At 47.9% G+C, this 72,089-nt stretch overlaps 1 protein-coding gene across 1 annotated transcript; it reads left to right on the top strand.

Annotated features, from left to right (window-relative positions):
- Positions 1–12,982: 12,982 nt before the first annotated feature.
- On the top strand, positions 12,983–54,381 carry CDC27 (cell division cycle 27). Its single transcript, XM_066587730.1, has 19 exons — positions 12,983–13,172; positions 22,757–22,832; positions 24,916–25,063; positions 28,446–28,571; positions 32,842–32,939; positions 33,162–33,319; positions 35,124–35,335; positions 36,467–36,578; positions 36,667–36,782; positions 39,468–39,567; positions 41,015–41,222; positions 42,267–42,439; positions 43,256–43,408; positions 44,774–44,982; positions 45,858–45,975; positions 47,105–47,233; positions 47,326–47,400; positions 50,019–50,199; positions 51,304–54,381. Exons 1-19 carry the CDS (start codon positions 13,146–13,148, stop codon positions 51,384–51,386), a joined length of 2,502 nt encoding a protein of 833 aa, XP_066443827.1. The 5' UTR covers positions 12,983–13,145; the 3' UTR covers positions 51,387–54,381.
- Positions 54,382–72,089: the final 17,708 nt, after the last annotated feature.

Here is a 72,089-nt window from a genome sequence, read left to right as displayed (position 1 = left end):
CGAACGCTGCAAGTCAAGTCAATCAAGTTTATCACATAATACAATTGCGCAAGCAAAATGCAAGTGGGTGTTCACCCTTAAAGTATTTAAGGGCCCATTTACACGTAAAGATGATCGCTCAAAATCGCTCAGGCTGCAGTTTGTGACAGTTTTGAGTGATCACTTTGCATAAGCTCTTAAGTAGCTAATTAGGTACTTAAGAGTTTATCAGCGTGTAAATGATGGCGGCCATTGCATGCAGAAGATAGCAGGAGCGCTGTCATCTGCAAACAGCTGCTTTGTTCTCAGAGCTGTCAGCTCGTGTCCCGTTGAGCAGATAGCTCCGAGAACAGCAGGACCGCTGACAGGAGCCTATGGAAAGCTTTACAGAGCGTGATTCGCAGGCGATAAATCATCAGCCATGGATCTTTTGAGAGATAATCTTTTGAGCATTAGTCTTTGTGTATAAATGTGCGCCCATTGTGCACTATTTGTTCATTGCTGACTTTAAGAAAGCTTAAAGTCAGCGATTAGCCTTATCAGCACTGTATGTTGAGTTCTCAGCTTGATACCACTGATAGCATTTTTTCAGCTGGTATCCTGCTTGGAGTTCTCTGCTGGATACCGCTGACAGCTCAGAGAACAAAGCAGCTGTTTGCAGATAACAGTGCTCCCGCTGTCATCTGCATACAGCAGGGGCTTTTATTTACACGCTAATAAACTCTTAAGTAGCTAATTAGCTTTTCTTCATTTTTAAATATCCTGCTTCCGTCGGATCCGCGGCATGCCCACAGTGACAGCTGCGGGCGGTGTGCAGATCGTACGGCTTCCATTGACTTCAATGGAAGTCGTCCGCACGGGATCCGCAGGAAAATGGAGCATGCTGCGACTTCTTCCCGCGCATGCGATCCGCACACCCAGAAAGAAAATCACATCCACATGATTTTAGCTGCTTTGCAGGCGCCCATGTCTCCCATTGGCAGCATGATTTTCGAATTTTCCGCATGGGTGCCCCAGCATGAGTTCCGCAAATCCCATTTGCCGGTGGACATTGGGCCTTAAGGTGCTTTTACCCAAATAATTGTTCAGATGCACTATTGACAACGTTTTAGCTGCGTTTTCAGCTTTGCCAAGAATGCTAAAACAGAAAAAAAACAATACCCACCTAGCTGGCGTTGCCCGGTTCCCTGCCACTGTTCTTCAGAGCTCCCGGCACTTGATATTGCCGACAGAGGATCTTTTGCTAGTGACAAGGTTTAAAGATCCCCCTGCAGCAAGAGATTGCTCTGATTGGCTGAGGCTGCTGAATGTCAGCAGGCTCAGCCAATCACAGCCAGCGCAGGATGCACCAATCCCAGCCAGTTATTGAATGGTTGTGATTAGTGCATCGAGCGCCAGCTCTGATTGGTGGAGTCGGCATTCCTGAACCAATCAGAGCAATCTCTCCCTGGGATTAGCAATAGATGCTTTGTCGACTTGACAAGTACCCAGCAGCCTGCCCGGAGCTCTGGAGAACAGCTGGAGAGTCCTGGACGGCACCAGCTAGGTTGCGTTTAGCGCTGCCAAAAACGTGGTACCAAGTTGTGCAACGTTTTCAGAAGTGCTTAAACGGCTGCCCATTCATTTCAATGGACAACGCAGGGCTGAAAATGGCCAAAGACAGAACATCAGCAGTGTTTTGAACATCCCAATTGAAATGAATAGGAGCGTTGAACAGCATTTAGCGCAGCGCTGAAAAGGCAGCGCTACATGCTGTACAAAAATGTCTGTGCGAGAGAGGCCTTAGGGTTATCTAACCCCTTTTCTTATACATTTTCCACATTTCATCTGTACTGATCCCACCTATTTTTTACCTTGGGACTCCATCTTTTAATAAAGCCAGGAACACATCTTTCCTGATGACCAGTCTGATTTATCAATAGAGACGTGATTAATGCTTTATACGCTGGGGGAGCGGTTTAGATCGTTTTATTCCTAACCCTCATGGTCAACACTCTCCTCCTCAAATCACTTTGCACATTCATTGCAATTGCATGCGTCATCATTTCTTCCTAAATTCTCTGCATACAATCATGAAAAGTATGCCAGGCCTTCTCTGTATGTGGCCAATCAGAATCAGTAGGATACTTATATCTGATACCTGTAACCACCACATCTAGTAGGGTTGGTCGACCCTGCTGGACCTGTGAAGTCCTGAATACCCCAGCTACCACTGGGTCAGTTGACAACCTAACTAATTTGGGTGCGTCTTCCACCATCCACATATACGCCATCTGCTCCTCCATCAAACATTCTTGCTATACAAGTTACCGATGATTCTATCAGTTTCGGAGCAAATCTTTCATTAATTCCTGCTGTGAAAATTCCCCACTACATCCCTATTCACCGGTCCTTGAGGAATACGCACCATTCTGCACATCATAATAGGATTAGCCTATACAGAAGGCAGATACATTTCTCTATGCTCATTAAAATGTTCATTGGGATCCAAGAAATGCTCAGATTCAGCCGAGGAACAGTCCCAAATATCTCCATCCCATTTATGAGGGTCTCAACCAACTCCCGCCTCGCCACTAAACCATGAACCTTTTTCTAATTTATTCTTTCTCTGCACTTTTGGTATTTATATTGTGTAACCCTAACCACTGTTTTCTCCGTAATTGTACTACATTGATCTGCTTTATCCATAAGCAACCTGTTCTGACATTGTGCCATCACCAGAGAACTATGTACATTTAGCGTTCATCTTTCGATAGGCACTCAACCTTCCTCTTCGGCACACAGAACCAAATTCTTTGCCCTTTTTCACCTTCACTCTCTGCAAAAATGTCACAACATCCACAGGCTCCCCACTCTCCAACACATCATCCCATGACGAATCCAATGACCATCTAATCCAACACACTGTAACCACTCAGTGGACAATATATTATAAGCTGCCTTCTCCCACCCTGGAATAGCTGTTGATTCAACAGACACTTCTTTTTTTCTTATATACCAACATTTTTACATTATGCTGGATTATTGGAAGGAGTTCTTTAAATTTCTTCATTATCTGATGTTTTACTTATAAATGACTATTACTCTCTATGTATCCTGTTCACAGGATTAAAGGGGTTGTCCCGCGAAACAAAGTGGGGGTATACACTTCTGTATGACCATATTAATGCACTTTGTAATGTACATTGTGCATTAATTATGAGCCATACAGAAGTTATTCACTTACCTGCTCCGTTGCTAGCGTCCTCGTCTCCATGGTGCCGTCTAATTTTCAGCGTCTAATCGCCCGATTAGACGCGCTTGCGCAGTCCGGTCTTCTCCCTTCTGAATGGGGCCGCTCGTGCCAGAGAGCTGCTCCTCGTAGCTCCGCCCCGTCACGTGTGCCGATTCCAGCCAATCAGGAGGCTGGAATCGGCAATGGACCGCACAGAAGACCTGCGGTCCACCGAAGGTGAAGATCCCGGTGGCCATCTTCGCAAGGTAAGTAAGAAGTCACCGGAGCGTGGGGATTCGGGTAAGTACTATCCGTTTTTTTTTTTAAACCCCTGCATCAGGTTTGTCTCGCGCCGAATGGGGGGGCTATTGAAAAAAAAAAATACCCGTTTCGGCGCGGGACAACCCCTTTAATTAATGTTTTGCATTAAGGAGCAAGATTTAGGTTCGGATACAGTTTTAAAGAGAGTAAGACAATATGGAAGGTTTAACAAGAATAGTTTATTCAAATTAAGTGATAATGGAGCATAGGGAGGAATAATTGTCCTTCTTTTGTAAATTATATCTACAAAGGATAATATCTATATAGGGAGGATAATATCTATATCCAAATGATATAGGTTGCAACTGATATATCACAAAGTATAAAGATTGCAAATTACATCACATCATTAACTATATATAAAGGTTACACCTTACATTGCATCACTGGAAGGTAGCATCATCTGACTTGTATAACAGCAGCCAGAAAAGACCACTTTTAAATGGCGCCAAGACAGAGAATGTTTCTCCAGGAACTGGACAAGTAGGGCATCCCCTCACTTGCCTGAATGATTTCCGTCTTAGTTCTGGAAAGTAAAACTTTTATACTATCCGAGCAAAAAATGTCAATTTCCTAAACGTCATGAGAGAATGATGTCATTTTCTGCCACGAGACAGAAAAAAAAACCTATTGTGTGCAATCTTTATCTAAGACATACACAGCTGATGCTCCTCCCAGATGCACCATTACTTTCTCTTAAGATATACACTTCTTCCTTTTATTACGCAACCATAGATACCTTTCTCAACACTCCATAAGCATGGACTTTAGCTCTCTGCCTAGGATAGAAAATAACTCCTTAGTGCATGCGTGGCTGAAAAACGCAAAATAAAGTCTAAATTATCACACAATCAGCATATTCCTAATATACACTGGTATACTTCAGTATAGCAGTGTATTGAAAGCCTATGGAGCTCAGCCAGAGCCTCATAGGCCACCGTAGCTGTGAGACCTGCAGGCCATCTTCAAGACTCCAAGTGCCATAGCAATCCATCGGGACCCCACAATCACATCGTGGGGATCTGATGGGTGACAAAGGGAGCCCCCTCCATCTGTAAGCCCTTTACATACCGTGGTCGCATTGAGCATGGCATGTAAAAGGTTAAAAAGCAGAGACGGAAGTTTCTCCAGTCTCTGCTGTTAGAGCAAGTGACAGGCTGTCATCAGCACCCACTCCCCATGGCATGGGAGATCTGTGCTGGTATTCTGATGCAGAGCCATGAAAAGGCACATGCATTAGAATAAAGTCCCTACCATAAAAAGGCGCATGGGCGGTCGTTAAAGAGTTTAAGGGATTATCCCATTATCATTTTCATACTCAAGTCCTGAAAGGCTGATAATAGCTGTTTAAAAGTAATTTGTAATGTTTATAGCATAAAAGGAAATGCATTTTCATTATTTTTTGCTTCCATATTCCATGAGTTCTGCTGCTATTATGTGCTGCTGTAGTGGAGCTCTGGCAAGAATCAGCCTCCTTCCCCTACTGGCAGCTAACAATATAGTCCCTTTTTACTTCTCTTGAAGAAGATGTCTTTTCAGCTGTATCACCATGTACTGCAGAGGCTGGTGGAAGGAGTTTCTGCAACTTTCACTGAAATTGGAGTGGCGAGCTGCACTGACAGGCACTCTGGCACCAAAGCAGGCGTCCACCCTCTGTGATGCAGGCAGTGATGTGACTAGCACATCACCAGCCCAAGGATCTGCCTCTACAGTAGGAAAAGTGAAAGGGGATAAACTTCACTCCTTAAGGCATTGCATCACAACAGGCAGGATAGCAAGCGGGCATCATTTAACTGCTGGACAGCAGCATCTGGAGCTGAGTGTTATGCAGAGGAAGAAGATTTCTTAAAGTGGTGGAGGCCGATTGGAAATTAGGTGAATGGTGCAAGCCGCAGCTATGGGCGCACCCCCATGCCAGGAAGCTGCCATCGAAAACAGAAGTGGGGCCAGATGGTAAAAATCCCTGCAGAGACCCAAAGACAGAGGGGCCTAGCAAAGGTCTACTCAACAGGCACTGCACGGATGAAGAGTAAGTGCAGTGAGACATAGGGAGCAAAGAAAAAGAGTGTTACCATGTGTTAACAAAAAAAAAGAGAAAGAGAGGCCTACCAGGGAATGGAGGAAGAGAGAGCTTCATGCTCAAAAGAGAGAAGTTGTTCCTATAACCCAAGAAAAGCTAAGAGAAAGAAGTATTCGGTGGCCAATGTGTATGTATGCTGATGAGGATCCGAGTATGATCTGTCTGTAGTCAGCTGCAGAAAGTGAGAGACAGCGCAGTTGAGAAACCAAGAAAGAACCAGCGATGGAACCACGAAAGTGAAGTGTGTTGGATGCCGCCAAAAGTTCTTGGAACTGGAGGAGCTCTGGTCATTATTACTGAGACAGTAGAGATCATAAGTGTTCTTCTCCATTCACTGTTGGCGTGATCTGGGAGCTATGCCAGTTTCATCAGGTGTATCCAAAAGAGACTGTGAGTTGGTACCACACGGGCAGAGAGGGCATTTTGATTAGAGACTGCGCTACCATGTTACTGAGCTTAAAGAGCGTTGAAAGATGGATTCTTTTAGGCTAAATGCCCAGGTATACAAGACTGCTGCAGAGTTGGCGTTAGGCCCACCTATTCTTTAATGTAAACGTGTTCCTACTGGCAGCATGAAGCCAGGACACGTATAATCATTCAGTCCATGTATGTTTTATTCTGAAACGCTAATTGCAAACCCTTTACTTGCTGGATAGTTTCTTAACATTTGGCCCCTAGAAGCACAAACATGCCTCTATAGTGTCCCTCTACCGCAACGGAAGAAATGAAAGGTGAACGCAACTGTAATTATAACAATACAAGTGCTTATTAGTTAAGGTTACTTTAAGAAGGCTCAATACTCTTATACGTACGACTTTTTTGATCACTTTTACTGCATTTTTTTGGTAGACCAAATGAACAAAATAAGCATTTTATCTCTGTTTTTCAGTTCGTTTTTTTATGTTTTTTGCCATACAGAATAGTGTTTAATTTTTTGCATATGTCATTACGGATACGGTGATACCAAATCAGTGGGTGTTTACATTTTTCTTTAGATAAATGGGGAAAGTGCAGAAAAAAGTTTTTTTGGGGGGTGTTTTACGTGTTTTACACAACTTTTTTTTAAAACTTTTTTAGGTGCCTGAAGGGGACTTGCACCATAAAAGTTATGATCGCTATGAAAATGCATTGTTGTAGTTCTGTAATTTATCACTCAATATAGCAATCACAGGCCATGGTAGGCCCGCACACTAGTGTCTGACATCCAGTTGCCATGGCACACTCCCTCTGTGAACCATTGACCTGCCGCAATGTACGATGTAAGGGGTTCTCACTGATCCCGCTGTTGTAGCTAGAGCGCAGCTACCTGTGTTTCCCCGAAAATAAGACCATGTCTTATATTAATTTTTGCCCCAAAAGAGGCACTAGGTATTATTTTCAGGGAATGTCCTTTTATACCTACTTAGTAGGCTCGGTCCAGGTTCCTCCCGCTGCTCTCTTGTACTCTGATGCACTTCTTGCAGTATTCGGCCGACCAGAGAAAATCACTTCCTGGTTACGGGATTCATAAATCCCGCCTCCAAGAAGAGATGGCTCTAATTGGTTCTCAAGCGCTGCTCAGCCAATCAATGCAGCGCTCGATGAACCAATCAGAGTCATCGCTTCCTGGAGGTGGAATTTATAAATCTTTTAACCAGGAAGTGATCTTCTGTGGGTGGCCGAGGACTGAAAGAAGCGCTTCGGAGCTCCGGAGAGCAGCGGGAGGGAGCTGCACCGAGCCTGCTAGGTAATGTAATGCAGATAGGGCTTATTTTCAGGGTAGATCCAGGAATTATTCTGACTGCCATTATGGAGTTGGGAAGAATTTTTTTCCCCCAAATGGGCTAACTAGCTTCTGCTTCTCTGTTTTTTTTTGTTTTTTTTGCCTTTCTCTGGATCAAAGAGTGGGGTGAAAACAGGCTGAACTGGATGGACACTGTCTCCCTTCAGCCTAACATACTATGTTACTATGTCTTTTTTTGGGGGAAACAAGTTATCAGTCACAGACGGTTCCTTCTGCGGGATGGCGCGGGCTCACTTCTGAGCCCACATTATCCATAGGACGTAAGTTTGCGACCTGTTGTGTTAACTACCACCCTGCCAGGACATAAACTTATGTTCTGTGGCATTAAGGGGTGAAAACTGGTTCATGCCACACCCTGATTGGGCCCATTAATAACTTCCCCAGAGTCTGAGCACAGCACCAATGTCACTTCTCCATAATTCTCTTCAAGATGACATTAGGTTCTTGGCCATTGTAAACTCTCCCATCAGAAGTAACCCCATCCAGGCCAGCGATGTTCTCACCCAACACCCATTCAGCAGCGGTCTGCACAGTGAGCTTACAAACCTCTTCCCCCCAATGTTAGCCTACCTAGCCCTCAGTTTGAGTAGTGGACCCTGAGTTAGCTCACCATCCGCTCCCATGATGATTCGGTCTCAGTGGAATGGCTTCACTGCTCCCTACACAGCTTTCTGCAGACCACAATCACATATCTCCGTCTCGATTCACCTCAGCAGAAATCGAAACCCTTTCAGGCCTTAGGTCTGCCACACCCCTATTTGGCGGCACAGATTCAAAGCCCAATTGACTCTCAGGCCAATAGGCACCATACAATGACCATACCAACTCTCTCCTCTAACTTTATCCGTTTAGTCAGGGCCGACTCTCGGACACTTTATGGATCGGCCCTCTCCATGTGTTTCCGTTTTGTACTACTTCTTTCAGTTCTATCATTTGCATATTGGTGATGGCTTTGATAGTATTAAGCCAGCATGTTCTCTGGCGGACTGGTCTTCTTTTGACCACTCTAAGCATTATCGATGTTTCTAATGAACTAGCTCGCATTATGTGGCCGAGGTATGAGAGTCTGTTCTGTAATTTTGCCCTCCAGTGAAAACTTTGGTCTGATGCGGTCTAGGACTGTCCGTTCGTGATCTTGGCGGTCCAAGGAATTCATAGGAGGTTCCTCCAGCACCAAAGTTCTAAGGCATCAATCTTCCTCCGGTCTGTTTACTTCAGTGTCCAACTTTCGCAGCCATGAGTTGTGATTGGGAAGATGATTGATTGTGTTGACTATCCGGCATTTCGTTGAAATTCTGTTTATGTCTTTTTCCAGATCTTATCCTTACTTAACATTGCGCTACGACCTAGTGTGAGCCGTAATTTAATTTTGGGTCCTAATTCTCTGTGGACATTGATTTTCGACCTGAGGAAGATGAAGTCTTGACCCGCTTCGATTTCTTCATTGTTGATTGTGATTTTTCCTGTACCGTCACCGGCTGTCGTCTTGATCTTAGTGTTCTTGATATTCAATTATTGGCCGCTTCTTCACTTTCTTCTTTAATTTTATTATCATTTTTAAAGATCTTCCTGACGTTCTGCCACAAGATTGTATCATCTGCAGATCTGAGAGTGTTGATGTTTCTTCCAACGATTCCCGTTCCACTATCGCCGTCATGTGTTTTTGTATAATCTTCAGTAGGATTTTGCATGCATGCGAAATTCGAGCTATCATGTGATAGTTTAAGCATTCTCTCAGGTCACCTTTTTGGGAACCGGCACGAAAACTGACCTTGCCCAATCTTTTGGCCATGATTAACCCAGCCGCATCCATCACCCAGCCCGGGCTCTCTGCTCTGCTAACAAAACAAGACTGATCGCCCCTTTAATTTGAACTTCTCCAGAGCAGCACCGGTCCTCTGGAACGTACCACCAAAGGCTACCCGGGCAATCCAGGACTCGCAGAACTTCAGGCGTGCTCTAAAAATGCACCTCTTCAGGGAGGCATACCGAATTCCCTAAACAAACCCCTCTGTACTCCGCCTGATAACATGCTCCCTGACCTACTGACTGCAATCCCTGCTAGCCATCATAAACTGCTCCTGCAGTCATACCGTTTCTGCTGTCACACGGCTAAATGTCTGACCATTGTCTGTGTATAGCATCCCTCACTCTCCACCTCGCCATACCGTGCACATCTCCAGCCCTTTACCTTCTGTATCACCCGACTACTTGTAGTATGTAAGCTCTTTGGAGCAGGACCCTCACCCCTATTGTTTCCATCAACTGATTACTATGTAACCGTGGTTCTGTAATTTTTGTACTTTTGTCTTTCTGTATCCCCTGTCTATGTAAGCGCTGCGGAATATGTTGGTGCTATACAAATAAAGATTATTATTATTGTGTTGTCAACTAAACATAGCGTTCATAACGCATCTCTGTGCCAGTCCCAAACCTGGAAAGAGGAGAACGGGTGGAGAAAAACATGGTGACCTACTCCATTATATACCACCAAAATACTTCATGGTTCCACTCTCGCTGGTCAATGCCAAATCTCTAAATTTTCCATACGTCCCAATACTCCCCCCAACTTGATGGCATTGTTTTGTAACTCCCATTCACCTCAATGGGGGTTATGGAAATAGTACAAGCTGGTCGGGAAATCAGCAGTGGATTTCTCGTCTCAGCCAAGGAATGCTGAGATGGGACTATCCCTTTAAATCCCATTCAGGTCTACAGGAGTTTCGGAAACCCTTTGGATCAGGCAGCTTGGCTTTTTCTGTAAATCAGTTGTCCTCTGGCGCATGAATGGGTGTTAACATCTCAGCCGTGATTGACTGAGATAGACATACCTCTTTAAAGGGGTTCTCCAAAGAAGACACACCCGTTCACGTGTCCTAATAGAGCCTATGGATGTCATACAGCAGGGTCTCCCTGCTCAGAATCCGTTTTGTCGAGGGCAAATAAAAACTGAACTGAAGATCAAGTTTTGTTATAGTGCCGCTTATCAATCCCTGAAAAACGGAGCGCACACCGCTGTCAAATCATGTGCGCCTCAGCACTTTTTTGGGCACCCCTTGAGTTGAATGGGCAACCGTCATCCGAGAAATTGGACCAGAATTGGACATACTGCATTTTTTCTTTACATCTGATCTTTTTTTTTTTACAAAGATCATCAGTGCACATAAAAAACACGGACGTCTGACTAGCGTTACTGACTGTGACGATGAGTCCGCGGCGGTCTGCTGCACCTGTCTGAATCAGCCATTATATTGTGCCTCCTCTGTAGAGGAAATGCCGGGCCGGCAGCAACTTTCCCCACAGCATCATATATTAGCCAGGGGTGCCCGGAGCGCCATGTGTAGGCATCCTCCAAGAGCGTCTTCTCCGAAACACCCAGGAGCATGCGCTTATACCTGTGTGAACAAGCCCTTATGCTTATACGGCCGGGCTCAAAGGGTGGATTCCAATTGCGGACGCTGCGATCAACGTCCATGTGGAGGATCCGCGGCAAAATGCAGGCATTGAAAAGCATGTATTTTCACTTTTTCATTCACGCTCGTGGATACAAATTGCGTATTCTGGCAGCATGTCGATGAGCGCTGTCCGAGCCGCAGCCCATACACAATTAACAATGCATATTTGTACTGCGCATGACCAACGGCGAGCGTCTGCGGTCATCCACATTACAGAAAAAACAGGTACGCAGGGTGACCAGTTGGGCTCACAGCCAGAATCCGCTGCAGGCCTCCCGCATGCAGAATCCGGTCCGCCCGCTTGAGCCCGGTCTAAATATTGAGTTTTTGCCTAAAGGCTAATGCCCGCAGCCGGATTTTTGCTGCGTTTCACGCGGCGGAAATCCGCGCCGTTACCCCAGAGCTATTAGATTCTATTGAACCTAATAGCTCAATGTCCACCGCGGAATTCCGCAGCATGAAACAAACCGCGGCATGCTCTAATTGCCGCGTGAATACGTGCGGCCGGCTTCCATTGTAGTCAATCGAAGCCGGCCATCATGCTATACTTCCGCTGTAGCATAGCGGAAGTATCGTGTGAAAACGCGTCCCCGCCCACCGCCGTCCACGTGATCCCGCACTGCCGGCGCGTCACACGGTGTACTGCACATGCACACCAACTCGAGGGACGGGAACAGTGCAGTTAATCCGGGAGGTGAGTATAAGGGGTTTGGGGGGTGTCGTTTCGGACTCCACTGCGATATTCCGCTAGCGGAGTCCGCCATGGCCGTGGGCATGAGGCCTAAAGATGATGTATTTGTCAATAATAGTTTAAATACTTATAACTGTTCTTTAGTAACCATGGAAACATCCGACTAAGGCCCAATGTCCACGGGCGGATTTGATTTGTGGCACCAATGCGGAAGATCCGCAAATCAAGCTGCCCATAGGGATGCATTAGCTTCCGCAAAAGAATTAAAAGCATGCGGATGTCACTATTTTCCCGGCGTGCAAGTCGTAGCATGCTCCATTTTCTGCGGATTCCCGCATGGATGGCTTCCATTAAAGCCACTGGAAGCCGTCCGATCCCAGGCACAGCCACAGCGGTCAATGGACGTGCCGCGGATCTGCGGGAAAGCAGGAGATTGGAAGGATAAATGCACTGCGCATGCACCAGGCACATCGGTCGGCACGCCCGGACGCTTCCGCCATGCAGAAGAAAGAAGATCCGGCCACGATGGAGGAGACTCGCACTGGATCCGGAGAGGTAAGAAAATGTCCTATGGCCGCGGGCACGGGCGGATTCTGTGCGGGATTCCACACTCAGAATCTGTGCGGGCCGTGGACATTGGGCCTAAAAGATCTGAAAATAGCAAATTTTTGTGAAAACCACAATCACACGACGTTTTTTAATACACCTCATCATTGCAATGGGTGTATTGGGTGTATTGTATGAGATGCGTTAAAAATTGCTGAAACGCACTAAGGGCACACAGCGTTGGCAAAATGCAGCGATTTTACCGCCATTTTCAAACGCAGGTTACTGCATTAAAAAATCGTGAAAACGCGGCATAATAGAGCAGACAGCGCTTGAAAATCACAGTATACGAAAATGCTGCATTCTACGGCAGGTCTGCGAGGCCCCATGGAAATTAATGACAGCATTATACAAAGATTACTAGTAATTATTAGTAATTGCGGTAAAAAGTGCGTGTGTGAGAACGGCCTAAAATAGAGCGGACAGCGTATGAAAATCACAGCGTTATAAATGCCATGTTCGAAACACTGCAAAATAACGTCCTGCGTGAGTCTCATAACTTTTGGCCCCAACTGTAGTTAGACGGGATAGCGGAGGGTGCAGCCCATCAATGCTCTCTATAACATGATATTCTGTAGTAACCTAGCTTTTATATAGTAGTGATTGCCTGGAGCCCCTAAGAAGGAGCTCCCCACCAGCACCACTCTGTAACACCCCCAACTACCCCATCTACATCCCTAATAACTCCGCTGTGTTCAGCTCCGGTGCTATATACTTATGCCCGCTAGATGGCAGTGTCACGTGATTTCCAGCAGTACATTTCGGCAGCTTCCGGCCCCACTCGGCGCTCTCCGGTCACTGACACAGAGCTTCGTCCATCTCCGTCACTAGTCGGCAATTTCCGTCCCATCTCGGCCGCGGCCGGCAGCTTTCGGTTGTACTCGGCTATCTCCGGCGGCCTCCCCGGTAACGGTCGCTGTGAGTTTAAATGAGCCGGAGCCGCCCGTGTGACGTCCTGAGAGTCGCCGACAGGGAGAGAGGTCCCGACAGCGGGAGAGAACGCGGGAGGCCGGAGGATGACGGTGCTGCAGGAACCCGTCCAGGTAATTGGCGGCCCGGCGCCTCCGAGCACTACAGGGCCAGGCTTCAGGCCTAGTGATGGGAGGAAGCCGGGGACGGGGAGCTGTCAGCGAGGGGAGAGCCGGAACGTGTGGGAGAGGAGGACGGGGGAATGACCAGCTGCTGGGAGAGGGTCGGAGGGGGCAGCCGGCGGGAATGAGGATATACTAGGGGGTATGGCTGCTATACATGACTGGTGGACAGGGGGGTACGGCTGCTGTACATGACTGGTGGACAGGGGGGTACGGCTGCTGTACATGACTGGCGGACAGGGGGGTACGGCTGCTGTACATGACTGGCGGACAGGGGGGTACGGCTGCTGTACATGACTGGCGGACAGGGGGGTACGGCTGCTGTACATGACTGGCGGACAGGGGGGTACGGCTGCTGTACATGACTGGCGGACAGGGGGGTACGGCTGCTGTACACGACTGGCGGACAGGGGGGTACGGCTGCTGTACACGACTGGCGGACAGGGGGGTACGGCTGCTGTACACGACTGGCGGACAGGGGGGTACGGCTGCTGTACACGACTGGCGGACAGGGGGGTACGGCTGCTGTACACGACTGGCGGACAGGGGGGTACGGCTGCTGTACACGACTGGCGGACAGGGGGGTACGGCTGCTGTACACGACTGGCGGACAGGGGGGTACGGCTGCTGTACACGACTGGCGGACAGGGGGGTACGGCTGCTGTACACGACTGGCGGACAGGGGGGTACGGCTGCTGTACACGACTGGCGGACAGGGGGGTACGGCTGCTGTACACAACTGGCGGACAGGGGGGTACGGCTGCTGTACACGACTGGCGGACAGGGGGGTACGGCTGCTGTACACGACTGGCGGACAGGGGGGTACGGCTGCTGTACACGACTGGCGGACAGGGGGGTACGGCTGCTGTACACGACTGGCGGACAGGGGGGTACGGCTGCTGTACACGACTGGCGGACAGGGGGGTACGGCTGCTGTACACGACTGGCGGACAGGGGGGTACGGCTGCTGTACACGACTGGCGGACAGGGGGGTACGGCTGCTGTACACGACTGGCGGACAGGGGGGTACGGCTGCTGTACACGACTGGCGGACAGGGGGGTACGGCTGCTGTACACGACTGGCGGACAGGGGGTACGGCTGCTGTACACGACTGGCGGACAGGGGGTACGGCTGCTGTACACGACTGGCGGACAGGGGGGTACGGCTGCTGTACACGTCTGGCGGACAGGGGGGTACGGCTGCTGTACACGTCTGGCGGACAGGGGGGTACGGCTGCTGTACACGACTGGCGGACAGGGGGGTACGGCTGCTGTACACGACTGGCGGACAGGGGGGTACGGCTGCTGTACACGACTGGCGGACAGGGGGTACGGCTGCTGTACACGACTGGCGGACAGGGGGGTACGGCTGCTGTACACGACTGGCGGACAGGGGGGTACGGCTGCTGTACACGACTGGCGGACAGGGGGGTACGGCTGCTGTACACGACTGGCGGACAGGGGGGTACGGCTGCTGTGCACGACTGGCGGACAGGGGGGTACGGCTGCTGTGCACGACTGGCGGACAGGGGGGTACGGCTGCTGTGCACGACTGGCGGACAGGGGGGTACGGCTGCTGTGCACGACTGGCGGACAGGGGGGTACGGCTGCTGTGCACGACTGGCGGACAGGGGGGTACGGCTGCTGTGCACGACTGGCGGACAGGGGGGTCCGGCTGCTGTGCACGACTGGCGGACAGGGGGGTCCGGCTGCTGTGCACGACTGGCGGACAGGGGGGTCCGGCTGCTGTGCACGACTGGCGGACAGGGGGGTCCGGCTGCTGTGCACGACTGGCGGACAGGGGGGTCCGGCTGCTGTGCACGACTGGCGGACGCGGGGGGGTCCGGCTGCTGTGCACGACTGGCGGACGCGGGGGGGTCCGGCTGCTGTGCACGACTGGCGGACGCGGGGGGGTCCGGCTGCTGTGCACGACTGGCGGACGCGGGGGGGTCCGGCTGCTGTGCACGACTGGCGGACGCGGGGGGGTCCGGCTGCTGTGCACGACTGGCGGACGCGGGGGGGTCCGGCTGCTGTGCACGACTGGCGGACGCTGGGGGGTCCGGCTGCTGTGCACGACTGGCGGACGCGGGGGGGTCCGGCTGCTGTGCACGACTGGCGGACGCGGGGGGGTCCGGCTGCTGTGCACGACTGGCGGACGCGGGGGGGTCCGGCTGCTGTGCACGACTGGCGGACGCGGGGGGGTCCGGCTGCTGTGCACGACTGGCGGACGCGGGGGGGTCCGGCTGCTGTGCACGACTGGCGGACGCGGGGGGGTCCGGCTGCTGTGCACGACTGGCGGACGCGGGGGGGTCCGGCTGCTGTGCACGACTGGCGGACGCGGGGGGGTCCGGCTGCTGTGCACGACTGGCGGACGCGGGGGGGTCCGGCTGCTGTGCACGACTGGCGGACGCGGGGGGGTCCGGCTGCTGTGCACGACTGGCGGACGCGGGGGGTCCGGCTGCTGTGCACGACTGGCGGATAGATGCACGGTGTATATACACGCAGCACAATACGTAGAGGGGCCCGCTGCTGGTATGTGCCGGTCTGCCCGCTCACCTGGTATTCCTGTTTCCCGCTCACTTCTGTGCCCGCTGTAGTGTGAACAAAAATCACATGAAAAATTCACATATGTGACCGACCCACCGAGACCAGCAGACTGCTCACTCCGTATTACCAACCTCGGGAGGGCGCCGCGGCTGTGCCACCCCGCGCCCATTTGGTGCAATGGAATTCAATTTAAGGGGGCAAAACCTGCTGCAGATCTGCACCGAAATCCGCAGCAAATCAGGTGAGAACACGCCCTTAAGATGACTAGCGACAGACGGGCGGCCGTGGGGGGGCTGGTGACCCCCCTAACCCCCCCCCCCCTTCTTTGACCTGTAAAGTGGTTACAATAATTCGGACAAATTTCTGCAGCTTCAAAAAAAAAAAACGTCCGCTTTACAGTTTTCATTCGGACCTTCAAGAAAAGTCTCCCCCCCCCCCCCCCCACTGTCCGCCCTGGAAGGCTGCGGCCATCACACCCGTCTCCGCACTCCAATAGATACCAGGGTGCGAGAATCGTGCGGTCTGGACAAGTGGCTGACGTCACCAGCTCATTCCCTCAGGTGAATGGGAATGGTGAGGGTCTCGGCCCGTGTAAGGGGGGCTTTGGTTCATGGTGCTCGTACGATGTGACGGGTTCCCTTTAAGGTCACCTTAAGACCCCCATAAGCTAAAGGGATGGGATTGGTTTTTCCTCCCTCGCTGTTCGCCTGCAGAGCCGCCGCTTGTTCCCCGCTGTGGACTCAATGCGGATAATCGTCCCCTAGATCTGAAATCTGCCCATGCGTGGCACGGACTTGTTGGCTTCCGCCATAGATGGCATATTATATGAGCGGGCACCTTGGCTCCTGGTGGAAGTTGCCCGTCCATGGTCACTGTCCACTTTAGAGAGACCTGGGACAAACCGCTTTTCTGCACCGCGTGTAATTAGTATGCATCGTTAGTTGGAGACACTTCACCTGCTTTGATTACCCAGTGCCACCCATGTGAGCAGCGCCGGCCAATCAGAACAGCATGTAGCGTCTCTAGACCGACAGCGCATACTAATGCGGCCATCTTTGTTTCTCCGCAGCCGGAGGGGCGCTTTAAATTGACTTGCTGTGCGACTTTTAATTCCGTAGCCTGTTAGTGTGTGCTGTGTGTTTTCGGCATGGATTTCGCCTCGTCCGGTCTTCCTGATGTGGATCTGGGTGTTTAGTCCACGCCGGCGGCCGAGCCATCGGGGGGGATCTGCCACAGTTTAGACCACAGTCAATGTGCCAGCCCAACATGGTTTCCACAAGGAAACCGCGCCAAGTATCGATCTGTCAACTACTTTTTCTGCAACAGGCATTTAGGCATCTACAATCGGTAAAAATCCGTGCGGCGCGAACTACGGCGCGGAACGTCCGCTCCTCCAACTGAATGATAAAGTTATGTGGATGTGGCCACAGAATCTGCAGCGATACTCCGTGTAAGGGGGCCTGAGGGCAACGGCACACGGGCGCAGGCGATAGCGGGCTGGGATTCATGGCAACGCAGAAATCGCACGGGCGCTTGCAGAAACGCAGCGTTTTTCAACACTGCATTTACTGCAGACTTCGCCCGGTCTCTGCAGCGCTGGCATGCGTTATGCCAGCGTCTTGGCTGCGTTTGCAGTACAGCTGAAAGCGCAGCCAAGTCTGCTGATAAAAGATACTCGCCTCGCTGGTGAAGTCGCTGTCCCCGGCGCCGCTGTCGGGACCTTGTGAAGCCGTCTGATTGCTCTGATTAGCTAAGCGCCGTTGAGTGACAGCTGCCTGAGCCAATCAGAGCCAGCACTGGATGCGTCGAATTACAGCCATTCAATGAATGAATGGCCGAGATTGGACGCATCCAGTGCTAGCTGTGATTGGCTGAGTGGGCTGGCACTCAGCCAATCAGAGCAATCTCTCGTTGGAGGCGGGGATTTTGAATCCCCGTCCCCAAAAGAAAGTCCCCAGAGCGCCGCTGGGGACAGCGACATTGCCTGCAAGGTGAGTATTGATTTTTTTTTTTTTGTACTCAGGCAGTGTAGCTAGCGCGTTTAGCGGTACCAAGTTTTGCCATGTTTTCGGCAGAGCTGAAACCGCTGCCCATTCATGTCAGTGGGCGATGCAGGGCTGAAAACAGCCAAAGATAGAACCTGCAACCCTGTCAAAGCGCAGCGTCTTCAGCCCTGTGTGAGCCGCCCCATTGGAATGAATAGAAGTGTTGTACAGAATTCAGCGCAGCGCTAAACGATGTACGAAAAAACCTGTGAGGGCGGCCCGAGGGGGATGCCAGAAAGAGCAGAGTATGAAACCTCTCCGCGTCTCCTTCCCATCTGCGATGTTGGAACAAAAAATCGCGTCCCGCTGTATCTTTCTGTGACGTGTGACTTATAATTTATTCCCCCCCCCCCCCCTAATATATCCCATGTTTCCCGATGGCGTCTGCTTTTTATCGCAACACGTTGCTGTACGATTTTTAATGTTTAAAAGTCCTATTGACTTTCACAAAAAATTGCGCAACTAAAAACACGAGCAGCAATGATTTTGCAAGCAAAAGTCATGGGAGGAAAAAATACGTGATTTTGCCGCGGCACAACCTCTAACGCCCGTGTGACAATATCCCGAAGGCCGATGTCTCACACGCTTTTTGTGCCGTATCTTGAGCAAGAAGTAAGTCTGCAAGGAGTGGGCAGCCTGAAGAAAGGACATGGATGCTCACATCTGTGCCGCTGCTTCTATCGTTCCGCTCCATCCTGGGACATTGCAGACAAGAATGGCGCCCGTTGGACCCCGTTGAGTGTAACGAGGTCTGCTGGGTTTCTGTCTTGCAGTCCAGCATTTCACAGGACAAAATGGCTCGGCATGATGGGTTTTTTTTTCGAGGGGTTTGGCATGGATCTACCACAGAGGCTTCAACGCAAAAGAGAACATGGCCATATACTCCCCCCCCCTTCCCCCCGTCCTGCTGGATCCATGTCTGACTTTGGCACTTCTAGCCTAACGGTGCCGGTGACTTCTCCTCCACATCGGTGGGGTCCCATCAGCCGGACCCCTCACCTGTCCCAAGAAAACACTTTTTTTGGCATATTGTTCTGCTGCAACACGTTCCAAACCCGGCGGAGCGCTGGCCCGCCTGTACCGCAGCTGCAGACAATTATACAGTAATGACGCCGGCCGGACGGGTTCTGCTAATCTACCGTGACTCATCCCAATTTACATCCCTGACGTATATTCATATATTGTATGTTTTCATGTAAATCCCATTGTAACCCCTTAGCGAGCTGTAAAGTAAATGTACGATCTCAGTGGCACGGGGAGGGTGGGTACAGGAATGGAGCCCCCTCCGTGTACGGCAGTCAGCAGCAGTTGGCTGCGATCAGAGGTAGTTTAGGTCACGGCTGTTCAACTGCTTAGATGCTGTGATCAGTACTGACCCCAGCGTTTAGGCAGAGGGGAGGTGCTTCTCCGGTGTCCTGTCAGCTCCACCTACCACGTGATCGTGGGCTACCATGACCTCCTGGGATCAATCGAAGGCTCCCATGTCTGCCATGAATTCCGGCCTACTAAGTGCTGCCTATGGTAAGGCTTAATAGTTTGTCGGTAAAATTATACTGCAGTACAGAGGTATTGCAGTGTATTGTACAGGCTGTATGTATAAAAGATATTAAGTCTTAGAAATCTCTCCCTTTCTCCGGTATATAAAAAAAAAAAAAGAGCCATAATTGGTATTGCCGCATTCATAAACGTGCAAACTATTCCATTCTCTAACCTTCAGGCCGCTCTCACATACGCATTCCGGTAAACGCCGCTCAAATCCACAGCATTTTACCATGATTTCGAGTGGTGTTTTTTATCGCATGTCACGGGGTTTGATATTGTGACGAGATGTGTTTTAAGAAAAAAAAAGGGGGAAACAGAAAAATTGAACAGACGGCGCTCGAAAGTCACAGCGTTCAAACACAGTTCTGTGAGGCCCCATTGAAATCAATTGGAGCATGGACCGCGATTAGCGTGGTGTTTTGGGTGGAGTGCAGTAAAAAGCGTCTGGTGTGAGCAGCCTCACTGCAAAGGGTGTTTTTCCTTCTTTTTTTTTTTTGGACACTCCGTAACCCCCCTCATCCCCAATCTGACACCTTTCCCCTCCCCCTTGTTCTTTTTATCTCGCTGTGCATGCTGTAAAAACAAGACCCAGAATGGGCAGCGCCGATGTCGGACCGGCAGCAATGTGTTCACATGAGCCAACGCTCATCTGAGAAGTCGCTGCAGCTGCTTTTGAACAATAATCGTTTGCTTTTCGCTTGTCCATTTTATGAAGGCGTATAAATCACGGTCGGCTCGTTCACTTATCGCTCAGTCCCTTATTTGCTAATACAGGGACTGAATAATTTTCTGTTGAACGAGCCAATGATGTATCTGCCGGTCTAAACAGGCTGCATGAGGGCGGGCGAGCGAATGCCGTCACCACTAGCTCATTATAACGAGAATCGGCTAGTCTAAAAAGACCCTTTGTGTACAAACAACTGTGTACTTATACACAGACTGTAAGTGTGTTCGGCCTCCGAAGCGCACAGCTTCCTGCTGAGGAGTTGGCTAGTACTTGGAAAAAACGACTGCCTGTTTACACCACACAATAGGGAATCAACTAGCGACTATTTTTAAAGCGACCCTCTGCTTTCAGGACACAGTAATGTTTTGGGTCCGGATTACTTGTAGATGCGGATTCTCTGAGGTCTCTCCGGTTCACACCAGGTGCAGTTTTTAGATGGCCAAACTGGCTACTGCCGTCTTTACATTGCACTAGACCTGCTCTGAGATTGGCCAGTTCTAGTCAGGTGATCTGTGCTGGCTAGTGATGAGCGAGTATCTCCCCACTCGGAAGAAAAGGTTCGGCTGCCGGCGTGGGTGAGAGGTGAGTTGCGGCCATGAGCAGGGGGGAGAGAGGAAGAGAGAGATGTCCCCTCCCCTCCCCCTGAGCGATTATTCGGACAGTAGCTGTCTCGTATAAAGCCACCCTAATACTGCATACTCCAAGGGTAACTGCTTGGTGGGCCGCAGCTTACCCCGGAAAGTATGGCGTACACACAAGATACATGTCTGATCGGTGAAGTTCCCAACTCGGAAACTTACACTATCCTGCCAAAAGGTATCGGCCGCCTGAGCAAAACTCAAGTGGTATTTATTTCCATATGTTAGTACTGTACTTTCTTTCGGGGCCAAAGGAGCCCCACTAAGTATGTCACGGAGAGTATCCCAATGTCAGACGTCTGATACACTTCAGCTGGTATTTCCCTCCATTCATCCTGCAAACGTCTGGCGAGTTCTCTCATAGAAGATGGGCACTGTTCATATTTCCTGACCCAACGTTCCAGTTCATCCCAAAGATGTTCAGTAGGTTCAGGTCGGACTCTGTGCAGCAGGTCCGATCGTGGAACATCCATATCCTCAAACCAATGTAAAACAGTGTTGGATATGTGACAGGTTGCGTTGTCTTGTTGGAAGTATGGCCGACCATTCCCAGAGTATTACCAAATTGTCAGCAGCACATAATTGTCTAGACTGTCAGGGTCACCTCTGTGGTCATAGTTCTTGCCACTACAACCTACGGACCGTCACCATGCCACGTAACACATCCCCAGGCCATAACAGAACCTCCAAAGGGGTTTTCAGAGCACAGAATTTAACTCCAGGAGGTACAGCTAAGTAGCGCCACCCTGTGCCTTTATCTGCCGCTCTTCTTCCTCCCGTGCAGCCGCTGATCTTCCGCTGTTTACATTCATCACTTCCGTAGTAAAAGCAACAGGCTGTTGCTACAACTCCCAGCATGCATAGAGCTGGTTTACTGGCTAGCTGTAGCTCCGCCCACCACTCACAGGTCCTACAACTTACCGGCACCAACCTCCCTCACTCAGGGTGTCGGAGAAAGCTGATGAAACAGACAGACCGCATTGTCCGGCACTCTGAACTAAGCCATACCGCACAGCCGCTCCTGTCCTCCCATCATGCACTGCTCACAGGAAGTTGGAGGCTATGGACAGGGGAGGAAGTAGCAAATGCGGACAAGAAGTCAGAGGAAAGGGGAATATTTTTCAGGTGTCGGGTCACATGACATAGCTAGATAATGGAGAAAGCATCTAGACGGGGTACAGGGAGCCTGTTACTGAATGACTTATTGTGATGAGGGGCCTGAACGTTCTGTGCTCCGAATACCCCTTAGACACCGGGTACGGCCGTCAAATATGAAGATGGAGCAGTGTGATTCGTCACTCTGTAGAATAGTCTTCCATTGCGCAACTGTTCAATGACGACGCTCCTTACTTCTCTCTTTCGGAGAACTCGCCGGGGGTTTGCCGGATGAATGGAGTACATACTACTTTGGGCTCCTGCTGAGGTGTGGGGTGGTGGAGCTACAGCCATGTCACTAGTAAAGGGTTTCTTCCTGAGACAGTCCTGGGGCCGGCGGTTCTGTCAACATCAGGTTGGTGGAGCAGCGGTGCAGAAAAGGCAGCGGATTAACCCAGTGCAACTGCGGATATGTTGCGGGTTTTTGTTGATCCCGCCCAACCCCGGCGTCCGTCCCGATGACACATTGCTTCTAAACATGTCCAGCAAATTGTATGCCTTAGGTCAGTCTCACACGTGCGTTGAGTTAAACACCGCTCACAACCGCAGCTTTTTACTGCTATTTCAAGCGGCGCTTTTGAACGCACCCCATCATTGTGCCAGCGCTTGAAAATGGCGGCATTGGAAACGCTGCATTCAGTCGCAGGTCTGAATCTTATCTTATTGATTGTGTCCGTTTTTTAAATGACCTTGTTATGGTGCGGCCTATCGCTACGGGATCCGCTGTTGAGGCGGCGTTCACATCACACGGGCGCCGATTACTCCTCTCGTCAGAAGCCAGCAGACCCTTTACAAGGAGGTTTTGCGTATGAGATGTTTGCCGGACACATTTCTAATACCCGGATGTCTTACATAATGTTCTTCTCTTTCCTGAACATCCAGGCTGCTATATGGCAAGCGCTGAATCACTACGCGTACCGAGACGCCGTATTCTTGGCAGAAAGACTTTACGCAGAAGGTACGTGACGTCCTCCTCATACACCAGAGTATATGACGGTATTCATTCCTGACCCCACAGGCTGAGTACTTCTAGAAGTGGGGCAGAATCTGTCAGTAGTCTTATGTAGACACTACTTGTCCAGCAGTGGAGTCCGTTACCAGAACACAGGCAGGGTTAGGCCTTGTTCACATGGGGCGGACCCTGCGGGAAAGGAATCCGCTGCGAAAGTGGAGCTGTGGCTCAGACTTTAAATCTGCAGCATGTCAGTCTTAGCAGCAATGTAATCTTCATATTAGGGGCTAAACTACACACCAAAAAACCGCACCAAATGCTGCAGATTTGGACATGGATTTTGCACCGCGGAGTTTCTACTACAATGCTCCGCAGCAAATTCCGCCTCTTGTAAACATGGCCGTAACGGATCACTAAACTTTCAACAAACTTCTGATGTGTTCTAGAAACATGTCTGAAGTTTGGATTGGTGGCGTTTTGGGTGTTGAGACCCCCATAATTGCTTACACAAGAGAGCAGAAGAGGTCAGCTGATCGCCCTTCCGCCGCTTAAGTGATGTACATGCAACCATGGGCTCGATATGTAAAGAGCCGATCGGGCGCAGCGCTCAGATAAATGCTTCTGCCGCTTTGTTGTAATGTTTGTACGGTCCTTCAACCAGCTCTCCACTGATCCAAACCTGTGACGTGTTAGAGGTTTGACGAGCCTTTAGTTACACTATAAGGGTAATTTCACATAGGCAAGTGCGATATCTGGCCATGAAACGCAGCCCGATATCACATTCACCAACGTGCAGTGTCCCTGCGGATGGGAAGCGTTTTTGTATTAAACCGCTTTGCATCACTTTAGAAAAGTAGCGATCCTCCACGGGATGGGGGGGGGGGGGGTCCCATTTTTTCAATGGGGAGACCTTGCATTGCATCACACTTGCATGCTGCGCAATGCTTTGCCAGCTCCATTGAAAACAATGGGTGATGCGAGGCACAAATAAGATTTTTCTTGGCTGCGTGAATTCACCTCTTAAAAACCGCAGCTTTCTACCATGGTTTTCGGATGGTAAAAGTAAAGTCCCCTGATGCAAGCAGAACCATGACCGACTCCTAGGGTGACATCACATTGTGGCGTTTCCTTGGCAAACTGGGTACTCATGGATACACACACAGAATTTGTCCTGTGAATGGGCAAAGTTCGTGTGGAATTCCAACACAGAAAATCACGTCACATGATGCAAAAATGCTCATTTCTGCGTTAGGATTACGCTTGCCGATTTGGCCATTGACTGGACAATATCCACGGAAACCCTCTGTTTTTAGAGGTGGGATTTGCCACTAGGGAAGAGTCGCCACTTTCCCTATCGCATGCTTCTACCAACCTGCTTTCTTCACCAGTTTCTGCTAATATCTGGTACTAAATGCCATGCTGAGGGGACAAGTTACTCCCAAAAGCCAAGGGTAAGATGGGAGACCACCGGTGATTTTGCCTTGTGCGCTTCGCAGTCTCTGGGGATTTTTCCCTGTATCTCTTATAGGCTTGGAGGCAGAATTGCTGGTCTTCTCTCTCCCTTTGAGTCTGGCCTAGAAGACGGCTTTATTTGTAGTAGTTTGCTGTAAGGTATACCGATGCTTCTGTACAGGTAAAGTCATTCTGATGAAACTAGTGGTTGGGGAAGACGATGGGTGCAATGTCAGCAGTTAAATAGCTGCGCTGTACTCCGTGGGCCAGAGGGTTGTGTAGACGCGGGGCGGCTAAGAGCCATGACTGTTGTCTGACTCCGTGGGCCAGAGGGTTGTGTAGACGCGGGGCGGCTAAGAGCCATGACTGTTGTCTGACTCCGTGGGCCAGAGGGTTGTGTAGACGCGGGGCGGCTAAGAGCCATGACTGTTGTCTGACTCCGTGGGCCAGAGGGTTGTGTAGACGCGGGGCGGCTAAGAGCCATGACTGTTGTCTGACTCCGTGGGCCAGAGGGTTGTGTAGACACAGGGCGGCTAGGAGCCATGACTGTTGTCTGACTCCGTGGGCCAGAGGGTTGTGTAGACGCGGGGCGGCTAAGAGCCATGACTGTTGTCTGACTGTGTTCTCTTTCCTGCAGTGCATTCAGAAGAGGCTTTATTTCTCCTAGCCACATGTTATTACCGCTCAGGAAAAGCGTATAAGGCTTACCGGCTCCTGAAAACCCACAGCTGTGCCACCCCACAATGTAAATACCTGCTCGCAAAATGCTGCGTGGACCTCAGCAAGTGAGTCTTTACCCGTCTGGGCCGCTTCGGGGTCTCTTATTTATTACAGCAAGGAAAAAACAAACCTATTTCTTAGTCTGATCTAGCATGTGTTAAAGGGGTTTGTGATCCCCTAAAGGGCTATTTACATGGGACGATCATCGCTCAAATTTCATTCAAGCAAATAAAATCAAGCGATAATTGTTCCCGTGTAAATCCCAAAAAATGATTTGCTGTTTGTTCCCTTCTCATTATCAATGGATCGCGGGATTCTCATTCGGTGTGAGTGCTCCCCACTCAGAAGGTGAAGCCCGCGATCCAGCAGTGAACTCTACCTGTCTAAATGCTCTGCACGAGCGCTAACGACCCTAGTGGTGATGTCGGCACGCGTGCAGTTGTTAATGGGACATTAGGGTGTGTTCACATGGTGGACTTTGCTGCAGAACCCACACCAAAATCCACTTATAATGCATATCTCACTCGTGGGTCACACTGTCGCTGTCTTCATGATGAAAATTGTTCTTCAGGCTTCCCTCACACAGGCGTTTTTGTACAGAGTTAATTTCAATAAGGTGCCTCGCACAAGGCTGAAAATACTGCGCTTTGGCAGCGTTGCATATTCTATTTTTGGACATTTTCAGCCCCGTGTCGCCCATTGACATGAATGGGCAGCGGTTTCGGCACTGCTGAAAACGCGGCAAAACTTTGTGCCGCATTTTTGGCAGCGTTAACCGCACAATGAATTTCGGGGGGAGGGCTTGCAATATAAGCACTACCCCAAAAATCAGATGGGGGTGGGGGAATACTCGCCTAGCAGCTACCATCAGAGTCCTGGCCGCTGGTCTCTGCTGCTGCTCTAGGCTTCCCCTGCGCTGACAGATCTATTGCTGTGAGGCAGGGTTCTCAAACCTTGCTTCAGCAATAGATTGCTGTGATTGGGCATCGAGCCAAGCTCTGATTGGCTGAGGCAGTCAATGAATGGCTGTGATTGGATCTCAGCGCTTGCTCGATGCCCAATCACAGCAATCTGTTGCTGGAGGTGGGGCTCTCAAACCTCGCTTACACCAATAGATCTGTCCGTGCAGGGGAAGCCCGGAGCAGCGGCAGAGGTCAGCAGCCAGGACCCGGACGGCAGCTGCTAGGTGAGTATTTTTTTTTTTCAGCATCTTTTGGCTGCGTTTTCAGCTGTGCTGAAAACGTAGCCAGAACGTTGGCATAAAGAATGCCAGCGCTGCTGAAACCGGGCTGAATCTGCAAAAAACGCTGCAAACGCCCTGTGTGAGGGAGGCCTAACACTGATTTCAAATCCACATCGCGGAACAGAAGGGACAAGTCACTTAATGCGGATTCGGGTCAGATTTTGCCCATTGACATAGTTTCAGACGCAAAATCTCTGTCTGATTCCGCTGTATGAAAATATCCTTGGGGTGCGTTCACACACAGCCAACTTGCTGCGGATTTTGGTGCAGATATTATTTTTTCAGTTGAATTCAAACTGAAGGGGTAAAATCTGTAGATCTGCAACAAATCCACTACATGCGAACGCATACTTTAGGATCGGTTTAATCAATATCTGAGGTTTTGTTTGGGGCTCACAGTCCTGACGGGAACCAGTGCACCTCATTTTAGTCAGTGAGATCCTTCAGGCTTGGTTTGTGTCAATTGCCTATAAGAAACCCTTGTTGTTATGTGACCAGAGCCTTCCAGTGTATGAAGGCCACCTCCAAAGGGCTACAAATGGTACAGCCCATTCTAATTTGGCTTGCTTGATCACATCGTCCGAGTAAAGCATTTTGTCCAGAGGTCCAAGATACGGAGACCTAGATCTCGTCATATACATTAAAGGGGTTGTCCCGCGAAACAAAGTTGGGTTATACACTTCTGTATGGCCATATTAATGCACTTTGTAATATACATCGTGCATTAATTATGAGCCATACAGAAGTTATTCACTTACCTGCTCCGTTGCTAGCGTCCTCGTCTCCATGGTGCCATCTAATTTTCAGCGTCTAATCGCCCGATTAGACGCGCTTGCGCAGTCCGGTCTTCTCCCTTCTGAATGGGGCCGCTCGTGCTGGAGAGCTGCTCCTCGTAGCTCCGCCCCGTCACGTGTGCCGATTCCAGCCAATCAGGAGGCTGGAATCGGCAATGGACCGCACAGAAGACCTGCGGTCCACCATGGGTGAAGATCCCGGCGGCCATCTTCGCAAGGTAAGTAAGAAGTCACCGGAGCGCGGGGATTCGGGTAAGTACTATCCGGTTTTTTTTTTTTTCAACACATGCATCGGGTTTGTCTCGTGCCGAACGGGGGGGCTATTGAATTTAAAAAAAAACCGTTTCAGCGCGGGACAACCCCTTTAAGGGCTCCTTCACACTGGGGATCCCAGCATTGCTCATGAGATGTCGGAGCGTCAGCAATGCTTTTTTCTTTAAAAAAAACCTCGCTGCCGCCTGTGATTTTAGTTTTTTTCTTCATGTTTTCCTCACAATAAACAATAGGAGTTTCTAATGTTAAAAATGCATCACATGGAAATCGCAAGTTCGTGCGATATAATAAAAAGGCTCCAAAGGGAAACATGGGAGATTTAAAAAAAACACAGAAAAATAGGACATGCTGCGTTTTTTGGTTTTTTTAAATTTCTTCCACAGCACATGAGTGAAAACATTGCAAATCGGAATGAAACCATTGAAAATCATTGATTTGATAATTGCGCATTGCGCAAAAATTACGTGATTTTTTTTTTATCGCAAGTGTGAAGGCGCCTACATGACAATCCCATGGAAGCAGTGTCTCTAATTCCATGCTGGGTCCCTGCAAAGTGTACAGCTGTTTGTTTCCGGCTCCGTATGTCCAAACACTGGCCTGGTGAATAGCTGATCGAGTGGGGTCTTTAGTGGCAGACCCCTGACCATCAGCTGTGGTCTTAGCCTCAGAATGGCTCTTCGCAACTCTATTTTCCTGGAGCAATGATCTGCCGTACATCCACGTGATTGTCTGCAGCAGTCATGCGGAGGTACGGTGCGGCATCGCTCCAGGAACGGAAAAAGGACTTCCGGAGAGCGGTGGGGGGATTTAACAGATGAGGGTCTGCAGCTACTTATATGTATCAAACTCCTGGACAAGTCCTTGTAAAGCGGTTGTAAACTACTGACGGCCTGTTCTCAGGATAAGTCCTCAATAGTAAATTGGTAGGGATCCTCTGCCTGGGACCCCTACTGATCAGGCAGCTAATCCCACCAATCTACTATTGATGACTGATCCTGAGAATAGGCCATATATAGTCTTTAGTCGGACAACCCATTTAATACTTCTGCTATTCCCATATCTTCCCAAGTTTCCCTCTTTTCTATTGGGCCTTTTCCTATGTTTTTAGCCTTCTGACTCCCCGCTTCTCCCTTTCAGGCTGGCTGAGGGCGAGCAGATCCTGTCTGGTGGGGTTCTGAATAAACAAAAGAGCCAGGAGGAGATCGTTACGGAGTTCGGAGACTCTGCCTGCTTTACACTGTCGCTGCTCGGCCATGTATATTGGTAAGCGGCTCCTCCTATGATGTCTCTGGAGATTCCTGGCGTCGTGCAGCTCTGAGAATCCCTTCTATAAGCAGTTGGCGATGGGGCGCGTTTTCTTTGCGTCCATAATTGCTACATTTGGGGGGACTATTTCAGCTGTAAGGGCGGCTTCACATGGACATATTGTACACAGAAAGTAGAACCCATTGACGTCATTGGGTTCATTCTAATTTTCCTTTTATTTTTGTGCACTTTTGTGCACAAAAAAATAACCTGCTGTATTCTTGTACACATTTGCGCACCAAGGGTCCCCGTAGAAGTCTATGGGGAGTGTGCAAAGCTCACAATACGCAAGAAGATGCCTGATAAAATGAAACTGCAGGGAAAGGGGAAAAAAACTCTTCTGTACCTCATTAGGCTAAATGGCCATTTTAATCTGGGCGTGGTGTTCTGTGCACAAAAAGTCCAGTAAAATGTGCCGATACGTGAGCAAACCATTGTACATGGCACAGATTTGTTGCGCTGAAGCGTGCACATTTCCGCATACGCTTGTGGGAAGCCGCAGTCTCTCCTTGGTCTGAAACTTAACTAGGGGTGCAAGAAAGTAGTTAATCGTTTTATAGAAGATGACCTATCCACACAGTGAGGTATAACTTCATCTTAAAGGGGTTTAGCCATTTCTAATTTTATTAACCCTTTTCTGCCAGTTAGTGTTACCAGTTCCCCCGGGTCAAATTTTACATTTTTATTTTAGCAAGAGTTTCACTTTAGGCTTTTGTGCTGCATTTACAAAAAATGGTTTTGTTTTTTTTTTTTTTTTTTTTCCTTGTGTGCCATCAGTATGGAAGCCTGTATGTAAATTTTTCAGTCTTCCGTATACTGTCTGTTTTTCACATCCGCAAAAAAGTTGTTGTTTTTTTTTTGGTTTTTTTTTCCTGTTTTGTGTCCATTGCATTGGGGTACACAGCTTAGATCGTGGGTATAGCTACTGCCACCAGGAGGTGGACACTAAGCGAAAGTGTTAGCTCCTTTTGCAGACACTAAGCTAATCCGCTCTTCAATTCACGGGTCTTCAGCTATTGACCATCTGGATTTGGGATGTAGGGCTGGCACTGGACTCTCCCTGTTACTTCACTAAGGAGGTTGAACAGACTAGAGCTAACCAGTCTCTTGTCAACCCGACCATCAGAATACAAGGTGGCATGGTCAACATCAGTTTTGACCCTAATCCACCAGCTATAGTGGTTCGCTCTCAGTGCACTCCTTGCTTAGCCAGAGGCAGGCGAGCATAGGGGCACACAACTCCTGGAGTCCTGAAGCTCTCCGACCACACCATTTACAAGTAGCTCTGACTACTGTCTGTGGGCCCTGAGCATCATGTCCAACTTCAGAGCTGAAGGCTCCAGACAAGGCCTAACCAGACCCATGTATTTTGCGTGCTCACTGCAGTACCAAATTACCATGTGGGCAGTCTCAACCATTGTGCCACAACTGTCTTCCCTCAAGACCGTCCGCCAGTGGTCTGCCCACAGGCGCTGCTCCTGTCCAGCTCTTGCAACTGGCACACTTGAATGGGCATGTTCTCTCTCTCGTTATCACACCTTACCAAAGCATCCACCGCCATCATAGAGAGCCTGGACCAATCTATCTGTCAGTTGCCTCCAAGTGTGTCTGATTATGACAGACTTGCCACATACGACTGCTCTCGTAGTAGGTCCCAGTAACTGGCTAGGCCTCGTCACTTGAGGCGATCTTCTAGCTCTCCCGCATTGGCATCTCCTCTAGTCCCTGCGGCCACGTGTTTGGAGGTCTCTCCCAGAGACGAAAGTCACTCTGAAGGCGAACTTATGGAGTCTCTCTGAGATTCTCTCCTGGATGAGGAACTGACATCAAGGCTCTCCTCTCTAGGCTGTATCCAAATAGTGGCAGTAGAAGAGACCCTTCAGGTAAAAGATCAGGCACCCGTTTTATCCGTGGAATCCTTTTCTTTCAGATGTCCAAAGGTCTTCTCTTCTCATTCAGAATTTGAGGTGTTGTTAGTCAAAGAATGTAACCTTCCTGACAAGCTCTTCACCCAAGCATTTGGACATCATGTACCTATTTCTGGAAGACTTGGGTAAAAAGTGGACCCCCTTCCCCAGTGTCCCGTTTATCAAAAAAAACACCGGCCTGCCAGTGGCAAACGACTTGTCCTTTAGGGACACTATACAAAAAAAACTGGAATCTCTAGCCTAAACTTCATTTAGAGTGATGGGTTAATAAAAAAGCGATGGAATAATACCTCCATAGCGCCACCTATTGGAAGGCAGCATTCCTTCAAGCCAAATTTGGACTCTTCATACAAGCCTTGTAACAATGACTGTGGAGGTATTATTCAATCTCCCTTGTTTGCATATTACCCAGAGGAGCATGCATGGCCTTTTAAGTCTCCTCACTTAGTCTAGGTGCTCTCCCTAAGAAGAAAATATAGCTTTTCTGACCCCCGTCCCAGGCCTCTCACTAGCAAAGCCAGACTCCTACTGTACACTGATGAAGGGCAAAAACCCTGAAACAGCTGTCGGGCTTTGCTTTTAATTCCCAGTCATTGTTACAAGGCTTGTATAAAGAGTCTAGCTTGGGCTTGAAAGAATGCTGCCTTCCAATAGGTGGCACTGTGGAGGTATTCTTATTCCATCTCCATTGTTTGCATATTACCCAGAGGAGCATGAATGGCTTTTTTTTGAGTCTCCTCACTTACAGTCTAGGTGCTCTCCCTAGAGAGAGAAGCTAGCGTTTCTGACCTTCGTTTAACTATGTGGCGGTTAAAGCAACAGTCTTTACAGCCAGTGGACTTGTAGAACCTGTCATTGAGACCATGATCAAGGCTAGGAAGTCCTCCTCTTCCAGGGTCTACCATCATGTCTGGAAGACCTTTTTTCTTTTTTTTTTTTTTTCTGGTGTAAGCAGTACAACTTACATCCTACCATGTCTTTTGTCACTCTTCAGGAGGGTCTGGACCTGGGATTGGACCTCAGTTGCACGAAGGGTCAGGTATCAGCGCTGTCCACTGTTTCAACACCCCCAGGCCTTAAAGTTAGCTGTCTGAATTTTTTACTACGGGTTGCCCATGGTGTTCCTCTATTCTATTCCTCACCTCAATTTGGTACTGGACGTCATGCAGTCTCATCCCTTTGAGCCATTACATAGTGTTCCAACTCCTCTTTGGTCTTGGAAAGTAGCCTTTTTTTGGTGGCAGTCACGTCCATCCACCGGGTCTGAGCTGGCAACCTTGTTGGCCAAACCTCCATTCACCATAAGATGGCCATTAACTGACCAGATGTGTCATTGTATACCTTTCCCCATCCTTGGGGGATAGCTCTGGAATGCCCCATGGTTTAAGCTGTGTCCCTATGCCACCCCCACCCCCCAACCCCAATGCAGCGGACTAGAAAACAAGATTGTTGAACTTGCAGGAAAATCTGTTTCTCATCATGTTCAATTGGGGGCCACTGCACCCTCCCACTTGGACTCTGAAGATTTTACTTTCTTTCAACTTGTTGGGATTTTCTCATATCTTTCTTGGCTGCTCCTAATACTTACAAACTGATTAGCTTGGTGCTTGCAGGAGGTGTATAGCTGGTAGGAAGAGTTCACACTTCTTTTTTTGCGTAGTGTCCGCCTCCTAGCGGCAGTGGCTATACCCATCGTCTAAGATGCGTTTCTCAATGAACGCGACGGGAAAGAAATTTTACAGAAAGTCCAAAAATTTTCTGCTACTAAATATCCGTTCCATTCATCTGATTTGGGCTGTTCTGACAGCAAGCACATGGATTTCTACAAGCCGCGTGTGAATTTACCTTTTTAACCCTTTCCAATCCACTGTCTGACATCTAAAGACATTCTGATTAAAGACTGTACAGCTCTGATGTCAGAAGACGTCCGGCAGGGTATTCTTACTGTAGATTGCTGGCCGCTCTGCTATCAGGGGGCCTCTCCAGCATGTCACATACTGCAGTACTGGCTCTAGCCAGCAGATGGCGCCATTGTATAATGGCAGAAAGAGAAAGCCCCCTAGGAAACCCTGAATCCAAAATTGAATGCAAAGAGTTAAAGTGACTGTTGCTTATTGCTGCGAATATTTGTCGGAGGTCTTATCTGTGTATTTTCTGGAATGTGACATACTAGAAACATTTGGTGCCTGATTTGATAAGCGGCACCAACGTACTTGGGGTAGGAGGAAGCCATAATAATCCTTTGTTCTATAGAAGCATTTACAGCACCTAATTGTATTGTACCGCTTATCTCTTTGCAGCAAAACAGATCGATTGGCCAAAGGATCCGAATGTTACCAAAAGAGCCTTAGTCTAAATCCTTTCCTGTGGTCCCCTTTTGAAGCATTATGTGAAATAGGTAGGAGTTGCTGAAGAGGTCTCCTTCTATTACTGCCCCTCCGTCATGAAGTTGGGGATTGCTGCATTCTCTCAAGGATCTTGTGCTGAATAGATATTCACAGGTTGCACTGACCTTGATGAAACTTATGCATTTCTCATGGCATGACTTTTTTTCTTTTTGTACGTGTCACTGCGGCCTTGAAAAATAAATCTTTTTTTTTTTTTTTCTTCTCTCTTTTAGGTGAAAAGCCAGACCCCGAGCAGACCTTCAAACTGACCTCCCTCCAGAACTTTAGTAGCTGCCTGCCGAACACTTGCACATTAATGGTAAACAACCACAACGTTATATCCCACAGGCAAGCTGACACAGTATTAATGGAGACGCCTCAAGACACTATAGTAAGTCTTTTTATGGTTTGTGGTAGTTTTTTTTTTTTTTTTTTTCCCCCCCGTTTTTGTTTTTTTATATTGTCGACCCAAAATGCTTACCTGTTTAAAGAGGACCTGTCACGTCCTCTGGCACGGTGGATGGGCTGCTGCCTTTACAGACACGTCCCCACTCATTCCTCCAGTGTGTTGCATTAAAGTGAAACTTTTGGCAAAAGAAAATTATAAAATTTGCCCTGGAATATTGTTGCCTTACAACGTTCCTCAAATGTGGAAAAGGAAAGTGTGGTTGCTGTTTTTAGTCCTCAACCACCATTAACCTCCAATGGCTCCTGTTTCTTTGGAAGCTTGGTACTGGCCCATGGCAAGTGGGCCGTCTCCGCTGTACAATATCAAACATCAAGGCCCAATCTCCCTTCCACCCGCACATTCCCGGGTGGGAAAGAGCTTTGTGGATTCCTTGGAATCATTTAACACAAACGCACAAAAATGAACTGTTGTGGTTTTATTAGCAATTTTTTTTTCCAAATTAACCGTGAGTTATAAGTGTTTTCTGCTGATTCTCTTTCTATCACGTCCTATAACTGCATAGTGTGTGTGGTATATGTATATTATAGAGGGCTCCAACATCTGAGCGCTCTACTGCATAGTATTAGAACGTTGTCAGATATCGCCCGGTATAGGAGCTATGCAGGGAAATCTCCATGTTGAACAAGGTCTGACACTGGATGGCAAAGGGTTGGACAAGGGGATGTGCAGCCAACCAATGATGGCTGTATGTCACCATACGTGTCCTCGTGTGAATAGCCGTGAGCAAGTGCCAATCGGCGCTTGTTACAATGGGCTGATTGTTGGCTCATCTTAAATGCTGTATAAATTATCGGGACTGAAGAGTTGTTGGTACTGCTGATGTATTGTAAGGAGAATTTATGTGTTTACCAAGGAGAAGACAATCAGATCTCGTGTAGAAGTCTGGGCCCATAGGAGAAATGCAAATCACACCAGCCTTGTTGCTGTATCAAATGATTTCTAATGTATTCAAAGGTGCATGTGGTTTATATACCATAAATGACATCACAGGAAAAGTACATACCTCCAAGATTAATAAGAATACATGATAGGCTACAACTAAAATGTTTGACATAAGTTGCGCCTTTTAAGGTGTAACTATAACATACAATGAAACCGTTATGAATTCTGTTTTGTCTTTGGTTACCTGATGCATTAGTATGCATCGTTAGTCTGATAAGCAGGTCGTCCATCTTTGTTCGTGCAGGACCAGAGAGTCGCTTTAAACATGGCTGCTATCTTTCAGAAATGGTTCTACACCTGTCCATGAGTTGTCTGCTATTGCATCTTGGCTCTATTGCACTGAATGGAACGGAGCTGCAATACCGCATGGACTGCAGTGGCGCTGTTTTTGGAAGAGTAACTATATTTTTCTGGATGAGCCTTTAACACCTTTAGTGGCACGCCCGGAAAATCTTCTAAAAATCAGTGGTGAAATGTGCTGAAGACGACCTAAACCTGCAACTGAAGGGGTTAAAAGTACATCAGAGGTCTGTAATGCCATGACATGTGGGCAGGCATTGCCCTAAAACCCCCTAAAGCTGTTTTAGAGTCATATATAATACGTAATTTGGATATTCTAATGTGTTTGCGTTAAATAATCCGGTTCTACTTCCCTCCATTACCAGGCATGAGCCACCTGGATGTTTGTAGTCTGTGGGCAGTCAGGAAATGGTTAAAGGTCTTGTATCATGTGACCATTATAATCAATGTTCTTCTAATAACCTCCCCTATTTCTCTCTCAAAGGAACTAAATAGACTAAATCTGGAATCCTCCAATGTAAAGTACTCCTTGAACTCGGACTCGTCGATGTCCTACATAGACCCAGCTGTTATCTCCCCTGACTCCTTACCCTTGGGGACAGGTTCCACTATCTTGGTGAAACAGGCTCAGAACAAACCAAAGACTGGGCGAAGCCTGTTAGGAGGGCCGGCAGCACTGAGCCCACTCACACCCAGGTAAGGATTTGGTAACCCAAAGGGCCATTGACATTCTATCACAAATTTGCACTAATTCCACTGCAAATCCGATATATTTTTTTTCCGCCCCACACGGGGGTTTCAAGTCTACATGTGGGGAAAAAAGTGAAATATCGTAGATTCTGCATCTTATCCGTATCGAATTCTATATGCCGATTTCGCCCTTTGAAAAGTGGTTAAATCCGCATACAGATCCCCAGGTATACGTATGCACAGCCGCGGGTTTCTGCCGTGATTCTTGCAGGCAGAATCTGTGCTAAAAAAAATCCGTATTGGATTCGGCCCTTTGAACGTATTTTGTATTCACACGGGCGAATGTGAAAAACTCACCATCTTACCTGCGACTTCATAGCGATTATTTATTTTTTTACCCTGCATATTTGATGCGTTTTTACTAGTAAGAATGCGCAATTTGCATCAGCATTTCATATGTGGAAAAAAAATCGCAGGTGGTTCCAATAGTAAACATGCTTTAAAAAACTGATCGCGCTCGCTTTTTTTTTTTTTTTTTTTTTTTTAACACTCCCATAGAAAGTAATGGGCAATTCTTGAACAAGAATTGCCCCAAAATAGGTCACATAGCGCTTTTTTTTTTTCCAGACTCTGATTATTCAGTTCAAGAGAAAAATCTCTTGTGTATTACCCCATTCAGATGTTTGGGTTCCTTTTTTCATGCAAGTTCTGTCCATCTCTGAATCGGACAACTCGTGTGGGAAATCTGCCCGTGTGAATACAACCTTGGGGCTTATTCACATGGACTTATATCGGCCGGGTTTTCACGGCATACGCTGTCCCTCTCTGCAAGGAGAGGAGGCGGGATGGGGCAGGAGCTAGTGTGCTGAGCTCCCGCCTCCTCACCACTGTTTGCAATGGGTGGGGCTAAGCCTTGGCCCACCCACTGCAAACAATGGCAGGGGGCGGGAGCTCAGCACACTAGCTCCTGCCTGGTCCCGCCTCCTCTCCTTGGAAAGAGGGGCAGCATATACAGGCCAGGCGTGAAAACCTGACCGATATACGTCCATGTGAATAAGCCCTTTCACTAAGCATTGCTCTTCCAGCTGTGGAATATTTGGTTTTCCTGTTGACTTTTTATTTTTACTCTTTTGCCAGTTTTGGAATTTTGCCACTAGAAACTCCCAGCCCAGGTGATGGGTCATATTTACAAACCTATAATTCCTCCTGCGTCCTTGATGTGCCATCTTCTGGAACTCCTGCTAAAAAGGTCTGTAATGCCCTAGTAATGCTGTTATCATATAGACTGGCTCCATTGTTTTCATACTCACTGTTACTTTGCTCTTGCTTCTCCACAGACTGTTGCCAGACTCAGCCAAGCAAGTACGAAGTCAGTGTTTTCACAGAGCGGCAACAGTCGAGAGATGACCCCTGTGCTTCTTGTACAGACTCAGGGTTCCGGACCTCAGACTAGGTATGACTATTAACTAAGGGATCAGCAGAGCAAGCCTTCATAACCCTTAGGCCCCCTTAGGCCCCCTGTCCACAGCCGTGACGGAAGATCGCTAGCGATATTCCGCAGGGGGGAGAGCTGTCAGGTCTCTGCGGTGAGCCTATCTGAGGGTTGGACTCACCGTGGAGAATCGCGGCATGCCGTAATTTGAATCCCACGGGCGGAGAATCGCTATGATTCTCGGCTCGTGGACGTCGGGGCTTGCGCTTTCCATTAGCAACACTATGGAAAGCGTTCACTGCGTTCCCCGCAGCCGGATTACTGCCGCGGATAACTCAATGAACTAACACCTGTGGACAGGGCAGCCTTACTTGTTAAACCCTAACTTTTTATCAAGTTTTCTATATAGTTAAACTGTAACCCCAGACAAAGGAAATAATGTGTTGGGGGTTGTTAGATCAGAGGTATGTTATGCGTGCCCTGATGTATGCTGCCATATACGGAAGATACACCAAATGTGTGCAAAACTAAATGTAAGCTGAGCCTTTCTTAAAAGGGGGTTTCCAAGAAAAAACTATTGATGATCTATCCTCCGGATAGTTCATCCATGGTTGATCGACCTGCTTTTCGCTTTGTCTGCAGTGGGCAAGATGTGTCATAGGGAATGTACTGGCCTGGCTGGCTTCATGTGGGAAACTCAGCACGCCAATTGCGACATTCTTTGCACGCTCCCATTGACGCACTAAATTCTCATGCGGTCAGCAGGAGTCTCTTTGCACAAACGGCCCGTTTCCCAGACTAGCCAGTGAAACTGTTCCAGGGGCATCCACAACCATGGCCCTACAGGGCTCTGAACCCGAATGGGTGCGCTATCATTGATGGTTTCGAACCTTACCAAAGCCTCCAGGTCCAATGTGGAAATGCTGGGCAAGACATCCAGACAGAACCTGACAGAAGGCTCTGATGCTGAGATCGTTTCTACTGGAACACACGTGTGGCAGGACCAAGAACCTACAACTATCCCCAAGGTCACAGTCCTACACAAACGCCTCAACTCTGCTCACAGCGGCCCACTCCGCAATACCCTCTGGTTACAGCCCCCACTGTGGGGGCAAAATATCAGATTCTGACTCTTCCTTGGATGAGGAACTGTCTTCCAACATCTCAACCATGGTAGACACTCTCATAGAGGCAATTAAAGAGACGCTCCATGAGGAAGACCAGGATTCCTTTGCAACCGCAGACTTTCGCATAAGACATTCTCCACTCTTGTGGATTTTGAGGAGGTCGTGGCATAAGAACAGTCAGCTCTGGACCAAGTTTCCTTAAACCTAAGTGCCTGGATGCAATGAATCTGTTTCCTAAGAAATCAATTGCAAGTGGTCTTCCCCACCGTCGGTAGATGCCCCTGTGCCTCGCCCATCCAAATGCACTCCCCTGCCTTTGGCAGATACATTATCTTTAAAGGACCAGCATGATGGATGGCTGGAATCCTTCGCCAAGTCATCTTTCCAGGCAACTGGATCAGCCCTCTATTCGTGTCCCCCTGAGATGGTAGGGCCACTTCCGAATGGGTGAAGCAACTATGCCAAGGCATCCATTTCCGCTGCCCCCCTAGGAGGAGTTAGTTGAACTTGCTTTTCAACTCTCTCAGGCAGGTAAGTTCCTCTGAGGCCTCTCTGGATGCTGCCTGGCTCTCAGCTCATTCCTCCATGCTTTCTGTTCCAATTTGCCGCACTTTATGGCCAAAGTGTTAGTCTGCAGACATCCCCTCTAAAAGGTCTCTCGCCAGCCTTTGCCCGAACCCTGCCTCTTTGGCACCCGCCTGGACAAAATTTCATAGGAAATGGGCAGAAAAAGTTCTCATCTTCCCCGAAATAGGTCCACACGTCAGAACAGTGGCAAGAAGTAGTGCGTTTCATCATTGTTCCTTAGTGTTGTGGCCATTTCTTTTCTGGATGACATACTGATCGAGTCTCTGTCCATCAGGGCCAATGCAGAGAGCCTCACAGTAGCTCTGGGCACTCAGACGTTTTGAATTGATCATCAGTCGTCCAATTTGATCGCATCACAACAGATTATCTTCCTCAGACCTTTTCTTTGATACGGTCCAGGCAAAGGTACAACTTCCGAAGGACTAACTTGCACTTCTGCAGAAACACTACCACTTTTCTTGGTCACACACACTCGTCTCCATCCACCAGGCCATGTAGCGGCTAGGTCTCATGCTAGCCGTGTTTGACACCGTCCCATACACGCACTTCCACACTTGCTCACTTCCACGACCTATCCTGTCCAGTTGGAACAGATCCCGTGAGTCCTTGAGTCGGCCTTGATCCGCCCTCAATCGGTCCGTCCGTCCTTCCTTCGGCAGCTTGACAATGCAGGGATCAGCTCTGAATCTTCCCTCCACATCAATGTACTGCAGCTAGAAGCCATCCATCTGTCTCTAACCCATTGGTCTCAGGTTCTGGACGTCCATCTGATCCCTGTTTAAACAGGCAGCACGACTGGCATCGCATACGTAAATCACCAGGGCGGCACAAAAAGTGCACCGGTGAAGAGGGAGGCTGCTTTTTTAGATTGTATGTATGTGTATGTAAATGTTATATATATTGAACTTAAAATTGGTGTCAAATGTTTTAACATTAACCCTAAAACTTGCTGTACATATGATCATTGTGTGAATTTTATTAATTTGTTTAGCACTACACCTCAGGTACTGAGCCCAACTATAGCCGCTCCTCCTAACGCATTACCGCGCAGAAGTTCCCGCCTTTTCACCAGCGACAGCTCCACTACCAAGGTAGGGCATTTGCCACAGTGCTTCTTAGATGGGCACTAACTTTTCAGACCACTTCTGCTCATCTACTAGCTTGTGTTTTTGCCTTCTCCTTTCTTTAATATACTCCCAACTGATTAAACGCGGAGGCTGCAGGCTTACAGATATGCAGACACTGAGAATGATGTTCAAAGTCTCTGCCTCTCCTGCTGTTAGAGCCCATTTACGCGGGACAATTATCGTTCAGAATTGTTCAAATCCCTGGGTGTTTGAAAGATAGTCGTCCCATGTAAATGGGGCTTTGTGTGTACATTACACAGGGGAATGTAAACGGCAGAAAATGGGGAAGATCACCCGAAAATCAGAACTTGTAGACATGAAACTGGAGGAAAATAGTAGCAAATGAGGGTAGAAGAACCTGGAGTATTTTAGCGAACTCTGGTATGCTTTAACTATATATTGCCAATGTGCATGTAGATATTGAACCCTTGTTTTAAATAGTTGCTTGGCAGGGGTCTGCCTTTCTGGATTCTCACTGATTGCCTGGCCTGCAATCAGTTGGGACAGCACTGGAAGTGGATAACGCTGTCCATAGTGCAGTGACATGGTTTGGTACTGCAGGCACACCTCACATTGAATTCAATGGGAGCTGTGCTTCTAATACCAAACCAGGCTGCTGCAATGTTGACAGTGCTATCTGCATCCAGCGCTGGTTGCTCTGACAGCAGCCCGGGAAATTGGCTGATCAGCAGGGATCTCGCGTGGAGGCCTCCTGCTAATCAATTATTGATGACCTATCCTCTGAATAAGTCCTCAATGGTAAAAGTCCTGAAGAACCCCCTTATGTCAGAAATGCTGAGCTCTTCCTGAACTCCTGTTTGAAGCTAGAAATCAAGCCATACATGCCAGCTGCTGATTGAGTGGGACCACGTGGCCGCATGCATGGCTGCTTATATGCTAAAGAGATGTGTACGCTACCATGCTCAATTTCCGTCCTAAAGGCCATTTGGGCCATATTACCACGGTTGATTAGAAGTCGAGCACGTGATTCTCCGGCACGATTTTGCATCTCGCAGAACACGTACGCTGCGTCCCTGTTCTGTGCGATGTGTGGGACACCGTACATCTGCATGCTCTATTCTTATGCGACACTCGCACAGAACTAGGACATGCTGTAATTTTTCCGTCTCGCAGACCCATTACAAATAGTTAGTCTACTTTCATGCAGATTTTTTTGTATCTCGTAATAAACAAAACTCTGGTGAGTATATCAGCCTTGTAAATACGGCCTTAGCCAGTACAAGAGCGCCTGCTGGCTTGGGGGCAATTCTATCTGTACGATACTGTAAGTGAAGTGGTCTGTACTGGTGACTGATGTCCTCTTAAGGGTTAAGCCACCTTTTGAGGGAACGCAATCTAAAATGATAAAAATAAACTTTTTTTTTTTTTTCTCCCCCCTTCTCATTTACAGGAGAACAGTAAAAAACTGAAAATGAAATTTCCACCCAAAATACCAAACCGTAAAACCAAAAGCAAAACGAATAAAGGTGGCGTCACACAAGCCAACATGAACGAGTGTTTGGAAATTAGCAAGCTTGATTCCTCGATCATCTCTGAGGGCAAAATCTCCAATGTGGGTCCTCAAATCCAAGCACTGACTATACAAAAGGCAGCAGCAGGTGAGGAACGATCTTGTACGATTTGCTTTGTTACAAGGTAGTTGTGCGATGGTGTGAAGAAATCCATGATGTTCCATTCCTGACCCCGAGCAGGAAAGTGTATTTGGAGGAAAACCTGGTGTCCTTGTGCTGTCCGATGTGATTTGCACCTGAGTAGCTCAGGCACAACTTGCACTTGCGGCTAGTGTGTACCTAGCCTTAGGGCTATTTCACATGAGCGTATATCTGCTGCGCTTTTGCAGCCGGCTGACGTGTGGTACCCATCTGATGCATTGGTTTGATGGGCTTATCCCCGCGGCGTAAAAGTGCCCGGCCAAATAGCATGTACGGTGCAAATTATGGACATGCATTTTTATGCCGGCCAGATAAGATGGTTCAGGAGCTATCTTCTGGCTGGCAAATGGTGGTATCTCCCATAGACTCCTATGGGAGCTGCTGAAGAAGGGAGGTGGGAGGGAGTTTAGCAGTGCAACTGCTAAACTCACACCCCCTTCCCTCCTCCCCTCCACCCTTTGTCGGCTGTTTGCAATGGGAGGGGACGGGAGCTAGTTGCTAAGCTCCCACCCCCTCCTATTGTTGGCAGCTGACAAGGGGGCAGGAGCTTGGCACAATAGCTCTATCCCCGTCTTGAATCCGCCCATTGCCAAGAGTCGGTGAGGGGGCGGAAAGGGGGAGGCAGTTTAGCAGACCTTTACTATCTCCCCCTGCCCCACAGTATCCAGAGCTTGGCATAGACTAGCCGCACCCAGGCTGTCTGAACGGGTGTACAAACGGGAGTTTTGTGTAATCATTCACGCGATTTTCGATCGCGCTGTGGCCATAACACGGCCGACCGAAAATCATCTACGCTTGTGTGAAAGAGCTCTTGGGCTGAAGGGGAAAAAAATTGATACAATTTGGAACCCTTCGTGTGGGGTAGACGGACCTGAAATGTATATTTCTAGGATGTGAACTTGCACGCCACTTTATTTGAAAAGACCTGCAAATGCTAAATTAAAGTTTGTTTGTTTTTTTTCCCCTAAATCTTGCTCTTTTTTTCCCTAGAAGGTTTAATGAGCCTCTTGAGGGACATGGGGAAAGGCTACGTAGCCTTGTGCTCCTATAACTGCAAAGAAGCTATCAACATCCTGAGCCACCTCCCTTCCCATCATTACAACACAGGTTGGGTACTGTGTCAGATTGGCAGAGCCTATTTTGAGTTGGCAGAATATTTGCAGGTAAGGGATGTAGAACGCTGCTATATGGAACTACTTGAGCTGATATGCAAACCTGGTGAGAAATTTAAGACTGCCTTTTAAAAAAAAAAAAAAAATTGGGTTTACAACAGGTTAAAGATTGCACTTTTGCAACTGTTGAATTTTTTTTAAACACCTTAAATTGGTGTGAAAGGCTTTATGAATGTCCACCGTAAAGCCTCATGTCTATTTTAATCTCCTGCTTTCCCGTGGATCCGCGACATGTCAGCTGCGGGTGTGCCTTGCATCGGACGGCTCCTACTGATTTTTTTTATTCCCCCCCCCCCCCCCCCCCCCCTTCTCGTGCGTGCGATCCACATATCAGGAAAAATGCCATCTGCGGGTATTTACCTGCAGATGCCCGATGAGTGTCTACGGGCTGATTAAACAGTGGATCGCACATGCAGGGGGCATGTGCGGATTCTGCAATTCAATTATGCTTATGGACATGAGGCCTAATGCTGTTTTGGACAGAGGACTGTCCTCTGGAGGATAACTAGCACTCTTGCCTGCCACATTGTGGATTTGACAGATTTTCCCGGTCAAATGCAGCGGCCGTCCGCCTTCAATGCATGTGGATGGGTTTTATTCTGGGAAGCAAGTGTGCACCAAGAATTACCTTTTTTCTTTTAATTCACGCAAAACCCTTTTCTACACATTTGAGTGGAATTAGTGAATTTGGTGATTGCCATGTAATTGCAGTATCTTTCCTAGATGGAGCGTTAGGATCTTATTCGAACGTTTTGTTTTTAGACGACTTTTATCCTATGTACATGAATTCTGGTACTTGTTTGGCAGGCGGAGCGCGTGTTCTCTGAGGTGCGCAGGATTGAAAACTACCGTGTTGAGGGCATGGAAATCTACTCCACCACCTTGTGGCACTTACAGAAGGATGTGGCGCTGTCGGTACTTTCCAAGGACCTTACGGATATGGACAAAAATTCACCAGAGGTAACTGTCCTTCTACACGGAGAAATGATCTTCCGGGCTAAGGGCCACTGACCGGCAATGAGCATGTCAGTCAGCGCTCACTATTACTTCTGTACACATGGGCAGTTTATTTACTGCATGGGGACGATCAATCGTTAACCTGATCATTTGTCCCCATACAGCAGTCATTAATCGGATGCACATCTTCTGTTTACACGGGGCGATCTGCAGCTGAGCAGCTCACTTTTTTTTTTTTTTTGTCTAAGATTTAGTAAACCCTGCACTGAGCAGGGGGTCGGACCCGATGACCCTGGAGGTCTCTTCCAACTCCACCATTCTATGATTGTACATGTTTATGCTCGCACAAATGAGCCATTCAGCTAATGAACATGCATTAGCTTATTCGTCAGCTGATCGTTGGTCCCTTTTTTTTTTTCTTGTGTGTCCTGATTTTTTTTGGGGGGGGGGGGGGGGGTAAACGAGCGTTTAGAGGACCGCTTAGGACCCATATTGGCTCATGTAAAAAGGAAGATGAGGTTTGTCAATTTTTGAGTGAGTTCAGTCCAATCTGGAAGCAATGGAGAACCATTTGTAGTCCTGCAGGCGGGTGACTTTCCAGCTGCAGTTGATGGGTATTTTGACAAAATACATTTATGGCATATACCAGAGAGGTCTACTAGGTGTAGGTCTTACTCCTGCAACTAACAGCTCTTTGGCGGAAGTGTCCCAGGAGCCGCATTTTGGAGGTAAAGGGAAACTGTCAGCTTGTCTGTCTCTGACAGCAGCATAAAGTAGTGACTGGTGCTGGTTTAGGGGTCGGTTACTTGTGTGTGAATATACTGTGATTTTGTAGAACTTTAGTCGTTGCAGCATGTTTGCTGTGTGTTTGAGATCCAGGCTCCTGCCGTACACCTGCTGCAGATCGACACCTTTCTTTCTGTTGTGCATAGGGAGAAAGCTGTCAATCAGTCCCAAGTGAGTGTAAGGAGCCCGCAGCTCATGAACACATCGGCCTCCTAGTTCACAGCGCTCACACTGCTATGATTAAACTTAGTTTTCCAGCTATATTTAAAAAAAACATCAGAGTGGCCATACTTACAGATACATTCATACAAGAGGGCAGGCATATAAACTACAAAACAGCTGTAGCCTATTCACACATACGTAACATACTGTTGATCGGGGGGGCTCTCACTACTTTTATGCTGCCCTCACAAAGGACGGCATAAACTGGCTGAACGGAGATGGTCACCCACGTAAGTGTGTGGCACCTCCTACTGGCAGATAATTATGACAGATCCGACAGATATCAGAATATACCCTCTTGAGAACGCACGCAGTCATTCATTTAAATACCGAGTGTCTAGGTATCTTTTGCCATTTCAGGCCTGGTGCGCTGCTGGAAACTGTTTCAGTCTGCAAAGGGAGCACGATATTGCCATCAAGTTCTTCCAGCGGGCTATTCAAGTGGATCCTGGCTATGCATATGCCTTCACTTTATTGGGCCATGAATTTGTACTAACGGAAGAGTTGGACAAAGCTCTTGCTTGCTTCAGAAATGCCATTCGTGTCAACCCCAGACACTACAATGCATGGTGAGATACATGGTATTCCATTACTACACTGTCATGTTAAAGGGGTATTCCAGCCATTTTTTTTTTTTTTTTAGTAGGTGATGGCCTATTTCAGAGAGGTCATCAGTAATTGATGAATGGGTATCCACCGCTCAGGATCCCCGTCCGGCAGTGCAGCGGGCCAGACATTGTCGTCAGCAGACTTCTGCTGTACTTCCTGCTCCTGTAATGGATCAGAATGGACGTCCAGTCCTGTTCGTAACGAGGAGCAGGAAGTGCAATAGAAGCGTGGCACTCCCACCCCTATTTACGGATGATGTCTGGCCCGCTGCACTGACAGTGGGCTGGACAATCTGCTGATCAACCGTTGGGCGGGAATCCCCTCTGATCACCTATTCAGAGGTGAAAAATGTCTGGAATACCCTTTTTAAAGGGATTTTCACAGTTTAGAAAAACCTGGTTACTTTCTTTCAAAACAGCATGAGTTATTTGGTGTTGCAGCTCCTCTCCATTGATACAATGCCACACACAACCTGTGGTCAGATGAGGCGCTGTACTGCTAACCCTTTCTAAATCAATGTTCAGCAGTACTCTCCTGCCAGATCTGACATGGGGTGTGGAAAGAGGAAACCGCATGCTAGATAGTCGCCGGGGAAACCTTCTGACACCCAGCGAGTGTGCTCCGGTCCTAGTCTGACTAATGTGATTCATGCATGATACTCGCTGGGCATCAGACAGTTACTGAGGCGACTGTCTGGCTGGTATGCGGTTACATCTGTTCACATCTAATGTCACACAGCCCCTTTTAATGGTTTTGTTCTATCTTTCTATAGACGACCACAGTTTTACAAACCCTTCCCCACTAAAATGTGTCTTTTCTTCACTGCCTGCCCCAGGTATGGTCTTGGAATGATTTACTACAAGCAAGAGAAATTCAGTTTAGCAGAGATGCATTTTCAGAAAGCACTAGATATCAACCCACAGAGTTCAGTATTGCTGTGCCATATAGGCGTGGTAAGTAACAGCAACTCATCTGTTCATTCTCCCTACACACTGAGCGAACACTGCATTAGGTACAGTTGGCACGTGACGTCTTGTAATCAGTTATGTGGTACCACAGGATGGCCGTGACATGATCTGCTCCCAGGTAACATGCTGTCCTCTCCTTTTGGCAGTCATGGGTAAACGTGGTGACTTGAGTGCTTTGACCCTTGGCAGATTGTGGGTGCTCGGAGGCGGTGCCAGATTGTGATTGGTCCTAGAGGCAAGTTTTGGGTGGCTACAGGGGACCAACTGACCCAGCATTATAACAGCGAGGAAGTTGGAGAAATTTCCACAATGACCATGCAGCGTACCTTGTGGCAATTGGGGTTCAATAGCCAAATACTGCCAAGGTTGCCTATGATGACCCTGTGTCATCACCAATGGCCCAGGATAAATGTCAATGGACTTTGTCTCTGCCATGTGGACAAGTTCCGTTTCCTGTTGAAGCCTATGGATTGTCTGGTCCATATCTTGCATGAATGACATGAAGTTACGGCTCATGGGTGCACCATTAGAGTCAGACAGTCTAGTGGGGGGGGTATCACGGTTTGTGGGAGTGTTTCCCTGGCATAGTCTAGGATTGTTGCTCATCATGCCACAATCCTCGAATGGTGAATGCTACAGGAAATTGTTAGCTGACCATCTGCGCCCATATCCTCAGGAAGTCTTCCCCGACCACAGTGCCATCCTTCAGCAGGACAACGCTCTGTGTCATCGAGCTCGGATCACTAGGGAATGGTTGGGGGAACACAACCGTAAATTCTCCACACTGCCTTGGCCCCAAACTCACCAGATTGTAATCCCATTGAACATGTTTGTGACCTGCTGGGAAGGGCCGCTCCCGCCTATCAACAAAATGCACATCAACAGATAAAGCTGCTGCAGCGGGCGTGGGGGGCAGTTGAGTATGGATTATGTGCACCCCCTCGTGCAATCTTTTCCCTGACACCTGAAAGCCGCGATCGCCCCAAAAAGGTGGACCAACCCATTATTGAGTAGATATTCTTAATGCAGTGATCGCTGAGTGTAATTCAATGTGAGAAAGTAAACTTCGTCTTTGTATTTCCAGATAACTTCACAACTCCTATTTTGATTATAGGTGCAGCACGCACTCAAGAAATCCGATAAAGCTTTGGAAACCCTCAACAAAGCGATTTCCATAGATCCCAAAAACCCACTATGCAAATTCCACCGAGCCTCCATATTGTTTGCCAATGAGAAATATAAGGTATAAAGAGAAGGTACTTCTGATGTGTATGCAGTACGACGGAAAATCTTCAGTTTTATCCATTTTATATTTTTTATGTTTTTATAATTTAGTCTGCACTGCAAGAACTGGAGGAGTTAAAACAGATTGTCCCCAAGGAGTCCTTAGTTTACTTTTTAATAGGAAAGGTAAGAGCGTAAAGCGCAGCTTAATAATGACCGCAGCCACTTGTGCCGCAGTCAGTCCTATAAGCATGCTGCCTTCCTGAGAAGTTGTCTGAATGGTTTTTGGATTTGACTACTGACTGGTGGAGCTCTGAATGTAATTGCCTATCCTGCTGCGTCCTTCTTCCAGCTCTTATGTCATCACTGGCCTAGTTTTCTGTACGTGTAGTCAAATGGCTTGTTACATTGTAACGGCAGGGTTTCTTTCACAAATTCATGAATTTTGGCAAAAGATGTGATGTGCAGTATTTAAGAAGAGACATCGATGAAATCCTGAAGAGGGGAGCTAAGTGACAAACGGAGCGCCATGTAATTTTTTATTTTTTTTTCTTTATGCCATACCCATTTATATTGGGCATGCACACAGCCTACAGCATTTCAAATACAATAGTACACATGACCCCCTTCAGCATACATCAAAATGAAGAAAGATGACAAACCGGACCCCAACATTAATGCAGACCACCAGATAAAGGCCATTTCAGGCCACTTTCTGCATAAAGGCCTCAGACCAGAGCCCAGCTTCCAGGAGTGGAGAGAAATGCAAGAACAGCAGAAGAGTACATTTAAGGCTGGTGCTACATGGAGACTTTTTGTAGCATGACGTTCTAATTTTAAAGTATAACTAAACTTAATTTATTTTTTTTTTTATATGATGGTGACATGTGAAAAGTTTTTTGATCAGTGGGGGTCTAAGTGCTGAGATCCTCACTGATTGCTATAATGAATGGACAGAAGTGCTCATGTGAGCTCTGTGAGCTCTGTGCCCATTCGGCTGTCGTGAGCGGCTCCGTAGACTTTCTCTGGAGCCTGTACAGCGCTCCTAGCAGTGATGGAAGCAGCCAAACTGGCCCAGTGCTGAGATGAGCACTCCTGCCCATTCATTTCAGTGATCAGTAGGGGTCTCAGCACACTGACCTCCAACAATCAAAACTTCTGACTTGTGATAATGACATATCAGATAATGACATATCAGAAGTTTTTAAAAAGTTTAGTCTCCCTTTAACTGGGGCAATTCACACATGGTTAATTTTGTTGCAGATCCACAGCAGATTTCATCCTTTCAAATGAAAGAAAAAAGTCTCCTAATCGACATTAAATCCACACCAATGATACGGAGTTGGACCCAGATTTTGGTGTGACCAAATCTGTTGTGTGAACGCACCCTTGGTTGCAGGTCTTCAAGATCCTAGAGTACCTTGGACTTTATGGGATCGCAGGGTGACAGAATCCCTCTGTGTATTTCCCTCTGCACTACAGTACTGAGGAGGGATACTAGAGTGTCCCAAACTTCCCTGCTGCTTCCCTATCTCCCGACGGCAAGGTGGCACAGAAAAGCCCTAACTCTTTTTTGTGATTATTTATTTATTTTGCCAGCAAAGATCCTCTCGCTCAATCTCTCTGCTTCCTTACCCACCAAAGGGAAGCGAGAAATTGGCGGAGAATCAGGCTGGATATAGGCACCATTGCATGTGGCACCTACCTCTGGAAAGCCAAGTATGATGGCCTTTAGTTTTCCTTACCCCAGCCCTTGGCCTTCTGCCATCTTGTTCCCCTTGAGATCGGAGGTGGTCATTCCCTGCCCTGTGCCACTTGGGAAATTCTGTCCACTTTTTGACCAGTCCGGTCGCTGCGACCACCGATGGCATGATACTGCTCTACTTTCCCCTTTTTTTTTTCTTTAACAAATTCCTTTGTCCTCTTATAATCCACCGGAGTAGCGGAGCAGCACATGCATGAAAAGAGAATACCCCCCCCCCCCAAATGTTAGATGATGGGGATGAGACACTATTGGAGGATAGAGACATGCGCTTGGCATAAGAGGACAAACTGGTAGCCGGGGTACTCACTTGGGAAGCATCTTGATAAGGGCCATTTAGTGGCCGAAACGCGTTGCATCCTATCTCCTTCCCCGCCGGGGAGGATCATTTATGTCTACCTGTGTAATCGTATTACTGTGGATTAAAGAATATTTTACTCTCTCCGGGTTCACCGTGCAATTCCACGAAGGGAGATCTTCTAGTGACCTACAGGCCATCTGAGACCCTAAGGGTGGAGGTCTTTCCTCTTTGTATCCACATTGGGGAACCTCCCCCCTTCCCAAGTGAGGACCTCAGATACTAATGTCATAGTGAAGAAACAGGATTTTTTTGGGGGGGGACTCCCCGTAAAATCCTTTTCTCGTATGTTCATTGATGGACGCAGCGAAGACCGTTGCTTAGCGTCTGCCTCCTAGTGACAGAGCTACAGCCAAGGAAGAGTTGACTCCTACCCACTATAATCCTCCTGTAGCCGCTCTGCTAAATCATTTGGGGCTTTTACTCTTACTGCCTGTGTGCAAAGGTTAAATCAATATCGAACTCTAATAGAACATGCAACTAAAACAAAGTAGTAATGGGGGAATCTCAGAATGGAGAATTGTCCGGTTTTCCAAAAACGGGTGGGTGCTGCGCCGCTCCACGAACATCCGAGAAATGGGATTTTGCAGCGAGTAACAAAGAAAATCCTTTTTCTGTGGTCATAAATTGGCTGTTAAAAAGCCGTTCACACAACTTTTCCATCTTTCCCGTCGCCCTCCACAGGTGTATAAGAAGCTTGGTCAGACACACTTAGCCCTCATGAACTTTTCATGGGCCATGGACTTGGATCCCAAAGGAGCCAACAATCAGATCAAAGAGGCCATAGATAAGCGATATCTGCCAGATGATGAAGAGGCTGTAACACAAGAGGAACAAATCACTGAGTGCTACCCGTATGAAACAGGTGAGGCTTCCGCTCTTGTGTATATTCACATATACCCATTTTAACAATTTTTTTTTTTTGCTGCTGTTTACATAAGACTGCAGCAGAAAAGTGCTTTGAAAAAGTTGCAGTTAAGTAAAAAAACGCCAGCATGTGGATACACCAAGTAGGAATAATCTGGGATTGGGACTACACACATACACTGAATGGCCACTTAACTTGAAACACCAACTCTTTTACAATTGGAGCTTCTTCTATGGAAATTCTCCCTATGACCCCGGAGTGCGGCATAAAATCACATGACGAGTTTTCCATGGATCAGTTCAGTGTGAATCCACATTAGATGGGAAAATCCAGCGATCTGAGCGACTTCCAACAAGGATGGGTCATCGGTGCTGGACTAGTCGGGTCAGGATGTCACTGCCAACCGCGTGGGGTTTTTTCATGCAGCGGTGTGGAGAGCATTGATGAAGAGCATCTAGAGGGTGTGGATGGAGTAGCGGCTCATATGTCCGGCTGCTGCTTCAAACTCCTCCACTTATGACTGATTGTGGACGCCAGCTCTCGTGAGCAGTGAGGTTCATGGTGTAGCCCGATAGTTATGGTAAGATCATCCAATTAGCAACCTGACTGTTATGAATGGTAGGTATGATGTAGTAAGGTGATCCTCCAGGCCTGGAGAAACGAAGATGACCATATCTGCTTTTCTGACTACCTGATGGTTCTCCGGTGCTGGCCAGTAAGAGTAGCATAGACTACCAGTACATACTGATGAACCGTGTGCATCCAGGTAGTCGGAGAAGCAGTGCGGCCATCTCTATGGGTCGGTCTGAAGCTTTTGCATGGGTTGAGATGGGGAAAGCCCTGGCTTCACATGTTTTATATGCATTTTTAATCCTTGAAATCATTATCTGCGACCTGCAGATGGAGCTCTGACTTTAGCACAAAGCGTCCAGATGGATTTCCGACGCTCGCCACGTCTTTATCTTTATTGCCAGGTTATTTAAAGAGAAACATTGAAGGCTTTAATATTTCACTGCCGTCTTATTATCCCAATCAGAAGCCGTCAGCTTGCGCTGGCATCATTCTCATGATAATTAACGGATGTCATTTTTTTTTTTCAAGTGGGAACCGACGAATCACAAGAGAGCAGCATGACTGATGCAGATGACACACAATTGCACGCAGCTGAGAGTGATGAGTTTTAAACTGGGCCCTCACTCCCCTCCCCTACTGGACATGTGGCGCTGTGGTGTCTGACTGTTACTTTTACTCCGCACCACCCCAGCCTCACCCTTGCCTTCTCAGACGCCTTTCATGGGGCCGCCATTTTGTATCATCATCATCATTTGCCTCTGTCATCATTTTATCAGCCATTCCTCCTGCCCCCCCACCTGCTGATTTTTAAAGTCTTGCAGATAATTAAAGACTGTGCAATATGTGGGTGGCACTCCGATGGCTTCCTGCTTTATTTTTATATTTTTTTTTTCTTCGTCTTTTCCTCCCCTTTTGGGGGTGTACAATGCAGAGATTGAACCCCAATAATTGCCTGTTCAGACCCAAGAAGATATGATTAACGACAAGAGAGCGCAAGACTCGCTTCTTAAGGCAAGCCTTCAGGTTCTCCTCCTCTCTCCTGAGAACAGATACGAGAAGCCTTTCTGCTTGGATAACATTTATTCAACATATTGCTCTACAAACGAGGCGGTGGCATCAAGCGATGCCCTTTCCTGACACCTACAGAGAACCTGCAAACCATTCCCGTTCGGACCCCGTGCTCTGCCCACTGTTGGTACTTTTTAACCCCCCCACCCTTACTCGTTTTTAAACTGATGGCATGATGCCACCTGCAGGGTTCCCGCTGAATGAATAACTATATTATACTGCCTGTTTCCAATTTCTATTATGTTTTCTGTACTTGGGATTTGCACCGAGATGCCCTGAATACTCGATGCAGAATTCTTATTGTTGGGCCTCATTCACACCGGCGTATTTGCGCACTGTATTAATCACACTTTTTTTTTTTTTTAACTCGTGTAATATGGAGAGCTCAAACCCCGTTGACTTGCATTGGGGTATTCAGACATGCATTTTTCACATGTGGAAAAAAAAATTGCAGCACATCTTGTTTTGGTCCGTATTACAGACCGAAACGGCCCATTAACATCAATGGGATTGGGTAGTTGCGTGACGGATATGCATGATACATGCGTATTCACCTTGTATTTACCCATAACATGAAAGAGGCCTTCTTGCATTTAGTTTTTCGTGCGAGTGAAAAACACAATATGTAGGGAATATCCCCAGTTTCAGTCCGTGGAAACGATATTTCACGAAACAGAACTGAATACGCCTGTGAATGAGGCCTTACTCTGCTTTTTTCGGAAAATCACGGTTGTACGTCTGCTTGTGTGTCAGAAGAGGAGGGCGGTCTTCATTGCATGAGACAACTGAAGCAACCAACAGTCGTCCAACGATTATCACTCTTGTGCTTTCATGCAGGAGCGATGATGATCGCTCACTGAATGAAGGAAGCGCTCTGGAGATCTCTGCCCGGCCGCCCGCCTCCATTCAGAGTAAACGGGCAGTCGTTCAGAGATAAACGAGTTGACAGTCGCTTGGTTTTTAGGTGCGCTAAAAACCAAGCAACTTCGACAAGTCAGCCCTTCTCGCTCGCATGCCCTGTCGGTCCATGTAAAAATACCCTTAGGTAACGAGGGATGTCTCTTATTTGCCAACCCTTGTGCCTAGTGGACCCAGATGGCTTTACTGTTACTCTGGTTGGGACTTCCTTTCGTCAGGGGCTAGTATAATAATGTATTTCACATTGCGCACTTGTTCTAAAGCCCACGGAAGGCTGGTTTCACAGGCTTGCAATTTGCTGAAAAAGGCAGTGTTTTTTTGTTTCCCCCCCCCCCCCCCCCTGAAAACCACAAATGTCGCATATAGTCTATAGTGAAATCTAAAACGCACTACCTACAAAGCGATTTGGGTTTGTGGCAGTTTTTAGGTGGCATGTTGGTTTTTTTGTTTGTTTTGTTTTTTTCCGAAGGAAAGTAAGTGCAAGTTTATTTGTTTTTGTATTTTTCTTTTTTTCCATAATTCTTCCCTGTAGACTTCTGTAGAGGACTTTAAAAAATTTCCCCAAAAAGTTTTACTTGTTGCAAAAAAGTCACCCAAAACGGTATAGAAAGTTTTTTTAGAATTTTTTTTACAAGCCTTTAAAAGCAATTAAAGTGACCCTCCAGTTTTGGGACAAAATTTGTCTTGAGACGGGAGGGAGAAGTTATATTACCTGCTGTTGGTAGCATTGATGCCCCCTTTGCTCCAGGTTGTGTTTTTTCAGCTGTCCAAGATGGCCAACACCATCTTCAATTAGGTTTCAGACTACCAATGTGCTATACCTGCTCTCTGATGGGCCAGCACTGCTCACATGATCAGTGATGACCAATCAAAGAGCAGATAAAGTGTGCAATAGGTAGTTAGAAAATGACAGTGACCATATGGCATGGGTGAAAAGAAGATCCCGAAGCGGAGGATCAGAGAGACTTCAGCATAAAACTACTGCAGGTAAAATGTCTTTCTCCCTTTGGTCGTGTCCCGAAACCGGAGGGTCGCTTTTAAGTAGTGTGTAAAGGAGCCCAAAAATATACTTGCATTAGTCTTAGTCTTGCCATCCCCCTACTAAATAACACTCTTCAAAACTTTTTCTTGCTCTACGTAAGTCTTCTTTTGCCCCCAGTCTTGTGGCAGTGACACAAGCCACCGTATGGTTCAGGTTTTCTGTAGAAGAGTCGCCACCGTCCCTTCTCTCTGCTCAGGTTTCGTGACTGTCCCAATGCTCCAGCCTTCATCTTGCATTGGGTGAATTGATTTGGAATCAGGAGGCTAAAACAAATTTCTCTCAGCGTCATTGCTGACATGATGTCTAACGGATCCCACGCCCGTCGCTGCTAGCTGGGCCAGCTGCCCCATGACGGACAGTTGTTCAACGCTGGTCTATCTGGTGGGGCGGGATCCCTTTTTATTGTGTGGATGTGATTTGTCTTTTTATTTTCTGACAACCCCTCCCCCCTCCCATTTATTTTTTTTACTTTGGGAAGTGTACAGTGTTCCACTATTTGGGCAGGAGGTTCCTGTTTAATATATTTTGCGAATCATTAAAGGATGTGAAAAAAATAAAAACTTCTTTTAAAAATGTCAGCAGGAATTAATGGCTTGACACCACTGGAGCGCCACACGCAGGCTGAGATACCATAATACATAATATGATTTTGTGCTGAGAAAAAAAAAATCCCTCTAAAGTGCTGGCACCTTGGGGGTCTGTTCTATTTTGCTGGCCACTGCCTCCCGTAATGTGACATTTGTCTCTGGTAACAGAGTTAAGACTAATTGTGAAGAGGGTGCTGTCTAATGCTGCTGCAGAGGGGAGAGAAAGGGCCACTTATTGATGCTGCTGCAGCTAATGATAAGTGTTTACTATCTGACAGCTACTGAAATAACATATACACTGCTCAGTACTGCTGTACAATGCCTTCTGTGTTACTGTTACTTAGGAGGGTAATAGACACTGAAAGTGGGGGGTGACTTCTGCTGTCTGGCTGTTTTGCTGCTAGATGGAGACAGACTTGCATAGAAAAGTAGTTACAGCTTCTAAGCGTGTCTTCTCTGGATTCACATCTACACTGCTGAGTACAATGTCCTCCATGCTGCTGCTGTTCTTTCTGAGAGATAGTGATAGGGCAGCAGGATCTCCTCTTCTCTGTGCAGTGTGTGGAAACAACATATAGCACCTTTTCTTCTTCACCCACCAGCTCAGCGAAAGTGAGAATTGGAGATGGGGGAAACTGGTGATAACGCCAGTAACAAGTCAGAAATGGTGCTATTCCTCATCTTCACACCGACGCTTCTGAAGGAAAAAAAAATCCTGCATTAGCTCCGGTTGAGTTGGCTGTTCTTTGCTTGCAATTACGTTACACTTGTGTGAAATTAGCTCAAGAGGATTACAATTGCAGTTGTGTGTCTGTAATGCAGACGAGAGTCCTAGCCTGCCCACTGGTCTAACCCACAGTTGGAGATTCCTATGCTAGGCCGGTCTCACATGACCGGGGTGATCTGTGGTATTCAGCAATCATTAAAAATAAATAGAACATGGGTGGACAGCGTTTGCGGAAATAAAATCACAGCATGTTTTGTTTTTGTGCAGAACCCGCGGCCCATCTGCATTTGATATTGCGGATGAGACGTGGGTACCCGCGTCATCGCAAGAAATGAGATTTAGAAAAAAACTGTACTGTGCCTGTCCGAAGGCGGCTCGCCGTGCCTATCCGCAGTACTGGAATTCAAAGGTACAGGTACGCGCGGTCACCTGCCGAGGACGGGGCTGGATTCTGCTGTGGGCTGCCGTATGCGGAATGTGACCCACCCATCTGAGTCCAGCCTGACTGAGGTCAGGATACTCATCCGTATTATGGCTGCGTGTGTTAAACCAGCCTTAGTGCGCTTTTATATAGTGTTTTCATTTTTTGTTAGTGGGGTTATTTGAGCCAAAGCCACAAGTGAATCCAGCAGAAAGCTGAAGTAGAAGTCCTCCTTATATATTTCATACTTGGAATCCACTTCTGCCTTCGACTCAAAAAAGCAACAATAAGTGAATCTCTCACACCACCACCACCACCCTTCTGGAAAAAGGTGTGAGAAATCACTCTTAAAGAGGTTTTCTCCTCATCATCATGACAGCCTACACATGGCGGTTGTTCCCTGGACTCCTGTAGGGACAGGAACCGGAAACGTATAAAAGTGCCTTTCTCTCCCCCCATCCCCAACCTAATCACCAGTGTTTTTCCTGTCCCTATAGGACAGTCCTAGTGGAAAAATCTCTATGGATGCTGCCTGTGCCTGCGTGGGTATGAAGCCCAAGGAAGGGCTTCAGGCTACAGTGACCATTATCCGGCAGCGGTCACTGTCATCCTGCAGCCCAGCCTCCCAGTAAAGTAGTATCCTACCTGGGCCTTCGCCGGTGTCTGTGCAAGCTTGGGCTCGAGGAAGGGATCCTCCGGCTTGTGACAGACACCTTGTGGGTCTTCTCCAGCGGCAGCTGAGCTTCTTTCGGGTCTGACGGCCGGAATGACGTCAGACGCGTGTCGTAAGGGGTGGGGCCTCAGGCAACCTGACGGAGGGGGCATGGTCTAACGCGAAACCCGTGAAAATTTTAAAAAATGGATGTGAGGAAGAGCTCGCAGAACTCTGGATCTGCCGCTGGAATGTCCGCTCAAGAAGAGACGGCAAACCCACCAACCGTGAGTGGTCCAGTGGGCCAACAAATGCACACCCCCCCATGGTACACGCTATAACATCTGCACCCTCCTTGTCTTGCAGGACAGGAATACACAGAAACCTAAGGAGACTAGGAAGAAAAGCAAAAATTTGTCCGGTGTGCTTAAAAAGTCTGGACGATACATATACCAAATCCCTTTGTACGGCCTGTACCACAAAACCTTTATAAGGATAAAAAAACTCTTATGGTGGATATCCGCACTATTGTATGTGAGGAAGTCCAGCCTCCATTAGCCAGCTCCTTCTACATCCACTAAAAGGGCAAGGCTCATGACTCCTGAGCCAGTCAGAGCTAGGTGAAAAATTCTCGGTGGGGGAATTGGGTGTTTGGCAATGATGTGCAGGAATATAAATATCTATTCTCCCCAGTCGTCTCCACGACAGCACCAATTGAGATTGCCTCCTCCTGATAGGACAAGAACATACTGAGAGATTAAAAGCTCCCCCCCCCCTTCCCCACTTTCCTCAGTGTCTTCCTGTCCTGCCAGGAGGCAGGATCTCTGAGAGGGGCTGGTGGAGAAACCAGCCAGGATTTACTTACAGGTGGATCGGAGGGCAGTGGGTCAGCCTGTCCTCCCTTCCAAGCCAGACGACTCCCGGGACGCCACATGGGGTGGTAACCCCTGGGCCAGGTTCCTCCCGCAGTGGCCCATGGGGGGGTACAAAGCGGGAGCCTCAGTCCCCCTCCTCCTCCCTGCAGAGTTACAGCGCGGCGCTCCAGGAAGCCCCTTGACGTCATCGCGCCTGCATCAGGAGACGCACGGAGGGGACGGGGCTTAGCGCAGGAGCGTGAAAATTCAAAAATAATGGAACCTGAGAGAAGCCAGAAGAGACCAGCACTACAGGTCGCAAGGTGTCTGTAGCACCGGTACAGAAATGAGTGCTCCAGCACCAGAGATAGCTGAAACCTCAGCCTCAGCGGCCGTAAGTAGCCAGTGCGGCAACAATACAAATGCAAATATCCAGTGTATTGTTTACGGAAAAATTGCATATTTACCCGCAAAAAATGCTGTAGCTAGGCTAGTCAAAGAGGAATCGGGGGGATTCATGGAGGACGTTAGGAAGCTGGTGAAAGAGGAGGTTAGATCAGCCCTAACGTCACAGCCGGCACCGCCAGCGAAACTCCAGAAAAAGGCGTATGTTCCCGACGAGCCTTCCGACTCAGAGTTCTATCGGAGAGGAGCAAGAGGAACAGGCGGCCAAGGACTCCTCAGATGAGGAGGACTACAAAAGATACCTATTCCATCAAGATGACTTAACGGAATTGATTAAGTCAGTCAGGGCTACACTAAAAATGGAAGAGCCCAGAGAACCACGTACCTTACAAGATGAGATATTCGGGGGACTAGGAGAGAGGCGCAAGCATACCTTCCCTGTCCCCAAAAATATCACCAAAATAATCCAAAAAGAGTGTAAGAAACCAGACGCAGGCTCCTTCTCCGCTAGAGGAGTAAAAAGAAGGTACCCATTCGAGGAGGAAGTTTGCGCAAGCTGGGAGGAGGTACCCAAGGTAGACGTCCCAGTGGCCAAAGTAGCCAGGAGGACGACCCTGCCCTTTGAGGACGCCGCACAGTTAAAAGATCCCATGGATCGCAAAGCTGACGGCCTTCTAAAAAAATCATGGGAGGCAGCGGCAAACATACTTAGGCCAGGGATCGCAGCCACCTGCGTGGCGCGGACTCTGGGGGTATGGCTAGAACAGCTAGAGCTGCATCTAACCAATAAGACGCCAAGGGAACAGATCCTAAATTCTCTTCCTATCCTGCGTATGGCAACAAATTTCCTAGCGGATGCTGCGGCCGAAACTGTCAAACTCTCGGCGAAAGCTACAGCCCGGTCTAACTCAGCCAGAAGAGTGTTATGGCTGAAATCGTGGTCAGGCGACCTAGCCTCAAAAAATAAGCTATGCGCCCTCCCGTTCTACGGCCAGTTTTTGTTCGGACCGGACTTAGACAAGATCCTAGAGAAGGCGGCCGACAAAAAGAAGGGATTCCCGGAAGAAAAGCCACAGAGAGGGAAGACCTTCTTCCGGGCCCCAGTGCAACAGCCCGAGGCCTACCGAGGCAAGGGCAAGACAGGACGTTGGAGTTACCCCAAGGGGGGGCAGAGGAAGGAATATCCTCTTTAACCCCCACCAGGGGGAGCCACAGCAGAGACCCTGACGCCATCCCCGTAGGGGCAAGCTTTGTGGATCAATGGGCCGCGATTTGCGAAGGCCCATGGATTCCAAAGATCTTACAGCAGGGATATCGGATAGAGCTGGTGTCCCTCCCCAAAAGGAAATTCGTTATCACGGGAGGCTCAGGTTACACCTACTAAGGCAAAGCGTTCGGGACCTGCAACAACTAAACGCAATATCCCCCGTACCACGAAACGAGGAAACCCAGGGCCATTATTCCAGGCTTTTCCTAGTAAGAAAACCCTGCGGGAAACAGCGGATGATAGTGAATCTGAAACCTCTGAACGCCTGCGTCAGATACAGAAAATTCAAAATGGAGTCCATCTCCTCAACGATAAAGTTGATTCCCAAAGGAGCCTACGTGGCTTCCATCGATCTAAAGGACGCTTATTTCCACGTACCGATCCACGAGGGGTCCCAGAAATACCTAAGGTTCGCAGTGGATATGGGTAAAGGAATAGAGCACCATCAATTCAGATGCCTGCCTTTCGGGATCTCCTCAGCACTCAGAATTTTCACCAAAATTATGGCAGAGGTAGCCGCCTACCTGAGGAAGAAGTCGGTCCTAATAATACCCTACCTGGACGATATTTTAATAATAGCAGAGTTCAGAGAACTCCTAACAAAACACCTGGGGATAGTGCTAGAACTTCTCCAGTCCTTAGGATGGATCATAAACTGGGAAAAATCCAGCTTAGATCCCGACAAGAAAAAGACGTTTCTGGGCATAACGCTCAACTCAGAATCGCAATGCTCCTGCCTACCCGAGGAAAAAATACAAAAAATCCGACGGCTAGTCAAAACCTTCCTACGGAGACGATCATGCACAATTCGGGAAGCCATGTCTCTCCTGGGAAGCTTGACGTCATGCATTCCAGGAGTAGCATGGGCCCAGGCTCACACCAGAGCTCTGCAAGCCTCAGTCCTATCCACGTGGGACAAAAGACAGTCCTCTCTAGGGACAAGAATGTACATCCCAAGCACGGTGAAAACATCCCTGCGTTGGTGGACATCTCCAGCGAACCTGCAGAGAGGGGTTCATTGGCTACAAAACCCAGCCACTCACATCACAACTGACGCAAGCGCCTGGGGATGGGGAGCGCATGTGGGGAACCAGTTCTTTCAGGGCCCATGGCCTCAGAGGACAAAAGAACAGTCCTCAAACTACAGGGAACTACAGGCCGTATGACAGGTCCTACAGCAGTTAGGGAACTCGCTACGGAACCAGCATATAAAGATACTGTCAGACAATGTCATTGCGGTCGCCCATATACGACACCAAGGGGGCACAAGGTCTCCCGCCCTGCAAAACATTGCGCAGAAAATTTTCCACTGGGCAGAGGGCCGGATCCTCTCGATCACGGCAACCCACTTGAAGGCGACGCTAAACCAAAAAGCGGACTTTCTTAGCAGGGGGCAAATAGACCCAGGAGAATGGTCTCTCTCCCTGGAGGCATTCAGAATCCTGACCAACCGGTGGGGGACCCCACAATTGGACCTGTTCGCAACCAGGGAGAATGCCAAAGTAAGCAACTTCTCCCTCCGGCCAGGAGATCGTCCGACAGCAGTAGACGCCTTAGGCCAAGACTGGGGAGAGGGGCTGGCGTACGCCTTTCCTCCGATACCGCTTATCCCCAGAGTCTTACAACATTTCAGAACCCAGGTATGCACGCTAATCCTGGTGACCCCCTTCTGGCCCAAGAAAAGTTGGTTCGGTCTTCTAGCAACATTGAGCGTCCAGGACCCAGTCACCTTTCCTACCTGGACAGATCTGCTATCGCATGGGCCACTGAACCACCCGGGCCTAGACAAGCTTCACTTAACAGCATGGCTCTTGAGGAATCCTCACTAAGAGGGAAGGGATTCTCAGAGAGAGTAGTAGAAACGTTAATGTCCAGCAGGAAAAAGACGACACACCTTTATCTATCAGAAAGTATAGAGAAGGTTTTCCTCATGGAGACAGGGAAGGGATCCCGGGGATTCTATCCTGGACATCCCTCTAATCTTAGAGTTCTTGCAAGAGGGCCTAGAGATGGGCCTTTCTCCACGCACCCTGAAGGTCCAGGTCACAGCCCTTAGCGCCATATGTGGCACAAAGTTCGCAGACAACAGATGGGTCAACAGGTTCCTAACAGCAGCAGCTAGATTACGGCCTAGGCCCATAAATCTTTTTCCAGACTGGAACCTTAATTGGGCTCTAAGGGCCATGACAGCAGTACCATTCGAGCCGATCGAAGCACTACCCATAAAAATGCTTACGATCAAGACCATTTTCTTAGTAGCCATCACCTCTGCAAGGCGGGTTAGCGAGCTGCAGGCCTTGTCCATTCGCCACCCGTTCCTGAAAATCTCGGACATCAAATTAGTATTTAAAACGGACCCTGCTTTTATGCCAAAAGTGGTATCACATTTTCATAGGTCCCAAGACATAAGAATCCCTTCATTTTTTAGTAAACCTAAAAACGAGGAAGAAAAAACCCTAAGCTGCCTGGACGTTAGGAGAGCAGTCCTAGGCTACATAGATGCGACAAGCCACTGGAGGCGGGGCGACAACTTGTTCGTCCAGTTCAGTGGCCCAAATAAAGGGAGCAAAACAGCAAAAAGCTCCATAGCCAGGTGGATCCGCCTAGCCATTATAGAGTCCTATAAGGCCCTCGGGAAGGAAATCCCTTTAGCTCTTAAAGCCCATTCTACAAGGGCAGTGGCATGTTCATGGGCCGAACACAGCTCAGCCTCGGTCGAGCAGATATGCAAGGCCGCAGTCTGGAAGAAACCCTACACGCTCGTTAAACACTATAGGGTAAACGTGCAGCAGGACGAGGACATGGCCTTCGGCCGCAAAGTCCTCTCGGCAGCAATCCCACCCTAGGGAAAAACTTTAGTTGGTACATCTCAATTGGTGCTGTCGTGGAGACCACTGGGGAAAAAATAGATTATACCTACCCGATAATCTGGTTTCCAGGAGTCTCCACGACAGCACCCGTACCTTCCTCCCCCTAAGAATGTAGTAAAGAAATTATAGGGGGAAAAAAACCCAGTTAGGGAAAAAATTTAAGTTGAGCTCCTACCCCGGCAATTCGTTAGAATCCACTGAGGAAAGTGGGGAAGGGGGGAGCTTTTAACCTCAGTATGTTCCTGTCCTATCAGGAGGAGGCAATCTCAATTGGTGCTGTCGTGGAGACTCCTGGAAACCCGATTATCGGATAGGTATAATCTATTTTTTCCTCCTCGGCCATGGACCAACTCCTCCATGCGGTTCAGAAAACCTTTCAATTCGAATAGGAAATACAGCATCCACATTTCGTGGAGGACAAGCTGTCTGGAGGTCTTATACCCCAGCGCAAACCGGTGTTCCCTGTGAATGCAATGCTAAAGCACCTGTTAGAAATCAAAATGGCACTATACCAAACATAGTCCTGTGCTATCTAAGGACTTTAAGGATAGACTCCTATTTTTGAAGGAGGATATAGCAGTCTTTGAAGCTATCCCCAAGGTACTAAGAGATCCTCTTTACCCTTTTGAGTGTGTCTTCTACTTATAGGAATCCATGGATAATGAAGTTGGTAGCATAATGAGAAAAGCTTGGACTAAGTCAGCTATTGCGATTTAATCTAATATCGCTGCCATGTTTGTGGTTAGGTCTATTTCAATATGGCTGGACCAGCTCAGTACTCTAATAGACCAAATAGCGACAAGAGGACATCTCGAATTGTCTTCCGCTCCTGCAAATGGCAACTGGGTTCCTAGCAGACACCTCTATGGAGTCAGACCATTTCTGGGGCCCGTACTGTGGTTCTCTCTAACACCGCCAGAAGAGCTGTATGGGTAAAATCCTGGTCAGGGGATAGCTCGTCTAAAAGCAGGCTCTATGCCTTGCCATTCCAAGGCCACCCCATATTTGGCCCCAACCTAGAACGCCTGCTGGAGAAAGCAGCCGACAAAAGCCAAGGGTTACCGGTTGACAGACACTCCAGGAGGCCACATATACCCCATCCCTCATCTAGGTGATACAACGGAAAACTGGACGATGGCTTTGCCCTAAAGGATGAAGGGGTAAGATTCCATCCAAAAGTCCTTCTGTGCTACAAGTTGGCGGTAGATTGTCCTCCTTCCATAGTTCATGGGAGGATATTATATCTAACGAGTGGATTTTGCGTTTTATAGCAGATGGTTATAAGATTGAATTCTCCTCGTTAACTCCTGGGAAGTTACCATGAATCTCCTACCAGTCACCCTCCCTTCAACAGGCCTTACTCTTAGGGATTCAAAATCTGATATCACTAGGGGCCATTGTCCCTGTTCCTGAAGAGGACTACCGAAAAGAGGTTTATTCCCCTTTTATTTTGGTTAAAAAAAAGACGGTTCTTATCGAACCATAATAACATTTCTAAATCAATTATTTACAAAAAGTTTTAGCTTGAAGCCATTAAGACAACAACCCCCTTAATGTACACAGCATCATATCCACCATCGATTACTTATTACCACATCGCCATCCATCACAACTCCCAAAATTATCTGAGGTTTGCATGGCAGTTACAGGGTTCGGTCCGCCTTTCCAATTTACTTGTTTGGCCTTTTGGGATTTCCTCTGCTCCCCGTGTATTGTTCAAAGTAGTTTTGGAGATGGTGGCATATTTGCGCAGACTAGGCATAATCCTTATTCCTTATCTAGTTCACTTTCTCATCGCAGAATCCCAGACCAGTCTAGATTCAGGGAAAAGGCCGCTTCTAAGGATATGATCGCCCGGTGGGTCAGACGAGCTATTCAGGAGGCCTACAAATCCCAGGGCGGTTTTCCCCCTGAAGGACTGAAAGCCCACTCCACCAGGACCATAGCTTGTTCCTGGGCAGAAAAAGCTCATGCAACCACTGATCAGATCTGCAGAGCCATCACGTGGTCCAACAACCATACCTTTTTGTTAAGCATTATAGACTAGATCAAGATATGGCCTTGAGAAGAAAAGTGTTTACAGGCTATAATCCCGCCGTAAACCTTCCTTTTTGGGTCTGGTATTCCTTCATGTGTACGCTGTCATGATGACGAGGGGAACATAGGAATTTTATTCTTCTGTTTAAAGAACACCTTCTGGTTAAGGATGTAGTTATTTGGGCCACACTGGTGATTAGGTTGGGGGGGGGGGGGGATCCTGTTATTCTTTTCCGCTTCCTGCCCCTACAGGAGTCCAGGGAACAACCTCTGTGTATGCTGCCATGATGACTCAAGAAGGGGAATTAATGGTAGGATAACTTCCTGTGTTTCTGGGCAGTTTCTATTGCTGCCCTATTCTGAGGACAGGTAGTTGATTGGCTGGGGTCCGCCGCTTAGGACCTCAGCTGATAAACTGTTCAGATGCCTGCTGTCAGCATCACAACACTGTGCATGGAGTGGTAGTAGATGGCTCTTACCCCTCTGTAGTGACCAGTGCTCGGAATTGCAGGTGTAACTCTCAATTACCCGTGTCCTCCACCACACACAGGTTGGAATGATCTTCTGCTCCGTACATTGTATTGTGCTGATCGGACAGGTTTCTGAGCGGCGGACCCATGCCAATCAACTATTGATGGCCTGTACAGAAAATGGGTCATCAATAGAAATTGCCTGGAAAATCCCTTTTAATTTTGTGTTCTCTGGGACCGCTTCCTTCTCCACAGCATTAATCCCTTAGCCCTGTGTAATACTCCCTGTTGTCTACTAAAGAAAGGCACTGATCGGTTAAGGGAGCAACCCAACAAACTATGTTGCAGGACCCCAAGTAAAGCTGTGATCCGATGAGCATCAAATGGTTCTTCTGAACTGGACTAGAATCCAACAATGATATAAGGTTCCGTTGTACACTGGGATTTCTAGGTGGTGCAGATATAATAGGGACACTTAAAGGGGTTTTCCAGGACATTAACAAAAAGTTCAAACAGACTTAAAATTAAAAGAAATTGAATACTCTCATATCCCTGCTACTTCCGGTCCAATGCTTGAAGCCCCAGTGCCCGCCTCACGAAACCCAGAAGAAGCGATGGGCGGTCAAGTGGTGGTTATACACTTCAGCGGCCATAGAAGGATCGCCACTGAAGCCTGCGTACCGTCATGTGCACAATGAACGGCATGTGACTGACTGCCGCTTCTTCTGGGTTCCATGCGGTGGGCATCAGGGCTGCGGCACTTGTCTAGTTAAGCCAGTTTAACATTTTATGTCCCGGAAAACTCCTTTTTAAATGTGCCTGTGCAAATGCGATATTCGTAAAGCCTTGAAAAGTGGGAGATCAAACGTGAACCGGGCTGATTTTCACCAGCACACCCTAAGTGCCGCTTAGTAACTCCTAATAATACTGCCATCTCCCACTTTTTAAACAGATTTCAAACGCTGCGCTGTAAAACGCCTCCATTGATTTCAATGGGGCTTCTCAGATGAGCGCTTGAGCGCAGCTTTTCCAACACCGCGATTTTCAAATGCTGTCTTCTCTAGTTTAGTGCACCTCATCACCCATTGCAATAACTGGGTACATTTTAAAAACTCTGTTGAATGTGTTTAAAAATACTGCGTTTTTACGGCATTTTTACAGACTCCTTTAGAGTCTGTTCACACGTAGTGGATTTCGGTGCAGATCCACACCAAAACCTGCAGCATATTTTGTACTGCGGATCTGCAGGAGATAGCGCCCTTTTAACTGAAAGGAGGGAGTTCTGCTCTGGATGCACGACTGAGAAATCCACACCAAAGTTGTGGAATATCTACTGGATCCGAACAAATAATCCGCAGCAGAGGCGTAACTTGAAGCTTCTGGGCCCCAATGCAAAACCTGTAACAGGGCCCCCACCTATAATGCTTTACTCATAGTACTGGGCTTACTATATGGAGAAGAGAGGTCTTATAGGCCCCTAAGACACCTGGGCCCAGGTGCAACCGCATCCTCTGGATCCCTATAGTTATGCCAGTGATCCTCAGTACAAAGCATGCCAATGTGCAAGCGGGCATACAGACCTATAAATCTAGCCTATGAGGTTGTATGTGGATTATCCGCACATCAATGTGGCTTTTGAGGCCGAGGCACAGTTGATTTCACTTTTAATTGAGGGGTAAAATCTGCTGTGGAACTATGTCAAAATCCACATCAATTCCGCTAGGTGTGAACTAACCCTTTGGGTGTAAATTACTGTTCTCAAACCCTCTCCTCAAAGCGAACAAGATCCTGCAGGTTGGCTCTTTCTGCCAGTGGCCGATCCAGGTTGGCACAAGCTTTGCACTGTCAGTGCCATTCACTAAACTGAGTGTTTCGGTTACTGCAACTCCAGTTGTGTAACGCATTTTTAGATCAGATTGAAAGTACAATAATATTGGTATGATTTCTCAAATATGCTCAAATTTCAACATGAAAAACAGGTACAAGTGTCTCCAAGCACATTGGTGTTTGGAGCCTGGCAGCACAGGTGATGTACATTATCTCCACAGATCAGCAGCACACCGGCGAGTGCCCGTAGGCTGCCTGGTACAAGTCCGGCCTGAGATCCATGACCACAACTCTGAATTTGGCCTTAGTTGAAATAACCCCTTATGGACCAAGAGCAGTAAATGTACAGCGTTTGGTCCTGGGATTAAATCCCGTCCGATTGCAGAAATAAAGCGCAGTATTAAAAGCCTCTGCTACTGTAATCAAGCAGGAGCAGGTTGGGTCCTCGGTTGTTGGACACAGATGAGAACCCGAAGGAGAAGGGAGAAGCAGTTTTTAACAGCTCTTGCCCTTTCCTTGCTCAGGTACATAGCGCTCAATGAGCACTATGTACTAAAGTAAAAGTGTTTCTTTCACTACGTGAGCTGGAGATCACGTGACCGCTGGGTGCCCCTAGTTACACAGAGCTGCAGGGTCCTAGTAGACCCAGATCAGCTCTGTTAGTGACTATAGTCACTGCAGGGGGATGTTTTCCCTATAACAGGGGCTTCTATTGATGCCCCAGCTACAGTGGAAAACTGTGAAATGAAAAAAAAAAAAGACCATGTGAATGACCCCCACAGGTCTTAAATGACGTCATGGGGGTCATAGATGGTTAAAAAAAAAACAAGTGTCATAAAAAGAAGTTTAAAAAAAATTACAAAATTAAAAATATATACATAGAAAAGAAAATGACCCGACGCCAACCCGCCAACAAACTGTCTCTGGATGCCCCCTGTAATCAATCCAAAACTGTACATATTGAAATGTCCAAAACAAAATGAGGAACCCATTCCCAAACTTTATGTAAGCATTAATATACCAATTTAAAAAAAAAAAAAGTTAAAAAAGGTTGGGTTTTGTTTGTTGATTTTTTTTAATTTTTATTTTTACACCCCCCCCCCCCCCCCCCCCCCCCGATAAAACTAAAAAAGGGGGACAAAGGTGGGGGGGGGGGGGGGGAACACATCAAAAATAATTTTACGAGATGAAAAAAAAAAATTAGGTGGTAAAATCCTTAAAAAGTGTCTGGTCCTTTTAGGGCCAAAACAGCCTGGTCTTTAAGGGGTTAAGTCCTGTCCCCACAGCACCATAAACTAAGTTATGGTGCTGTTAGTGTAGGTGGCAGCGAGCCATGTGATGTATTTGTCATGCTCAGACCAAAGAGCATGCTGCATGAAAACTGCAGAACAACCTGTAGTTTATTTTGGGCTACGAATGAAATTTTTTTTCCCCCGCTTTTTGGTATGTAGGTATGGCAAACAGCAATTCTAGAATAAGTGTTCTGTTGGTTGGTTGTTTTTTTTTTTTTTAACTGCGTTAAATTTGCAGCATAGATTACCTTTTCGCTCAATTCTGCAGGTCAATATGATTCCATTGATACCAAATTTTTTAAAATATTTTTTTAAAATAATTTTTACACAATAAAAATACTTAAAAGAAACAAAAATAGAAAGCGGCGATGCAAATTTCAAGATCCATAACTTTATTTATTTTTCCACCTACAGAGCTATTGCAAGGCAAATGAAAAGTCATTGATGTGCTTAGCCAGGCATTAGCATCTGTAAAAGGACAGAAAGTAAGTCATGGGGTCCAGGTGTAGTAAAGGTTGTCATATGTGCTGTTGTCCTCTGCTCTGATTTTCTCTAAGTGCATTAGAGAACTAAGGACCGCCATTAGAGATGAGCGAGCCTACTTGGCCACGCCCCTTTTTCGCCCGAGCACCATGATTTTCGAGCACTTCCGTACTCGGGCGAAAAGATTTGGGGGGCGCCGTGGGTGAGTGGGGGGGAGAGGAAGAGAGAGAGGGCTCCCCCCTGTTTCCCACTGCTACCCCCCCCGCACCGCCACGCCTCCCCCGGAGCCCCCCGAATCTTTTCACCCGAGGACTGAAGTACTCGAAAATCGCGGTGCTCGATTGAGTAATTACTCGAAACGAGTATAGTCGCTCATCTCTAACCGCCATCCATGTCAGTCTGGAGGGGAAAGTTGAAGATCTCTCACATGGCCAGCATAAAGAAACAGTAGACTCTTCTTGACCTTGACTATTCTCATCTGCACAAGGAAAGACTAGAAGCAATGGGGTGAAACTGAGAGGGAGGAGACACAGATTAGATATTAGACGTGAGGGGATCAATGAGTGGAACAGGTTACCACAGGAGGGGGTGAGTTCTCCTTCAATGGAAGTGTTCAAACAAAGGCTGGATAAATATCTGTCTGGGATGATTTTAGTGAATCCGGCATTGAGCAGGGGGGTCGAGCCCATGAGCCTGGAGGTCACTTCCAACTCTACCATTCTATGGGCTCAGGGATCATAGCCATCTCAGGTGTACGCTTGATTGCCAATCTACAGAAGCTGTTCTATAGGGAAGAAATGCCTTTCCATAGTAAGGCAATTGGGGGTGGGCATTCCCAGCAAATATGAAGGAATGTATTTGAGGGCAAGGAGCACCTCCAACAGATATCTGAGGATACATTTTTTGCTAATCTCGTGGGAGTTCTATACCACTTATAATTGAGTTCGTGCAGGCTCCAGCAAACTGACAACCAAAGAGTAAGTCCGAAAGACTTTGCCCACAGGCCTACAGGCAAAACATTATCAAGCTCTGTCTCCTAACCCTTCTGAAAACTTAGGTAAGTTTCACACGTCCCTTATGAGAGCAGCATGTTGTAAACCAAGGAAGTTTCATGGGAGGGGTAGAAGAAGCTATGCACAGCCATTGGAAAGTGGACACCAAGTGTAGAGTGAGAGGCCAGGGAATTTATAGAACTACAAATTTGGAGGAATTGGAAGCATGCCCCAGCCTGAACGGGTACCCCCCCCCCCCCCCCCCCAGCTCCTGCTAACATAGATGCAATACGGTGTGAAGGACTACCCAGTCGAGAAAGCAAGGGGCAACTCTTGGAACAGTGCAGGTAATTGGGGATTAACCACGAGCGGGGTACGTGAGTACCAAGACTTAAGGGGTGACAGTGAGCTGAAAACTGGAGCGTCAGTCACCTGTCTCAGAGGAAGGCTGCACAGCCAATACCGCGACTGAGACACTGCTCTGCGTTGGTGACTGATAGCCTGCAAAGCTGGACGCTGGACCTTGCGCTGCTGAAGTGGGAGCACCACTGAATGCTGCCAGAGTCACACTCCTCTGTCAGGGAGGGTTTGGCCAAATTTTCTTTTGCCCCCATCGATGGGAAGTTGCCTCTAATATGGCCTGGTGCGCTGATGATGGCTGAGTCAGCAGGAGCTCGCTTGAAAAGCAGCTTACTCCGCCCTTAACTAGGCATGCCCTCTTAAATTATTTACATCATTGATCATGTGGGATAAATAATTTAATATTTTAATTGTTCGGGTTGTTACGAAATTTTAAAAGTTTAACCATGTGTTTTTTGGGTTTTTTTTACACTAAACTTTGACCTTTTTTGGATACCCTGTTTTTAATCCCTAAAGGTGCGTTGAAGATGCGATCATTTGATTGCAAGCATAGTACACTGCATTACCTCTGTAATGCATTGTACTAGTCATAGGTTGACAGCCTATCAGACTCTGGTATCAGCCACTACCGTAGGAACCCAGCTGTTAGTAAACAGCCGAGCATCTGATCTGCAGGACCTTTCAACCTGCATCATAAATTTATGATGGCCATGGACCAACTAACGTATATTCACAGCACTGAGTCACTAAAGAGTTAAAACTATGTGGACAACACAATAATTAGTGGGTTTGGCCATTCCTGTTACTCATTGCTGGCAGACCTGTAAAGTCACACAATCGCCGTAGACAGATGTCGGCTGTGGAATTGGTCAGACGGAAGAGTGCAGAAGATTTTAACATGGCACTTTCATAGGAGGGCGCCTTCACAAAGTCATCCCTGGATTGCCATCTATCTGTGGTTGCAACCCTCACTACCAAATACCTTCAGAGGTAACCATTAAGCAAATGCAGTGGAATTGTAGACAACTGTGGCAATGCTTTAGGACACGTGTCAAACACAAGGCCTACGGGCCGAATCTGGCCCGCTGCCTCATGTTATGTGGCCCGGGCCGTGCCAACGCCCGTTGCCACTGCAGCGATTACCAGCTGAGGTGCCGCAGATCCTCGCTGGTAATCGCGCTGTTACCGCTGATTCTGGCGCACACTGACGTCAGTGTGCAGCCAGGATCCTCCTCCCCTGAGTCCCCTGCTTAACTGTTCCGCAGGAGAGGACTCAGGAAGGAAGCGTGCTGGCCGCACACACTGACGTCAGTGTGCATCCGGGCTCAGCGTAAGCAGAGGGGGAGCGTCGCTGACGGCAAGGAGGAGGTAAGTATATGGGTTGGGGGGAACTATTATTCCTGAGCGGGCTTTTTACTGAGGAGGGCTTAATTTTTATTACTATGGGGGAGGCGGGGCTTTGTATTACTGAGGGGGGTTAATATTATTAGGGCCACTATTAGGGCTCGTTCACACGGGTGTAATTGTATTTTGGTCGCACAAATACGCTGCGTATTTGCGCAATTAAAAATCGCTTATGCCTGTATATTTGCGTATGCAAAAAGGAATGCAGATGGGCCCATTGAAATGGTGTGCAAATATGCAGTGAATACAGAGGTTTCCTGCACATTCACCACGTATTGGCGCGGCCCAGTCCCTTCAATGGCCTATCGGGGTGCGTAGTGCGCAACAAAATAGGTCATGCTGCGTGAAAATAATCATCATGTAAATGAACTCACTGAAATCAATGGCTTCTATTTACTGCATATTATGTTCGCAAATACGCTTGTGTGAACAGGCTCTTACTGTACTGTCTTAGGCCCCCTGCACATGGGCGGAAATTCCGCGGTGGGATTTCCGCCCGTGGAAGCTGCCTTAGGATTGCGTTAGAAAACGCAATCCTAGGCAGATGCTCGTGATTTGTCCGTGCGAAATCTCACGCGGAAAACAAATCGCAGCATGTTCTATTACTGTGTGGGGCAGCCGCCACATCACAGAGCTCCACTCAGAAATTTCACTCCCCGGCCGCTGGCTCCCCTCTGCGCAAGCGCCGGCAGCCAGCACATCACAGAGCCGGAGCCGCGGAAGCAGGTGAGTGCCTCGCTGGTCCCTGCAGGGGCTCGGGTCGGGTCCCGCTGCGAGAATTCTCACAGCCGGATCCGACCCGGCCATCTGCAGGCACCCTTACAATCGGCCCTTTTGAAGGTCACCACAAGCCTGATGTGGCCCTCGCTGAAAATGAGTTTGACACCCCTGCTTTAGGAAGATCCTTTTTTTGGGGGGCACAAACACAGGTCCACATGACTTTCAAAGTTTGGAAGACTCCGCAGTCCTGACTTCCTCCTCAGTGACCCTGTTTCGTATAATTTAGAACACAGACTTGGAGACTGGGCTTGTATGTTGTCAGTTCCCAACCTACCAACCTGGAAACTGTTGTCAGCGTGTTGCGCTTGCCTCCATCATGACTACTTGAAGTTAAGGACCCAAAGCCTGAGGCTGCACTACTGAGAGATACTGATGAATTCTTGTTGTGAGTTTAGTCAAGCAAAGTATTGCATGAAAACCTATATAAATGCAAATACATATTCACCCATTTGCCACTATACAAGCGGGGGGGGGGGGGGGGTGTAGATCTGAACGTGAATAGACAAAGTATAACTGTACATAGGTATAAATATAAAGAATTCTACTAATTGACATCAGATTAGAAAAACATGGCCGCTTCCTTCCAGAAATTGAACCACTCTTGTCCATGTGTGCAGTAAAGCAGCTCCGGTTCATTCATTTCAATGGAGCTGAGCTGCAGTACCAAATATTTCCATGGACAGGAGTAGAGCTGTGGCCATGTTCCCTATGCTTATACAAACCCTCTTAAAGGGAACCTGTTACCTCCTCTAACTGGGGATGTGACAGGGAGCCAGGTGATGCAATTTTTTTTATACTCGCCCCCTCCTGGGATACAGTGCTGTCCTCCTCTGAAGTCGGTGTGCGGCACGAAAACCT

Source organism: Eleutherodactylus coqui, chromosome 13 (assembly GCF_035609145.1).
Source record: "Eleutherodactylus coqui strain aEleCoq1 chromosome 13, aEleCoq1.hap1, whole genome shotgun sequence".
Taxonomy (NCBI): Eukaryota; Metazoa; Chordata; class Amphibia; order Anura; family Eleutherodactylidae; genus Eleutherodactylus; species Eleutherodactylus coqui.
This window is presented reverse-complemented; position numbering and strand designations above follow the sequence as displayed.

What these genes read in the sequence shown, in the direction of transcription:
- CDC27 (XM_066587730.1), top strand. Translation starts at nt 13,146, where the DNA reads ATGACGGTGCTGCAGGAACCCGTCCAG. An exon ending in GCGACAGCTCCACTACCAAG is followed by an intron (nt 39,568 to 41,014) that starts GTAGGGCATTTG and finishes TCTCATTTACAG; the next exon opens with GAGAACAGTAAAAAACTGAA. An exon ending in TGGACAAAAATTCACCAGAG is followed by an intron (nt 43,409 to 44,773) that starts GTAACTGTCCTT and finishes TTGCCATTTCAG; the next exon opens with GCCTGGTGCGCTGCTGGAAA.